This window comes from Lolium perenne, chromosome 5 (assembly GCF_019359855.2).
Source record: "Lolium perenne isolate Kyuss_39 chromosome 5, Kyuss_2.0, whole genome shotgun sequence".
NCBI lineage: Eukaryota > Viridiplantae > Streptophyta > Magnoliopsida > Poales > Poaceae > Lolium > Lolium perenne.
The window spans coordinates 75,180,877-75,252,965 of NC_067248.2; positions in this window are offsets into that span (position 1 = coordinate 75,180,877).

The following is a 72,089-nucleotide window of genomic DNA, read 5'->3' on the forward strand; positions in this document are numbered from 1 at the left end:
CGTTATTATTATTATTACTAGGCAGCACATGTGTTTGCCCGTCCAGTGAAACTCTTTCATTTCATTTTTCTTTTCCGCAAGGTCGGGAGTCGGAGGAAGAGGGATCACACGGGAGGAGACGAAGGGAGAGCAGTCACGGGGCCCCACTTATTTATGGTGTCTATCCTTTTTCTGGTGATGTTGACTGTTGTGCAGGGTTGTCAGTGCGCAGGGGGGTGCGAGCGAGCGAGAAAGGCCGAGAATGAGAGAGATGTTTTTTTTTAGAGGGACAACCGAACGATCCTGAAGGACCCAGATTTCCAATACGCATCAGAGCGCAGTTTACAGCAGGACACAAAATAAACAGGAAATTACGTCTAAATCCCTAAGATTTACATGGTAGACCCCATGCTGAAAGCAAGAAATGCGATCGGGTCCTTAATAGGCACCGTCCGGATTGATCCTTGTCGGAGCCGGGGACGAACCACTTGGCGCGACCAAATCGCCATGGCTACAGAGCCTGCACACCATGGCCTACGAGCTGAGCTAGAAACGACCTGCCAAAACCGGCAGCCAACGGAGGTGGATAATTGGAGAGAGAGAGAGAGAGAGAGAGAGAGAGAGAGAGAGAGAGAGAGTGTGTGTGTTGATGCCTCTCTCTTGACAAAGAAGATGGCTGGGAGTTTGCTTACCTAGCGTACGTGACTTGTGCTCACTGAAGTGTGGGACCTCACGCATGGGAACCACACGTAAGTGACAGACTTGTTGCTCTAATAACTCGGGTGATCATTATACTGTATTAGTACATAGTTTCCTATGGATCCTTCTTAGTCACTCCAAAATGAAGCTCTTTGGGAGGGTTTTTGAAATTTCCATGTTTGAAACCAAAAATAAGAAGACTATGTGCCTTGATTTTTCATTTTTTTAAAATTTTTTCCCATTTGAATCTTGGTCAAATCCTAGGTTTGACCATGATTTAAACAAGTTTAAAACATGAATATGAAAAATTAAGCATGTATCCTTCATAGTCACTCCAAAATGAAGCTCTTGAGAGGGTTTTTGAAATTTCCATGTTTGAAACCAAAAAAACCGCGTACTTCTCTTCATGCTTGACTTCATAAGAGAGAGTTTGGGGATAGGGGTAGCTTGATACATGAATTTTCTGGTTTGAATATGTCTAGACCTTGTTTATCAACTTAATTGAATGCTTACTAGATGACATAAGATGACTATGTGCATTGGTTTTTCATTTTATTGTTTTTTTTGAATTTTTATGCCCATTTGAATCTTGGTCAAATCCTAGGTTTGACCATGATTTAAATAAGTTTAAAACATGAATATGAAAAATTAAGCATCTATCCTTCTTAGTCACTCCAATATGTAGCTCTTGGGAGGGTTTTTGAAATTTCCATGCTTGAAACCAAAAACCACTTCTCTTCATGCATGCTTGACTTCTTCATATAAGACAGAGTTTAGGGTTAGGGGGTAGATACATGATTTTCCTGGTTTGAATATGTGTAGACCTTGTTTATCAAATTAATTGAATGCTTACTATATAACATATAAGAAGACCTTTTTTTTGAACTTTTATACCCATTTGAATCTTGGTCAAATCCTTGGTTCCACCAAGATTTGAATAAGTTAAAAACATGAATATGAAAAAGTAAGCATGTATGCTTCTTAGTCACTTCAAAAATGAAGCTCTTGGGAGGGTTTTTGAATTTCCATGTTCGAAACCAAAAACCACAAATCTTCATGCTTACTTCATGAAACATAGTTTATATTAGGGTTAGGGGTAGATACATGCTTGATTTTTCTTGTTTGAATATGTCTAGACCTTGTTTATCAACTTAATTGAATGCCTACTATATAACATATATAAGAAGACCTTTTTTGTTTTTTTTAATTTTTATACCCATTTGAATCTTGGTCAAATCCTAGGTTTCACCAAGATTTGAATAAGTTTAAAACATGAATATGAAAAAGTAAGCATGCATGTATGCTTCTTAATTAATCACTTCGAAATGAAGCTCTTGGGAGGGTTTTTGAAATTTCCATGTTTGAAACCAAAAACCACATATCTTCATGCATGTGCTTGACTTCATGAGACAGAGTTTAGTGTTAGGGGGTAGATACATGATTTCTCTCGTTTGAATATGTCTAGACCGTACCTTGTTTATCAACTTAATTGAAGGCTTACTATATGACATAAGAAGACTATGTGCCTTGATTTTTTTTAAAATTTTGTCCATTTGAATATTGGCCAAATCCTAGGTTTGACCATGATTTAAACAAGTTTAAAACATGAATATATATGAAAAATTAAGCATGTATCATTCGTAGTCACTCCAAAATGAAGCTCTTGAGAGGGTTTTTGAAATTTCCATGTTTGAAACCAAATAACCACGTACTTCTCTTCATGCTTGACTTCATAAGACAGAGTTTGGGGTTAGGGTTAGCTTGATACATGAATTTTCTGGTTTGAATATGTCTAGACATTGTTTATCAACTTAATTGAATGCTTACTAGATGACATAAGATGACTATGAGCATTGGTTTTTCATTTTTTTTTTGAATTTTTATGCCCATTTGAATCTTGGTCAAATTCTAGGTTTGACCATGATTTAATCAAGTTTAAAACATGAATATGAAAAATTAAGCATCTATCCTTCTTAGTCACTCCAATATGTAGCTCTTGGGAGGGTTTTTGAAATTTCCATGCTTGAAAACCAAAAACCACTTTTCTTCATGCATGCTTGACTTCATAAGACATAGTTTAGGGTTAGGGGGTAGATACATGATTTTCCTACTAGTTTGAATATGTCTAGACCTTGTTTATCAATTTAATTGAATGCTTACTATATGACATGAGCAGACCTTGGTTTTAATTTTTTTATACCCATTTGAATCTTCGTCAAATCGTAGGTTTGTTGACCAAGATTTGAACAAGTTTAAAACATGAATATGAAAAAGTAAGCATGTATGCGTCTTAACTAGTCACTCCAAAATGAAGCTCTTGGGAGGGTTTTTGAAATTTCCATGTTTGAAACCAAAAACCACTTCTTCTCTTCATGCTTGACTTCATAAGTCAGGGTTAATTTAGGGATATATAGGGGGTAGATACATGATTTTTCTGGTTTGATATGTCTAGACCTTGTTTATCAACTTAATTGAATGCTTACTATATGACATAAGAAGACTACGTGACTTGTGCTCACTGAAGTGTGGGACCTCACGCATGGGAACCACACGTACGTAAGTGACAGACTTGTTGCTCTAATAACTCGGGTGATCATTACACTGTATTAGTACATAGTTTCCTATGGATCCTTCTTAGTCACTCCAAAATGAAGCTCTTTGAGAGGGTTTTTGAAATTTCCATGTTTGAAACCCAAAACAACTTCTCTTCATACTTGACTTCATAAGACAGAGTTTAGGGTTAGGGGTAGATACATGATTTGTCTTGTTTGAATACGTCTAGACCTTGTTTATCAACTTTAATGCTTACTATATGACATAAGAAGACTATGTGCTTTGGTTTTTCATTTTTCTGATTTTTTCTATTTTTGATGCCCATTTGAATCTTGGTCAGATCCTAGGTTTTACCAAGATTTAAACAAGTTTAAAACATGAAAATGAAAAGGGAAGCATTTATCCTTCTTAGTCACTCTAAATGAAGTTTTTGGGAGGTTTTTGAAATTTCCATGTTTGAAACCCAAAACCACTTCTCTTCATGCTTGACTTCATAAGACATAGTTTAGGGTTAGGGGTACATACATGATTTGTATGTTTTGAATATGTCTAGACCTTGTTTATCAACTTGAATGCTTACTATATGACATAAGAAAACTACGTATGTGCTTTGGTTTTTCATTTTTCTGTTTTTTTTTCAATTTTCCGCCCATTTGAATCTCTGTCAAATCCTAGGTTTGACCAAGATTTAAACAAGTTTAACACGTGAAAACGAAAAGGTAAGCATGGATCCTTCTTAGTCACTCCAAAATGTACCAATTGATAGATGTGTTAACTTTGCTTCATGGAAAAAATAATGTCATGTAAATGAGTTAACTTGGATTTCCTACCCTTGAATCCATAGGAAACTTTGTTCTAATGCACTATAATAATCAACCGAGTTTTTACACCAACAGGTCTGTCACTTACGTGTGGTGCCCATGCGTGAGGTCCCACACTTCAGTGAGCACAAGTCACGTGCAATAGGTACGCAAACTCCCAGCCATTTTCTTTGTCAAGAGAAGACGCATCAGGATGCGTATTGGAAGTCTGTGGGTCCTTCTGGATCCTTCGGTCGTCCCTCTCAAAAAAAAACAAATCTCTCTCATTCTCGGCCTCGCTCGACTCGCTCGCTCGCTCGCTCGCTCGCACCTCCTGCTCACTGACAAACCCTGCACAAAAGTCAACATCATCACCCGAAAAAGGGGAGACACCATAATGCTCTCCCTCCTTTCTTCTCTCCTTCCGAGTGATCCCTCTTCCTCCGAGTTTCACTCGACGGGCAAACACATATGTGCTGCATAGTAATAATAAAAAGGTACTACGTAAAATTCGACCTACGAATCTATAATTAAATATACTAGGTTAAACTAGGGTTTTGCCCAAGACTACGAGATCAAGGTTCAAAAAATCCAACTACGGGGTTCGAACAACCCCATTTCTAATCAAAGATTTTTTCGACGTCATCCAAATGGCCTCAAACTATAGCATGGGCGGATCCAGACTATAGCCAAGGGGGCATTGCCCCCGCTCAATTTTCTGAAACCTTGTAATATGATATTTGCATCACTTATCATATGTTTGCCCATTTGAATCTTGTCAAATCCTAGATTTGACCAAGATAATTTAAACAAGTTTAAAACATGAAAATGAAAAGGGAAGCTTGTATCCTTCTTAGTCACTCTAAAATGAAGTTTGGGGAGGTTTTTGAAATTTCCATGCTTGAAACCAAAAACCACTTCTCTTCATGCTTGACTTCATAAGACAAAGTTTAGGGTTAGGGGTAGATACATGATTTTTCTGGATTGAATATATGTCTAGACCTTATTTATCAACTTAATTGAATGCTTACTATATAACATAAGAAGACCTTGTTTTTTTTATTTTGTTTTTTAATTTTTATACGGATTTGAATCTTGGTCAAATCCTTGGTTTCACCAAGATTTGAATAAGTTTAAAACATGAATATGAAAAAGTAAGCATGCATGTATGCTTCATAATTAATCACTTCAAAATGAAGCTCTTGGGAGGGTTTTTGAAATTTCCATGTTTGAAACCACAAAACAACATATCATCATGCTTGACTTCATGAGACAGAGTTTAGGTTAGGGGGTAGGTACATGATTTCTCTGGTTTGAATATGTCAAGAGACCTTGTTTATCAACTTAATTGAATGCTTACAATATAACATAAGAAGACTATGTGCCTTGGTTTTTCATTTTTTGTTTTTTTTTAATTATGCCCATTTGAATCTTTGTCAAATCCTAGGTTTGACCATGATTTAAACAAGTTTAAAACATGAATATGAAAAAGTAAGCATGTATCCTTCGTAGTCACTCCAAAATGAAGCTCGATCTTGAGAGGGTTTTTGAAATTTCCATGTTTGAAACCAAAAAACCACATACCTATCTTCATGCTTGACTTCATAAGACAGAGTTAATTAGGGGTTAGGGGTAGCTTGATACATGATATTTCTGGTTTGAATATGTCTAGACCTTATTTATCAACTTAATTGAATGCTTACTATATGACATAAGAAGACCTTGGTTTTCATTTTTTATACCCATTTGAATCTTGGTCAAATCATAGGTTTGACCAAGATTTGAACAAGTTTAAAACATGAATATGAAAAAGTAAGCACGTACGTATGCTTCTTAGTCACTCCAAAATGAAGCTCTTGGGAGGGTTTTTGAAATTTCCATGCTTGAAACCAAAAACCACTTCTCTTCATGCATGCTTGACTTCATAAGACAGAGTTTAGGGTTAGGGGTAGATACCTAATTTTCTGGTTTGAATATGTGTAGACCTTGTTTATCAAAATAATTGAATGCTTACTATATAACATAAGAAGACCTTGTTTTTTTTTTGAATTTTTATACCCATTTGAATCTTGGTCAAATCCTTGGTTCCACCAAGATTTGAATAAGTTAAAAACATGAATATGAGAAAGTAAGCATGTATGCTTCTTAGTCACTTCAAAATGAAGCTATTGGGAGGGTTTTTGAATTTCCATGTTCAAAACTAAAAACCACATATCTTCATGCATGCATGCTTGACTTCATGAAACAGAGTTTAGGGTTAAGGGTAGATACATGCATGATTTTTCTTGTTTGAATATGTCTAGACCTTGTTTATCAACTTAATTGAATGCCTACTATATAACATAAGAAGACCTTGATACGCGTAGATGCACACGTCCGTTGGGAACCCCAAGTGGAAGGTATGATGCGTATAGAAGCAAGTTTCCCTCAGTATGAAACCAAGGTTTAATCGAACCAGTAGGAGCCAAGAAGCACGTTGAAGGTTGATGGTCGCGAAATGTGATGCGGCGCAACACCAGGGATTCCGGCGCCAACGCGGAACCTGCACAACACAACCCAAGTACTTTGCCCCAACGAAACAGTGAGGTTGTCAATCTCACCGGCTTGCTGTAACAAAGGATTAAACGTATCGAGTGGAAGATGTTTGCAAAGAAAACAGTAAACACAATTGCAGTAGATTGTATGCTATGTAAAGAATAGGACCGGGGTCCACAGTTCACTAGAGGTGTCTCTCCCATAAGATAAAAGCATGTTGGGTGAACAAATTACAGTCGGGCAATTGACAAATAGAGAAAGGCATAACAATGCATATACATGATATGATAAATATAGTGAGATTTAATCCGGGCATTACGACAAAGTACATAGACCGCCATCCAACTGCATCTATGCCTAAAAAGTCCACCTTCAGGTTATCATCCGAACCCCATTCAGTATTAAGTTGCTAAGCAACAGACAATTGCATTAAGTATGGTGCGTAATGTAATCAACAACTACATCCTTAGACATAGCATCAATGTTTTATCCCTAGTGGCAACAGCACATCACAACCTTAGAACCTCATCACGATCCTGCATTCAATGAAGGCATGAACCCACTATCGAGCATAAATACCCCCTCTTGGAGTTAAGAGCAAAAACTTGGCCAGAGCCTCTACTAATAACGGAGAGCATGCAAGATCATAAACAACACATAAACAATAGATTGATAATCACCATAATCATAGTACTCTCTATCCATCGGATCCCGACAAACACAACATATAGTATTACATATAGATGATCTTGATCATGTTAGGCAGCTCACAAGATCCAACAATGAAGCACAACAAGGAGAAGACGACCATCTAGCTACTGCTATGGACCCATGGTCCAGGGGTGAACTACTCACTCGTCACTCCGGAGGCGACCATGGCGGTGTAGAGTCCTCCGGGAGATGAATCCCCTCTCCGGCAGGGTGCCGGAGGCGATCTCCTGAATCCCCCGAGATGGGATTCGCGGCGGCGGCGTCTCTGGAAGGTTTTCCGTATCGTGGCTCTCGGTACTGGGGGTTTCGCGACGGAGGCTTTAAGTAGGCGGAAGGTCAACGCGGGGGGCCACACGAGGGGCCCAGGGGGTAGGTCGGCGCGGCCAAGGCCTGGGCCGCGCCGGCCTCCCCTCTGGCCGCCTCGTGGCCCCACTTCGTTATCTCTTCGGTCTTCTGGAAGCTTCGTGCAAAAATAGGACCCTGGGCGAAGATTTCGTCCAATTCCGAGAATATTTCCTTACTAGGATTTCTGAAACCAAAAACAGCAGAAACAAAGAATCGGCTCTTCGGCATCTTGTTAATAGGTTAGTTCCAGAAAATGCATAAATATGACATATAATGTGCATAAAACATGTAGGTATCATCAATAAAGTAGCATGGAACATAAGAAATTATCGATACGTTGGAGACGTATCAGCATCCCCAAGCTTAGTTCTGCTCGTCCCGAGCAGGTAAAACGATAACAAAGATAATTTCTGAAGTGACATGCCATCATAATCTTGATCATACTATTTGTAAACATATGTGATGAATGCAGCAATCAAAGCAAAGGTAATGACATGAGTAAACAAGTGAATCATATAGCAAAGACTTTTCATGAATAGTACTTCAAGACAAGCATCAATAAGTCTTGCATAAGAGTTAACTCATAAAGCAATAAATCAAAGTAAAGGCGTTGAAGCAACACATAGGAAGATTAAGTTTCAGCGGTTGCTTTCAACTTATAACATGTATATCTCATGGATATTGTCAACATAAAGTAATATAACAAGTGCAATATGCAAGTATGTAGGAATCAATGCACAGTTCACACAAGTGTTTGCTTCTTAGGTGGAAGGAGATAGGTAAACTGACTCAACAATAAAAGTAAAAGAATGGTCCTTCAAAGAGGAATGCATCGATTGCTGTATTTGTGCTAGAGCTTTTATTTTGAAAACATGAAACAATTTTGTCAACGGTAGTAATAAAGCATATGAGTTATGAAAATTATATCTTACAAGTTGCAAGCCTCATGCATAGTATACTAATAGTGCCCGCACCTTGTCCTACTTAGCTTGGACTACCGGATCTTCGCATGCCATGTTTCAACCAAGTGTCACAAAGGGGTACCTCCATGCCGCCTGTACAAAGGTCTAAGGAGAATGCTCGCATTTTGGATTTCTCGCTTTTGATTATTCTCAACTTAGACATCCATACCGGGACAACATGGACAACAGATAATGGACTCCTCTTAAATGCATAAGCATGTAGCAATGATTATTATTCTCATATGAGATTGAGGATATATGTCCAAAACTGAAACTTCCACCATGATTCATGGCTTTAGTTAGCGGCCCAATGTTCTTCTCTAACAATTTTGCATGCTCCAACCACTAAAATGATAGATCCTTCAGACAAGACGGACATGCATAGCAACTCACATGATATTCAACAATAGTTGATGGCGTTCCCCAGAAGCCTTGTTATCGCACAACAAGCAACTTAATAAAATATAAAGTGCATAAGTACATATTCAATACTACGATAGTTTTTAAGGCTATTTTGTCCCATGATGGAATTTTAAAAAGGTATCACTCAAGCAATTTACTTTGGAATGGCGGAGAAATACCATGTAGTAGGTAGGTATGGTGGACACAAATGGCATAGTGGTTGGCTCAAGGATTTTGGATGCATGAGAAGTATTCCCTCTCGATACAAGGTTTAGGCTAGCAAGGTTATTTGAAGCAAACTCAAGGATGAAACGGTGCAGCAAAACTCACATAAAAGACATATTGTAAACATTATAAGACTCTACACCGTCTTCCTTGTTGTTCAAAACTCAATACTAGATATTATCTAGACCTTAGAGAGACCAAATATGCAAACCAAATTTTAGCAAGCTCTATGTATTTCTTCATTGATGGGTGCAAAGTATATGATGCAAGAGCTTAAACATGAGCACAACAATTTCCAAGTATCACATTATCCAAGACATTTTACCAATTACTACATGTAGCATTTTCCAATTCCAACAATATAACAATTTAACGAAGAAGAAACTTCGCCTTGAACATTATGAGTAAAGCCTAAGGACACATGTGTCCATATGCAACAGCGGAGCGTGTCTCTCTCCCACAAAGTGAATGCTAGGATCCATCTTATTCAAACAAAAACAAAAACAAAAACAAACCGACGCTCCAAGTAAAGAACACAAGATGTGATTGAATAAAAATATAGTTTCAGGGGAGGAACCTGATGATGTTGTCGATGAAGAAGGGGATGCCTTGGGCATCCCCAAGCTTAGACGCTTGAGTCTTCTTAAAATATGCAGGGGTGAACCACGGGGGCATCCCCAAGCTTAGACCTTTCACTCCTCTTGATCATAGTATATCATTCTCCTCTCTTGACCCTTGAAAACTTCCTTCACACCAAACTTCAAGCAAACTCATTAGAGGGTTAGTGCATCATTAATAATTCACACATTCAGAGGTGACACAATCATTATTTTCACTTCTGGACATTGCATAATGCTACTGGACATTAGTGGATCAAAGAAATAAATCCAACATAGCAAAAGAGGCAATGCGAAATAAAAGGCAGAATCTGTCAAAAACAGAACAGTCTGTAAAGACGAATTTAAAGCTGGCACCAGACTTGCTCAAATGGAAAAACTCAAAACTAATGAAAGTTGCGTACATATCTGAGGATCACGCTCGTAAATTGGCAGATTTTTTCGAATTTTCTACAGAGAACTGTGCCCAGATTCGTGACAGACAGCAATGCTGTTTCTGCGCAGCGATCCCAAATATAACATCAACTATAACATAGGAACTTTACTTGGCACAAAAACATGATAAGGAGAGGTTGCTACAGTAGTAAACAACTTCCAAGACTCAACAAAACAAAAAATTGCTGTAGGTAAAAACATGGGTTGTCTCCCATAAGCGCTTTTCTTTAACGCCTTTCAGCTAGGCGCAGAAAGTGCAAATCAAGTAACATCGAGAGTAGAAGCATCAACATCATAGCTTGTTCTAATAATAGAATCAAAAGGCAACTTCATTCTCTTTCTAGGGAAGTGTTCCATACCTTTCTTGAGAGGAAATTGGTATTTAATATTACCTTCCCTCATATCAATAACAGCACCAACGGTTCGAAGAAAAGGTCTTCCCAACACAATTGGACAAGATGCATTGCATTCGATATCCAAGACAACAAAATCAACGGGGACAAGGTTATTGTTAACCGTAATATGCACATTATCAATCCTCCCCAAAGGTTTCTTTTTAACATTATCGGCAAGATTAACATCCAAATAACAATTCTTCAATGGTGGCAAGTCAAGCATATCATAAATCTTTTTAGGCATAACAGAAATACTTGCACCAAGATCACATAAAGCATTACATTCAAAGTCATTGAATTTCATTTTAATGATGGGCTCCCAACCATCTTCTAACTTTCTAGGAATAGAAGTTTCAAGTTTTAGTTTGTCTTCTCTAGCTTTTATGAGAGCATTTGTAATATGTTTTGTAAAGGCTAAATTTATAGCACTAGCATTAGGACTTTTAGCAAGTTTTTGTAAGAACTTTATAACTTCAGAGATGTGGAAATCATCAAAATCTAAATCATTATGAGCTACAGCAATGGGATCATTGTTCCCAAGGTTGGAAAAAATTTCAGCAGTTTTATCACAAGCAGTTTCAGCAGTTTTAGCAATTTCAGGCAGTTTTGTTCGCTTTGCACTAGGAGTAGAAACATTGCCAACACCAATTATATTACCATTGATAGTAGGAGGTGCAGCAACATGTGGAGAATTAGCATTACTAGTGGTGGTAATAGTCCAAACTTTAGCTACGTTATTCTCTTTAGCTAGTTTTTCATTTTCTTCTCTATCCCACCTAGCACGCAGTTCAACCATTAATCTTATATTCTCATTAATTCTAACTTGGATGGAATTTGCTGTAGTAGTAATCTTATTATCAATATCATTATTAGGCATAACTTTCAATTTTAAAAGATTAACATCAGAGGCAAGTCTATCAACTCTAGAAGCAATAGTATCAATTTTATCAAGCTTTTCCTCAACAGATTTGTTAAAAGCAGTTTGTGTACTAATAAATTCTTTAATCATAGCTTCAAGACCAGAGGGTACACTCCTATTATTGTTGTAAGAATTCCCATAAGAATTACCATAACCATTACCATTCGCAGAAGGATATGGCCTATAGTTATTACCAGAGTTGTTCCTATAAGCATTGTTGTTGAAATTATTATTTTTAATGAAATTCACATCAACATTTTCTTCTTGAGCAAACAATGAAGATAAAGGAACATTATTTGGATCAACATTAGATCTACCATTCACAAGCATAGACATAATCACATCAATCTTATCACTCAAGGAAGAGGTTTCTTCAACAGAATTTACCTTCTTACCTTGTGGAGCTCTTTCCGTGTGCCACTCAGAGTAATTTATCATCATATCATCAAGAAGTTTTGTAGCCGCCCCCAATGTGATGGACATAAAGGTACCTCCAGCAGCTGAATCCAATAAATTCCGCGAAGAAAAATTTAGTCCTGCATAGAAGGTTTGGATGATCATCCAAGTAGTCAGTCCATGGGTTGGGCAATTCTTTACCAAAGTTTTCATTCTCTCCCATGCTTGAGCAACATGTTCAATATCTAATTGCTTAAAATTCATTATGCTACTTCTCAAAGATATAATTTTAGCGGGAGGATAATATCTACCAATAAAAGCATCCTTGCATTTAGTCCATGAATCAATACTATTCTTAGGCAAAGATAGCAACCAATCTTTAGCTCTTCCTCTTAATGAGAAAGGAAACACTTTCAATTTAATAATATCACCATCTACATCTTTATACTTTTGCATTTCACAAAGTTCAACAAAATTATTGAGATGGGCAGCAGCATCATCAGAACTAGCACCAGAAAATTGATCTCTCATGACAAGATTTAGTAAAGCAGGTTTAATTTCAAAGAATTCTGCTGTAGTAGCAGGTGGAGCAATAGGTGTGCATAGGAAATCATTATTATTTGCATTTGTGAAGTCACACAACTTAGTATTTTCAGGGGTATTCATTTTAGCAACGGTAAATAAAACAAACTAGATAAAGTAAATGCAAGTAACTAATTTTTTTGTGTTTTCGATATAGAGAGCAAGACAGTAAATAAAGTAAAACTAGCAACTAATTTTTTTGTGTTTTGTTTAGGTGCAGCAAACAAAGTAGTAAATAAAATAAAGCAAGACAAAAACAAAGTAAAGAGATTGAGAAGTGGAGACTCCCCTTGCAGCGTGTCTTGATCTCCCCGGCAACGGCGCCAGAAATTTAGCTTGATACGCGTAGATGCACACGTCCGTTGGGAACCCCAAGTGGAAGGTATGATGCGTATAGAAGCAAGTTTCCCTCAGTATGAAACCAAGGTTTAATCCAACCAGTAGGAGCCAAGAAGCACGTTGAAGGTTGATGGTCGCGAAATGTGATGCGGCGCAACACCAGGGATTCCGGCGCCAACGCGGAACCTGCACAACACAACCCAAGTACTTTGCCCCAACGAAACAGTGAGGTTGTCAATCTCACCGGCTTGCTGTAACAAAGGATTAAACGTATCGAGTGGAAGCTGTTTGCAAAGAAAACAGTAAACACAATTGCAGTAGATTGTATGCTATGTAAAGAATAGGACCGGGGTCCACAGTTCACTAGAGGTGTCTCTCCCATAAGATAAAAGCATGTTGGGTGAACAAATTACAGTCGGGCAATTGACAAATAGAGAAAGGCATAACAATGCATATACATGATATGATAAATATAGTGAGATTTAATCCGGGCATTACGACAAAGTACATAGACCGCCATCCAACTGCATCTATGCCTAAAAATTCCACCTTCAGGTTATCATCCGAACCCCATTCAGTATTAAGTTGCTAAGCAACACACAATTTCATTAAGTATGGTGCGTAATGTAATCAACAACTACATCCTTAGACATAGCATCAATGTTTTATCCCTAGTGGCAACAGCACATCACAACCTTAGAACCTACTGTCACGATCCCTGATACGTCTCCAACGTATCGATAATTTCTTATGTTCCATGCTACTTTATTGATGATATCTACATGTTTTATGCACATTATATGTCATATTTATGCATTTCCTGGAACTAACCTATTAACAAGATGCCGAAGAGCCAGTTGCTGTTTTCTGCTGTTTTTGGTTTCAGAAATCCTAGTAAAGAAATATTCTCGGAATTGGACGAAACTTTCGCCCAGGGTCCTATTTTTGCACGAAGCTTCCAGAAGACCGAAGACCTAACGAAGTGGGGCCACGAGGCGGCCAGGAGGGAGGCCGGCGCGGCCCAGGCCCTGGCCGCGCCGACCTACCCCCTGGGCCCCTCGTGTGGCCCCCCGCGTTGACCCTCCGCCTACTTAAAGCTTCCGTCGCGAAACCCCCAGTACCGAGAGCCACGATACGGAAAACCTTACAGAGACGCCGCCGCCGCGAATCCCATCTCGGGGGATTCTGGAGATCGCCTCCGGCACCCTGCCGGAGAGGGGATTCATCTCCCGGAGGACTCTACACCGCCATGGTCGCCTCCGGAGTGATGAGTGAGTAGTCCACCCCTGGACCATGGGTCCATAGCAGTAGCTAGATGGTCGTCTTCTCCTTGTTGTGCTTCATTGTTGGATCTTGTGAGCTGCCTAACATGATCAAGATCATCTATATGTAATTCTATATGTTGTGTTTGTCGGGATCCGATGGATAGAGAGTACTATGATTATGGTGATTATCAATCTATTGTTCATGTGTTGTTTATGATCTTGCATGCTCTCCGTTATTAGTAGAGGCTCTGGCCAAGTTTTTACTCTTAACTCCAAGAGGGAGTATTTATGCTCGATAGTTGGTTCATGCCTCCATTGAATCTGGGACGGATGAAAGTTCTAAGGTTGTGGATGTGCTGTTGCCACTAGGGATAAAACATTGATGCTATGTCTAAGGATGTAGTTGTTGATTACATTACGCACCATACTTAATGCAATTGTCTGTTGCTTAGCAACTTAATACTGGAGGGGGTTCGGATGATAACCTGAAGGTGGACTTTTTAGGCATAGATGCAGTTGGATGGCGGTCTATGTACTTTGTCGTAATGCCCAATTAAATCTCACTATATTTATCATATCATGTATATGCATTGTTATGCCTTTCTCTATTTGTCAATTGCCCGACTGTAATTTGTTCACCCAACATGCTTTTATCTTATGGGAGAGACACCTCTAGTGAACTGTGGACCCCGGTCCTATTCTTTACATAGCATACAATCTACTGCAATTGTGTTTTACTGTTTTCTTTGCAAACATCTTCCACTCGATACGTTTAATCCTTTGTTACAGCAAGCCGGTGAGATTGACAACCTCACTGTTTCGTTGGGACAAAGTACTTGGGTTGTGTTGTGCAGGTTCCGCGTTGGCGCTGGTGTTGCGCCGCATCACATTTCGCGACCATCAACCTTCAACGTGCTTCTTGGCTCCTACTGGTTCGATTAAACCTTGGTTTCTTTCTGAGGGAAAACTTGCTACTGTGCGCATCATACCTTCCTCTTGGGGTTCCCAACGAACGTGTGAGTTACACGCCATCAAGCTCTTTTTCTGGCGCCGTTGCCGGGGAGATCAAGACACGCTGCAAGGGGAGTCTCCACTTCTCAATCTCTTTACTTTGTTTTTTGTCTTGCTTTATTTTATTTACTACTTTGTTTGCTGCATTAAATCAAAACACAAAAAAATTAGTTGCTAGTTTTACTTTATTTACTGTCTTGCTCTCTATATCAAAAACACACAAAAAAATTAATTACTTGTTTTTACTTTGTTTGCCTAGTTTACATTTTTGCTTATTGCATCATGTTTCCTTTTAATTTCACCACAAAAGATATACCGGTAGGACGTGGGTCCATAGTTGGGAGAAATAATATAGAAGAATTTTTCAATCATGTTAGTATTACTGAAAATTTTGAAGATAGACACTTGGTAGAACTTGCACCCACCTATGAAATTGCTGCTGCTGCTTTAGTTCGCATGTTGGAAACTAAATTTGTTAATCTCAATCCTATAATCCAACACATGTTTATTACACTTGGTGATATGGAAGAAGGGGAAAAGAAAGATTTTGTTTTAGAAACCCTTCTTAGAGAATTTGGTGGTCTAGCAAGAGAGGCTAGAAAGGTTTTTGCTAAATTTAATATGCTAGGTTCTCATACCAATTTTATTGGTCTCCTTGAAAAAATGGACATGGATAGAATAAGGTACACTAATAACATTAATGATGGTGGGGAAATCAAAGCACCAATACCATGTAAACTCCTAGCTATGAATGATGCACTAGAAGATAACTATGCTTGGCTTGTTCCTGAAAATTTGTTCGATGAGAGTAGCATGCCTAAGACTAATGAAAAGGGAGACGCTAAAACTTATATATCAAATATACTATGCTTGGTTGAGAAAACTCCCAACACCCCTGGTAATGATGTTGATGCTTCTACTCTCGATGTTACTTGATTTGCACTTTCTGCGCCTAGCTGAAAGGCGTTAAAGAAAAGCGCTTATGGGAGACAACCCATGTTTTTACCTACAGCAATTTTTTTTTTGTTGAGTCTTGGAAGTTGTTTACTACTGTAGCAACCTCTCCTTATCATGTTTTTGTGCCAAGTAAAGTTTCTATGTCAAAGTTGATGTTATATTTGGGATTGCTGCGCAGAAACAGCATTGCTGTCTGTCACGAATCTGGGCACAATTCTCTGTAGAAAATTCGAAAAAATCTGCCAATTTACGAGCGTGATCCTCAGATATGTACGCAACTTTCATTAGTTTTGAGTTTTTCCATTTGAGCAAGTCTGGTGCCATTTCTAAATTCGTCTTTACGGACTGTTCTGTTTTTGACAGATTCTGCCTTTTATTTCGCATTGCCTCTTTTGCTATGTTGGATTTATTTCTTTGATCCATTAATGTCCAGTAGCATTATGCAATGTCCAGAAGTGAAAATAATGATTGTGTCACCTCTGAATGTGTGAATTATTAATGATGCACTAACCCTCTAATGAGTTTGCTTGAAGTTTGGTGTGAAGGAAGTTTTCAAGGGTCAAGAGAGGAGTATGATATACTATGATCAAGAGGAGTGAAAGCTCTAAGCTTGGGGATGCCCCCGTGGTTCACCCCTGCAAATTTTAAGAAGACTCAAGCGTCTAAGCTTGGGGATGCCCAAGGCATCCCCTTCTTCATCGACAACATCATCAGGTTCCTCCCCTGAAACTATATATTTATTCAATCACATCTTTTGTTCTTTACTTGGAGCGTCGGTTTGTTTTCGTTTTTGTTTTTTTTTTGAATAAGATGGATCCTAGCATTCACTTTGTGGGAGAGAGACACGCTCCGCTGTTGCATATGGACACATGTGTCCTTAGGCTTTACTCATAATGTTCAAGGCGAAGTTTCTTCTTCGTTAAATTGTTATATGGTTGGAATTGGAAAATGCTACATGTAGTAATTCTAAACTGTCTTGGATAATGTGATACTTGGCAATTGTTGTGCTCATGTTTAAGCTCTTGCATCATATGCTTTGCACCCATTAATGAAGAAATACATAGAGCTTGCTAAAATTTGATTTGCATATTTGGTTTCTCTAAGGTCTAGATAATATCTGGTATTGAGTTTTGAACGACAAGGAAGACAGTGTAGAGTCTTATAATGTTTACGATATGTCTTTTATGTGAGTTTTGCTGCACTTGTTCATCCTTGAGTTTGCTTCAAATAACCTTGCTAGCCTAAACCTTGTATCGAGAGGGAATACTTCTCATGCATCCAAAATCCTTGAGCCAACTACTATGCCATTTGTGTCCACCATACCTACCTACTACATGGTATTTCTCCGCCATTCCAAAGTAAATTGCTTGAGTGCTACCTTTAAAATTCCATCATCCACCTATGCAATATATAGCTCATGGGACAAAATAGCCTTAAAAACTATCGTAGTATTGAATATGTACTTATGCACTTTATATTTTATTAAGTTGCTTGTTGTGCGATAACCATGCTTCTGGGGAACGCCATCAACTATTGTTGAATATCATGTGAGTTGCTATGCATGTCCGTCTTGTCTGAAGGTCTATCATTTTAGTGGTTGGAGCATGCAAAATTGTTAGAGAAGAACATTGGGCCGCTAACTAAAGCCATGAATCATGGTTGAAGTTTCAGTTTTGGACATATATCCTCAATCTCATATGAGAATAATAACTTTGCTACATGCTTATGCATTTAAGAGGAGTCCATTATCTGTTGTCCATGTTGTCCCGGTATGGATGTCTAAGTTGAGAATAATCAAAAGCGAGAAATCCGAAATGCGAGCATTCTCCTTAGACCTTTGTACAGGCGGCATGGAGGTACCCCTTTGTGACACTTGGTTGAAACATGGCATGCGAAGATCCGGTAGTCCAAGCTAAGTAGGACGAGGTGCGGGCACTATTAGTATACTATGCATGAGGCTTGCAACTTGTAAGATATAATTTTCATAACTCATATGCTTTATTACTACCGTTGACAAAATTGTTTCATGTTTTCAAAATAAAAGCTCTAGCACAAATACAGCAATCGATGCTTTCCTCATTGAAGGACCATTCTTTTACTTTTATTGTTGAGTCAGTTTACCTATCTCCTTCCACCTTAAGAAGCAAACACTTGTGTGAACTGTGCATTGATTCCTACATACTTGCATATTGCACTTGTTATATTACTTTATGTTGACAATATCCATGAGATATACATGTTATAAGTTGAAAGCAACCGCTGAAACTTAATCTTCCTTTGTGTTGCTTCAATACCTTTACTTTGATTTATTGCTTTATGAGTTAACTCTTATGCAAGACTTATTGATGCTTGTCTTGAAAGTACTATTCATGAAAAGTCTTTGCTATATGATTCACTTGTTTACTCATGTCATTACCTTTGTTTTGATCGCTGCATTCATTACATATGTTTACAAATAGTATGATCAAGATTATGATGGCATGTCACTTCAGAAATTATCTTTGTTATCGTTTTACCTGCTCGGGACAAGCAGAACTAAGCTTGGGGATGCTGATACGTCTCCAACGTATCGATAATTTCTTATGTTCCATGCTACTTTATTGATGATATCTACATGTTTTATGCACATTATATGTCATATTTATGCATTTTCTGGAACTAACCTATTAACAAGATGCCGAAGAGCCAGTTGCTGTTTTCTGCTGTTTTTGGTTTCAGAAATCCTAGTAAAGAAATATTCTCGGAATTGGACGAAACTTTCGCCCAGGGTCCTATTTTTGCACGAAGCTTCCAGAAGACCGAAGACCTAACGAAGTGGGGCCACGAGGTGGCCAGGAGGGAGGCCGGCGCGGCCCAGGCCCTGGCCGCGCCGACCTACCCCTTGGGCCCCTCGTGTGGCCCCCTGCGTTGACCCTCCGCCTACATAAAGCCTCCGTCGCGAAACCCCCAGTACCGAGAGCCACAATACGGAAAACCTTACAGAGATGCCGCCGCCGCGAATCCCATCTCGGGGGATTCTGGAGATCGCCTTCGGCACCCTGCCGGAGAGGGGATTCATCTCCCGGAGGACTCTACACCGCCATGGTCGCCTCCGGAGTGATGAGTGAGTAGTCCACCCCTGGACCATGGGTCCATAGCAGTAGCTAGATGGTCGTCTTCTCCTTGTTGTGCTTCATTGTTGGATCTTGTGAGCTGCCTAACATGATCAAGATCATCTATATGTAATTCTATATGTTGTGTTTGTCGGGATCCGATGGATAGAGAGTACTATGATTATGGTGATTATCAATCTATTGTTCATGTGTTGTTTATGATCTTGCATGCTCTCCGTTATTAGTAGAGGCTCTGGCCAAGTTTTTACTCTTAACTCCAAGAGGGAGTATTTATGCTCGATAGTGGGTTCATGCCTCCATTGAATCGGGACAAGGATGTAAAGTTCTAAGGTTGTGGATGTGCTGTTGCCACTAGGGATAAAACATTGATGCTATGTCTAAGGATGTAGTTGTTGATTACATTACGCACCATACTTAATGCAATTGTCTGTTGCTTAGCAACTTAATACTGGAGGGGGTTCGGATGATAACCTGAAGGTGGACTTTTTAGGCATAGATGCAGTTGGATGGCGGTCTATGTACTTTGTCGTAATGCCCAATTAAATCTCACTATATTTATCATATCATGTATATGCATTGTTATGACTTTCTCTATTTGTCAATTGCCCGACTGTAATTTGTTCACCCAACATGCTTTTATCTTATGGGAGAGACACCTCTAGTGAACTGTGGACCCCGGTCCTATTCTTTACATAGCATACAATCTACTGCAATTGTGTTTTACTGTTTTCTTTGCAAACATCTTCCACTCGATACGTTTAATCCTTTGTTACAGCAAGCCGGTGAGATTGACAACCTCACTGTTTCGTTGGGACAAAGTACTTGGGTTGTGTTGTGCAGGTTCCGCGTTGGCGCCGGAATCCCTGGTGTTGCGCCGCATCACATTTCGCGACCATCAACCTTCAACGTGCTTCTTGGCTCCTACTGGTTCGATTAAACCTTGGTTTCTTTCTGAGGGAAAACTTGCTACTGTGCGCATCATACCTTCCTCTTGGGGTTCCCAACGAACGTGTGAGTTACACGCCATCAATCCCAGATTCAATGAAGGCATGAACCCACTATCGAGCATAAATACCCCCTCTTGGAGTTAAGAGCAAAAACTTGGCCAGAGCCTCTACTAATAACGGAGAGCATGCAAGATCATAAACAACACATAAACAATAGATTGATAATCACCATAATCATAGTACTCTCTATCCATCGGATCCCGACAAACACAACATATAGTATTACATATAGATGATCTTGATCATGTTAGGCAGCTCACAAGATCCAACAATGAAGCACAACAAGGAGAAGACGACCATCTAGCTACTGCTATGGACCCATGGTCCAGGGGTGAACTACTCACTCATCACTCCGGAGGCGACCATGGCGGTGTAGAGTCCTCCGGGAGATGAATCCCCTCTCCGGCAGGGTGCCGGAGGCGATCTCCTGAATCCCCCGAGATGGGATTCGCGGCGGCGGCGTCTCTGGAAGGTTTTCCGTATCGTGGCTCTCGGTACTGGGGGTTTCGCGACGGAGGCTTTGAGTAGGCGGAAGGTCAACGCGGGGGGCCACACGAGGGGCCCAGGGGGTAGGTCGGCGCGGCCAAGGCCTGGGCCGCGCCGGCCTCCCCTCTGGCCGCCTCGTGGCCCCACTTCGTTATCTCTTCGGTCTTCTGGAAGCTTCGTGCAAAAATAGGACCCTGGGCGAAGATTTCGTCCAATTCCGAGAATATTTCCTTACTAGGATTTCTGAAACCAAAAACAGTAAAACAAAGAATCGGCTCTTCGGCATCTTGTTAATAGGTTAGTTCCAGAAAATGCATAAATATGACATATAATGTGCATAAAACATGTAGGTATCATCAATAAAGTAGCATGGAACATAAGAAATTATCGATACGTTGGAGACGTATCAGACCTTTTTTTTAATTTTTATACCCATTTGAATCTTGGTCAAATCCTAGGTTTCACCAAGATTTGAATAAGTTTAAAACATGAATATGAAAAGGTAAGCATGCATGTATGCTTCTTAATTAATCGCTTCGAAATGAAGCTCTCGAGAGGGTTTTTGAAATTTCCATGTTTGAAACAAAAAAAAACCACGTACTTCTCTTCATGCTTAACTTCATAAGACAGAGTTTGGGGATAGGGGTAGCTTGATACATGATTTTTCTGGTTTGAATATGTCTAGACCTTGTTTATCAACTTAATTGAATGCTTACTAGATGACATATATAAGATGACTATGTGCATTGGTTTTTCATTTTATTGTTTTTTTTGAATTTTTATGCCCATTTGAATCTTGGTCAAATCCTAGGTTTGACCATGATTTAAACAATTTAAAACATGAATATGAAAAATTAAGCATGTATCCTTCGTAGTCACTCCAAAATGAAGCTCGATCTTGCGAGGGTTTTTGAAATTTCCATGATTGAAACCAAAAACCACTTCTCTTCATGCTTGAATTCATAAGTCAGGGTTTAGGGATATATAGGGGGTAGATACATGATTTTTCTGGTTTGAATATGTCTAGAGCTTGTTTTTCAACTTGAATGCTTACTATATGACATACGAAGACTGTTTGCTAACGGAGGGATTAAGCACTCTAGCTATGAAAAGTACCAAACGATGCATACCAAAATGATTTTTTAGAGGAATACTAGTTCGGATTATATAATTTTATATTAGCAGGCCAAAATCGAACCCCGTAGTTGGATTTTCAGAAATTGATCCGTAGTACTGGGCAAAACCCTAGTTTAGCTTATTTAATAATAGATTCGTAGGTCGATTTTTTTACGTTATTATTATTATTACTAGGCAGCACATGTGTTTGCCCGTCCAAAGGAAACTCTTTCATTTCATTTTTCTTTTCCGCAAGGTCGGGAGTCGGAGGAAGAGGGATCACACGGGAGGAGATGAAGGGAGAGCAGTCACGGGGCCCCACTTATTTATGGTGTCTATCCTTTTTTCGGGTGATGCTGACTGTTGTGCAGGGTTGTCAGTGCGCAGGGGGTGCGAGCGAGCGAGAAAGGCCGAGAATGAGAGAGATGTTTTTTTTAGAGGGACAACCGAACGATCCTGAAGGACCCAGATTTCCAATACGCATCAGAGCGCAGTTTACAGCAGGACACAAAATAAATAGGAAATTACGTCTAAATCCCTAAGATTTACATGGTAGACCCCATGCTGAAAGCAAGAAATGCGATCGGGTCCTTAATAGGCACCGTCCGGATTGATCCTCGTCGGAGCCGGGGACGAACCACTTGGCGCGACCAAATCGCCATGGCTACAGAGCCTGCACACCATGGCCTACGAGCTGAGCTAGAAACGACCTGCCAAAACCGGCAGCCAACGGAGGTGGATAATTGGAGAGAGAGAGAGAGAGAGAGAGAGAGAGAGAGAGAGAGAGAGAGAGAGAGTGTTGATGCCTCTCTCTTGACAAAGAAGATGGCTGGGAGTTTGCTTACCTAGCGTACGTGACTTGTGCTCACTGAAGTGTGGGACCTCACGCATGGGAACCACACGTAAGTGACAGACTTGTTGCTCTAATAACTCGGGTGATCATTATACTGTATTAGTACATAGTTTCCTATGGATCCTTCTTAGTCACTCCAAAATGAAGCTCTTTGGGAGGGTTTTTGAAATTTCCATGTTTGAAACCAAAAATAAGAAGACTATGTGCCTTGATTTTTCATTTTTTTTAAAATTTTGCCCATTTGAATCTTGGTCAAATCCTAGGTTTGACCATGATTTAAACAAGTTTAAAACATGAATATGAAAAATTAAGCATGTATCCTTCATAGTCACTCCAAAATGAAGCTCTTGAGAGGGTTTTTGAAATTTCCATGTTTGAAACCAAAAAAACCGCGTACTTCTCTTCATGCTTGACTTCATAAGAGAGAGTTTGGGGATAGGGGTAGCTTGATACATGAATTTTCTGGTTTGAATATGTCTAGACCTTGTTTATCAACTTAATTGAATGCTTACTAGATGACATAAGATGACTATGTGCATTGGTTTTTCATTTTATTGTTTTTTTTGAATTTTTATGCCCATTTGAATCTTGGTCAAATCCTAGGTTTGACCATGATTTAAACAAGTTTAAAACATGAATATGAAAAATTAAGCATCTATCCTTCTTAGTCACTCCAATATGTAGCTCTTGGGAGGGTTTTTGAAATTTCCATGCTTGAAACCAAAAACCACTTCTCTTCATGCATGCTTGACTTCTTCATAAGACAGAGTTTAGGGTTAGGGGGTAGATACATGATTTTCCTGGTTTGAATATGTGTAGACCTTGTTTATCAAATTAATTGAATGCTTACTATATAACATATAAGAAGACCTTTTTTTTGAACTTTTATACCCATTTGAATCTTGGTCAAATCCTTGGTTCCACCAAGATTTGAATAACTTAAAAACATGAATATGAAAAAGTAAGCATGTATGCTTCTTAGTCACTTCAAAAATGAAGCTCTTGGGAGGGTTTTTGAATTTCCATGTTCGAAACCAAAAACCACAAATCTTCATGCTTACTTCATGAAACATAGTTTATATTAGGGTTAGGGGTAGATACATGCTTGATTTTTCTTGTTTGAATATGTCTAGACCTTGTTTATCAACTTAATTGAATGCCTACTATATAACATATATAAGAAGACCTTTTTTGTTTTTTTTTTAATTTTTATACCCATTTGAATCTTGGTCAAATCCTAGGTTTCACCAAGATTTGAATAAGTTTAAAACATGAATATGAAAGTAAGCATGCATGTATGCTTCTTAATTAATCACTTCGAAATGAAGCTCTTGGGAGGGTTTGTGAAATTTCCATGTTTGAAATCAAAAACCACATATCTTCATGCATGCGCTTGACTTCATGAGACAGAGTTTAGTGTTAGGGGGTAGATACATGATTTCTCTCGTTTGAATATGTCTAGACCTTGTTTATCAACTTAATTGAATGCTTACTATATGACTTAAGAAGAATATGTGCCTTGATTTTTTTTAAAATTTTGTCCATTTGAATCTTGGCCAAATCCTAGGTTTGACCATGATTTAAACAAGTTTAAAACATGAATATATATGAAAAATTAAGCATGTATCATTCGTAGTCACTCCAAAATGAAGCTCTTGAGAGGGTTTTTGAAATTTCCATGTTTGAAACCAAATAACCACGTACTTCTCTTCATGCTTGACTTCATAAGACAGAGTTTGGGGTTAGGGTTAGCTTGATACATGAATTTTCTGGTTTGAATATGTCTAGACATTGTTTATCAACTTAATTGAATGCTTACTAGATGAGACATAAGATGACTATGTGCATTGGTTTTTCATTTTTTTTGAATTTTTATGCCCATTTGAATCTTGGTCAAATTCTAGGTTTGACCATGATTTAATCAAGTTTAAAACATGAATATGAAAAATTAAGCATCTATCCTTCTTAGTCACTCCAATATGTAGCTCTTGGGAGGGTTTTTGAAATTTCCATGCTTGAAAACCAAAAACCACTTTTCTTCATGCATGCTTGACTTCCTAAGACATAGTTTAGGGTTAGGGGTAGATACATGATTTTCCTACTAGTTTGAATATGTCTAGACCTTGTTTATCAATTTAATTGAATGCTTAATATATGACATGGGCAGACCTTGCTTTTAATTTTTTTATACCCATTTGAATCTTCGTCAAATCGTAGGTTTGTTGACCAAGATTTGAACAAGTTTAAAACATGAATATGAAAAAGTAAGCATGTATGCGTCTTAACTAGTCACTCCAAAATGAAGCTCTTGGGGAGGGTTTTTGAAATTTCCATGTTTGAAACCAAAAACCACTTCTTCTCTTCATGCTTGACTTCATAAGTCAGGGTTAATTTAGGGATATATAAGGGGTAGATACATGATTTTTCTGGTTTGATATGTCTAGACCTTGTTTATCAACTTAATTGAATGCTTACTATATGACATAAGAAGACTACGTGACTTGTGCTCACTGAAGTGTGGGACCTCACGCATGGGAACCACACGTAAGTGACAAACTTGTTGCTCTAATAACTCGGGTGATCATTATACTGTATTAGTACATAGTTTCCTATGGATCCTTCTTAGTCACTCCAAAATGAAGCTCTTTGAGAGGGTTTTTGAAATTTCCATGTTTGAAACCCAAAACAACTTCTCTTCATGCTTGACTTCATAAGACAGAGTTTAGGGTTAGGGGTAGATACATGATTTGTCTGGTTTGAATACGTCTAGACCTTGTTTATCAACTTTAATGCTTACTATATGACATAAGAAGACTATGTGCTTTGGTTTTTCATTTTTCTGATTTTTTCTATTTTTGATGCCCATTTGAATCTTGGTCAGATCCTAGGTTTTACCAAGATTTAAACAAGTTTAAAACATGAAAATGAAAAGGGAAGCATTTATCCTTCTTAGTCACTCTAAATGAAGTTTTTGGGAGGTTTTTGAAATTTCCATGTTTGAAACCCAAAACCACTTCTCTTCATGCTTGACTTCATAAGACATAGTTTAGGGTTAGGGGTACATACATGATTTGTATGTTTTGAATATGTCTAGACCTTGTTTATCAACTTGAATGCTTACTATATGACATAACAAAACTACGTATGTGCTTTGGTTTTTCATTTTTCTGATTTTTTTTAATTTTCCGCCCATTTGAATCTCTGTCAAATCCTAGGTTTGACCAAGATTTAAACAAGTTTAACACGTGAAAACGAAAAGGTAAGCATGGATCCTTCTTAGTCACTCCAAAATGTACCAATTGATAGATGTGTTAACTTTGCTTCATGGAAAAAATAATGTCATGTAAATGAGTTAACTTGGATTTCCTACCCTTGAATCCATAGGAAACTTTGTTCTAATGCACTATAATAATCAACCGAGTTTTTACACCAACAGGTCTGTCACTTACGTGTGGTGCCCATGCGTGAGGTCCCACACTTCAGTGAGCACAAGTCACGTGCAATAGGTACGCAAACTCCCAGCCATTTTCTTTGTCAAGAGAAGACGCATCAGGATGCGTATTGGAAGTCTGTGGGTCCTTCTGGATCCTTCGGTCGTCCCTCTCAAAAAAAAACAAATCTCTCTCATTCTCGGCCTCGCTCGACTCGCTCGCTCGCTCGCTCGCTCGCACCTCCTGCTCACTGACAAACCCTGCACAAAAGTCAACATCATCACCCGAAAAAGGGGAGACACCATAATGCTCTCCCTCCTTTCTTCTCTCCTTCCGAGTGATCCCTCTTCCTCCGAGTTTCACTCGACGGGCAAACACATATGTGCTGCATAGTAATAATAAAAAGGTACTACAGAAAATTCGACCTACGAATCTATAATTAAATATACTAGGTTAAACTAGGGTTTTGCCCAGTACTACAGATCAAGGTTCAAAAAAATCCAACTACGGGGTTCGAACAACCCCATTTCTAATCAAAGATTTTTTTCGACGTCATCCAAATGGCCTCAAACTATAGCATGGGCGGATCCAGACTATAGCCAAGGGGGGCAGCTGCCCCCGCTCAATTTTCTGAAACCTTGTAATATGATATTTGCATCACTTATCATATGTTTGCCCATTTGAATCTTGTCAAATCCTAGATTTGACCAAGATAATTTAAACAAGTTTAAAACATGAAAATGAAAAGGGAAGCTTGTATCCTTCTTAGTCACTCTAAAATGAAGTTTGGGGAGGTTTTTGAAATTTCCATGCTTGAAACCAAAAACCACTTCTCTTCATGCTTGACTTCATAAGACAAAGTTTAGGGTTAGGGGTAGATACATGATTTTTCTGGTTTGAATATATGTCTAGACCTTATTTATCAACTTAATTGAATGCTTACTATATAACATAAGAAGACCTTGTTTTTTTATTTTGTTTTTTAATTTTTATACGGATTTGAATCTTGGTCAAATCCTTGGTTTCACCAAGATTTGAATAAGTTTAAAACATGAATATGAAAAAGTAAGCATGCATGTATGCTTCATAATTAATCACTTCAAAATGAAGCTCTTGGGAGGGTTTTTGAAATTTCCATGTTTGAAACCAAAAAAACCACATATCATCATGCTTGACTTCATGAGACAGAGTTTAGGTTAGGCGGTAGGTACATGATTTCTCTGGTTTGAATATATGTCTAGAGACCTTGTTTATCAACTTAATTGAATGCTTACAATATAACATAAGAAGACTATGTGCCTTGGTTTTTCATTTTTTGTTTTTTTTTTATTATGCCCATTTGAATCTTTGTCAAATCCTAGGTTTGACCATGATTTAAACAAGTTTAAAACATGAATATGAAAAAGTAAGCATGTATCCTTCGTAGTCACTCCAAAATGAAGCTCGATCTTGAGAGGGTTTTTGAAATTTCCATGTTTGAAACCAAAAAACCACATACCTATCTTCATGCTTGACTTCATAAGACAGAGTTAATTAGGGGTTAGGGGTAGCTTGATACATGATATTTCTGGTTTGAATATGTCTAGACCTTATTTATCAACTTAATTGAATGCTTACTATATGACATAAGAAGACCTTGGTTTTCATTTTTTATACCCATTTGAATCTTGGTCAAATCATAGGTTTGACCAAGATTTGAACAAGTTTAAAACATGAATATGAAAAAGTAAGCACGTACGTATGCTTCTTAGTCACTCCAAAATGAAGCTCTTGGGAGGGTTTTTGCAATTTCCATGCTTGAAACCAAAAACCACTTCTCTTCATGCTTGACTTCATAAGACAAAGTTTAGGGTTAGGGGTAGATACATGATTTTTCTGGTTTGAATATATGTCTAGACCTTATTTATCAACTTAATTGAATGCTTACTATATAACATAAGAAAACCTTGTTTTTTTTATTTTGTTTTTTAATTTTTATACGGATTTGAATCTTGGTCAAATCCTTGGTTTCACCAAGATTTGAATAAGTTTAAAACATGAATATGAAAAAGTAAGCATGCATGTACGTATGCTTCATAATTAATCACTTCAAAATGAAGCTCTTGGGAAGGTTTTTGAAATTTCCATGTTTGAAACCAAAAAACCACATATCATCATGCTTGACTTCATGAGACAGAGTTTAGGTTAGGGGGTAGGTACATGATTTCTCTGGTTTGGATATGTCTAGAGACCTTGTTTATCAACTTAATTGAATGCTTACAATATAACATAAGAAGACTATGTGCCTTGGTTTTTCATTTTTTGTTTTTTTAAATTATGCCCATTTGAATCTTTGTCAAATCCTAGGTTTGACCATGATTTAAACAAGTTTAAAACATGAATATGAAAAAGTAAGCATGTATCCTTCGTAGTCACTCCAAAATGAAGCTCGATCTTGAGAGGGTTTTTGAAATTTCCATGTTTGAAACCAAAAAACCACATACCTATCTTCATGCTTGACTTCATAAGACAGAGTTAATTAGGGGTTAGGGGTAGCTTGATACATGATATTTCTGGTTTGAATATGTGTCTAGACCTTATTTATCAACTTAATTGAATGCTTACTATATGACATAAGAAGACCTTGGTTTTCATTTTTTTTACCCATTTGAATCTTGGTCAAATCATAGGTTTGACCAAGATTTGAACAAGTTTAAAACATCAATATGAAAAAGTAAGCACGTACGTATGCTTCTTAGTCACTCCAAAATGAAGCTCTTGGGAGGGTTTTTGAAATTTCCATTCTTGAAACCAAAAACCACTTCTCTTCATGCATGCTTGACTTCATAAGACAGAGTTTAGGGTTAGGGGTAGATACTTAATTTTCTGGTTTGAATATGTGTAGACCTTGTTTATCAAAATAATTGAATGCTTACTATATAACATAAGAAGACCTTGCTTTTTTTTGAATTTTTATACCCATTTGAATCTTGGTCAAATCCTTGGTTCCACCAAGATTTGAATTAATAAGTTAAAAACATGAATATGAGAAAGTAAGCATGTATGCTTCTTAGTCACTTCAAAATGAAGCTATTGGGAGGGTTTTTGAATTTCCATGTTCGAAACTAAAAACCACATATCTTCATGCATGCATGCTTGACTTCATGAAACAGAGTTTAGGGTTAAGGGTAGATACATGCATGATTTTTCTTATTTGAATATGTCTAGACCTTGTTTATCAACTTAATTGAATGCCTACTATATAACATAAGAAGACCTTTTTTGTTTTTTTTTTAATTTTATACCCATTTGAATCTTGGTCAAATCCTAGGTTTCACCAAGATTTGAATAAGTTTAAAACATGAATATGAAAAGGTAAGCATGCATGTATGCTTCTTAATTAATCGCTTCGAAATGAAGCTCCTGAGAGGGTTTTTGAAATTTCCATGTTTGAAACAAAAAAACCACGTACTTCTCTTCATTCTTGACTTCATAAGACAGAGTTTGGGGATAGGGGTAGCTTGATACATGATTTTTCTGGTTTGAATATGTCTAGACCTTGTTTATCAACTTAATTGAATGCTTACTAGATGACATAAGATGACTATGTGCATTGGTTTTTCATTTTATTGTTTTTTTTGAATTTTTATGCCCATTTGAATCTTGGTCAAATCCTAGGTTTGACCATGATTTAAACAATTTAAAACATGAATATGAAAAATTAAGCATGTATCCTTCGTAGTCACTCCAAAATGAAGCTCGATCTTGAGAGGGTTTTTGAAATTTCCATGTTTGAAACCAAAAAACCACGTACTTCTCTTCATGCTAGACTTCATAAACTTTCTGGTTTGAGTATGTCTAGACATTGTTTATCAACTTAATTGAATGCTTACTAGATGACATAAGAGTTTTTGAAATTTCCATGCTTGAAAACCAAAAACCACTTCTCTTCATGCATGCTTGACTTCATAAGATAGAGTTTGGGGTTAGGGGGTAGATACATGATTTTCCTGCTAGTTTGAATATGTCTAGACCTTGTTTATTAATTTAATTGAATGCTCACTATATGACATGAGCAGACCTTGGTTTTAATTTTTTTATACCCATTTGATTCTTCGTCAAATCCTAGGTTTGTTGACCAAGATTTGAACAAGTTTAAAACATTAATATGAAAAGGTAAGCATGTATGCTTCTTAATTAGTCACTCCAAAATGAAGCTCTTGGGAGGGTTTTTGAAATTTCCATGATTGAAACCAAAAACCACTTCTCTTCATGCTTGAATTCATAAGTCAGGGTTTAGGGATATATAGGGGGTAGATACATGATTTTTCTGGTTTGAATATGTCTAGAGCTTGTTTTTCAACTTGAATGCTTACTATATGACATACGAAGACTGTTTGCTAACGGAGGGATTAAGCACTCTAGCTATGAAAAGTACCAAACGATGCATACCAAAATGATTTTTTAGAGGAATACTAGTTCGGATTATATAATTTTATATTAGCAGGCCAAAATCGAACCCCGTAGTTGGATTTTCAGAAATTGATCCGTAGTACTGGGCAAAACCCTAGTTTAGCTTATTTAATAATAGATTCGTAGGTCGATTTTTTTACGTTATTATTATTATTACTAGGCAGCACATGTGTTTGCCCGTCCAGTGAAACTCTTTCATTTCATTTTTCTTTTCCGCAAGGTCGGGAGTCGGAGGAAGAGGGATCACACGGGAGGAGACGAAGGGAGAGCAGTCACGGGGCCCCACTTATTTATGGTGTCTATCCTTTTTCTGGTGATGTTGACTGTTGTGCAGGGTTGTCAGTGCGCAGGGGGGTGCGAGCGAGCGAGAAAGGCCGAGAATGAGAGAGATGTTTTTTTAGAGGGACAACCGAACGATCCTGAAGGACCCAGATTTCCAATACGCATCAGAGCGCAGTTTACAGCAGGACACAAAATAAACAGGAAATTACGTCTAAATCCCTAAGATTTACATGGTAGACCCCATGCTGAAAGCAAGAAATGCGATCGGGTCCTTAATAGGCACCGTCCGGATTGATCCTCGTCGGAGCCGGGACGAACCACTTGGCGCGACCAAATCGCCATGGCTACAGAGCCTGCACACCATGGCCTACGAGCTGAGCTAGAAACGACCTGCCAAAACCGGCAGCCAACGGAGGTGGATAATTGGAGAGAGAGAGAGAGAGAGAGAGAGAGAGAGAGAGAGTGTGTGTTGATGCCTCTCTCTTGACAAAGAAGATGGCTGGGAGTTTGCTTACCTAGCGTACGTGACTTGTGCTCACTGAAGTGTGGGACCTCACGCATGGGAACCACACGTAAGTGACAGACTTGTTGCTCTAATAACTCGGGTGATCATTATACTGTATTAGTACATAGTTTCCTATGGATCCTTCTTAGTCACTCCAAAATGAAGCTCTTTGGGAGGGTTTTTGAAATTTCCATGTTTGAAACCAAAAATAAGAAGACTATGTGCCTTGATTTTTCATTTTTTTTAAAATTTTGCCCATTTGAATCTTGGTCAAATCCTAGGTTTGACCATGATTTAAACAAGTTTAAAACATGAATATGAAAAATTAAGCATGTATCCTTCATAGTCACTCCAAAATGAAGCTCTTGAGAGGGTTTTTGAAATTTCCATGTTTGAAACCAAAAAAACCGCGTACTTCTCTTCATGCTTGACTTCATAAGAGAGAGTTTGGGGATAGGGGTAGCTTGATACATGAATTTTCTGGTTTGAATATGTCTAGACCTTGTTTATCAACTTAATTGAATGCTTACTAGATGACATAAGATGACTATGTGCATTGGTTTTTCATTTTATTGTTTTTTTTGAATTTTTATGCCCATTTGAATCTTGGTCAAATCCTAGGTTTGACTATGATTTAAACAAGTTTAAAACATGAATATGAAAAATTAAGCATCTATCCTTCTTAGTCACTCCAATATGTAGCTCTTGGGAGGGTTTTTGAAATTTCCATGCTTGAAACCAAAAACCACTTCTCTTCATGCATGCTTGACTTCTTCATAAGACAGAGTTTAGGGTTAGGGGGTAGATACATGATTTTCCTGGTTTGAATATGTGTAGACCTTGTTTATCAAATTAATTGAATGCTTACTATATAACATATAAGAAGACCTTTTTTTTTGAACTTTTATACCCATTTGAATCTTGGTCAAATCCTTGGTTTCACCAAGATTTGAATAAGTTTAAAACATGAATATGAAAAAGTAAGCATGCATGTATGCTTCTTAATTAATCACTTCGAAATGAAGCTCTTGGGAGGGTTTTTGAAATTTCCATGTTTGAAACCAAAAACCACATATCTTCATGCATGCGCTTGACTTCATGAGACAGAGTTTAGTGTTAGGGGGTAGATACATGATTTCTCTCGTTTGAATATGTCTAGACCTTGTTTATCAACTTAATTGAATGCTTACTATATGACTTAAGAAGACTATGTGCCTTGATTTTTTTTAAAATTTTGTCCATTTGAATCTTGGCCAAATCCTAGGTTTGACCATGATTTAAACAAGTTTAAAACATGAATATATATGAAAAATTAAGCATGTATCATTCGTAGTCACTCCAAAATGAAGCTCTTGAGAGGGTTTTTGAAATTTCCATGTTTGAAACCAAATAACCACGTACTTCTCTTCATGCTTGACTTCATAAGACAGAGTTTGGGGTTAGGGTTAGCTTGATACATGAATTTTCTGGTTTGAATATGTCTAGACATTGTTTATCAACTTAATTGAATGCTTACTAGATGAGACATAAGATGACTATGTGCATTGGTTTTTCATTTTTTTTGAATTTTTATGCCCATTTGAATCTTGGTCAAATTCTAGGTTTGACCATGATTTAATCAAGTTTAAAACATGAATATGAAAAATTAAGCATCTATCCTTCTTAGTCACTCCAATATGTAGCTCTTGGGAGGGTTTTTGAAATTTCCATGCTTGAAAACCAAAAACCACTTTTCTTCATGCATGCTTGACTTCCTAAGACATAGTTTAGGGTTAGGGGGTAGATACATGATTTTCCTACTAGTTTGAATATGTCTAGACCTTGTTTATAAATTTAATTGAATGCTTAATATATGACATGGGCAGACCTTGCTTTTAATTTTTTTATACCCATTTGAATCTTCACAAATCGTAGGTTTGTTGACCAAGATTTGAACAAGTTTAAAACATGAATATGAAAAAGTAAGCATGTATGCGTCTTAACTAGTCACTCCAAAATGAAGCTCTTGGGGAGGGTTTTTGAAATTTCCATGTTTGAAACCAAAAACCACTTCTTCTCTTCATGCTTGACTTCATAAGTCAGGGTTAATTTAGGGATATATAAGGGGTAGATACATGATTTTTCTGGTTTGATATGTCTAGACCTTGTTTATCAACTTAATTGAATGCTTACTATATGACATAAGAAGACTACGTGACTTGTGCTCACTGAAGTGTGGGACCTCACGCATGGGAACCACACGTAAGTAACAAACTTGTTGCTCTAATAACTCGGGTGATCATTATACTGTATTAGTACATAGTTTCCTATGGATCCTTCTTAGTCACTCCAAAATGAAGCTCTTTGAGAGGGTTTTTGAAATTTCCATGTTTGAAACCCAAAACAACTTCTCTTCATGCTTGACTTCATAAGACAGAGTTTAGGGTTAGGGGTAGATACATGATTTGTCTGGTTTGAATACGTCTAGACCTTGTTTATCAACTTTAATGCTTACTATATGACATAAGAAGACTATGTGCTTTGGTTTTTCATTTTTCTGATTTTTTCTATTTTTGATGCCCATTTGAATCTTGGTCAGATCCTAGGTTTTACCAAGATTTAAACAAGTTTAAAACATGAAAATGAAAAGGGAAGCATTTATCCTTCTTAGTCACTCTAAATGAAGTTTTTGGGAGGTTTTTGAAATTTCCATGTTTGAAACCCAAAACCACTTCTCTTCATGCTTGACTTCATAAGACATAGTTTAGGGTTAGGGGTACATACATGATTTGTATGTTTTGAATATGTCTAGACCTTGTTTATCAACTTGAATGCTTACTATATGACATAAGAAAACTACGTATGTGCTTTGGTTTTTCATTTTTCGGTTTTTTTTTAATTTTCCGCCCATTTGAATCTCTGTCAAATCCTAGGTTTGACCAAGATTTAAACAAGTTTAACACGTGAAAACGAAAAGGTAAGCATGGATCCTTCTTAGTCACTCCAAAATGTACCAATTGATAGATGTGTTAACTTTGCTTCATGGAAAAAATAATGTCATGTAAATGAGTTAAGTTGGATTTCCTACCCTTGAATCCATAGGAAACTTTGTTCTAATGCACTATAATAATCAACCGAGTTTTTACACCAACAGGTCTGTCACTTACGTGTGGTGCCCATGCGTGAGGTCCCACACTTCAGTGAGCACAAGTCACGTGCAATAGGTACGCAAACTCCCAGCCATTTTCTTTGTCAAGAGAAGACGCATCAGGATGCGTATTGGAAGTCTGTGGGTCCTTCTGGATCCTTCGGTCGTCCCTCTCAAAAAAAAACAAATCTCTCTCATTCTCGGCCTCGCTCGACTCGCTCGCTCGCTCGCTCGCACCTCCTGCTCACTGACAAACCCTGCACAAAAGTCAACATCATCACCCGAAAAAGGGGAGACACCATAATGCTCTCCCTCCTTTCTTCTCTCCTTCCGAGTGATCCCTCTTCCTCCGAGTTTCACTCGACGGGCAAACACATATGTGGCGCATAGTAATAATAAAAAGGTACTACAGAAAATTCGACCTACGAATCTATAATTAAATATACTAGGTTAAACTAGGGTTTTGCCCAGTACTACAGATCAAGGTTCAAAAAAATCCAACTACGGGGTTCGAACAACCCCATTTCTAATCAAAGATTTTTTTCGACGTCATCCAAATGGCCTCAAACTATAGCATGGGCGGATCCAGACTATAGCCAAGGGGGGCAGCTGCCCCCGCTCAATTTTCTGAAACCTTGTAATATGATATTTGCATCACTTATCATATGTTTGCCCATTTGAATCTTGTCAAATCCTAGATTTGACCAAGATAATTTAAACAAGTTTAAAACATGAAAATGAAAAGGGAAGCTTGTATCCTTCTTAGTCACTCTAAAATGAAGTTTGGGGAGGTTTTTGAAATTTCCATGCTTGAAACCAAAAACCACTTCTCTTCATGCTTGACTTCATAAGATAAAGTTTAGGGTTAGGGGGTAGATACATGATTTTTCTGGTTTGAATATGTCTAGACCTTGTTATCAACTTAATTGAATGCTTACTATATATATGCCATAAGAAGATCGACTATGTGCATTGGTTTTTCATTTTATTGTTTTTTTAATTTTATGCCCATTTGAATCTTGGTCAAATCCTAAGTTTGACCATGATTTAAACAAGTTGAAAACATGAATATGAAAAATTAAGCATATGTCCTTCTTAGTCACTCCAAAATGAAGCTCTTGGGAGGGTTTTTGAAATTTCCATGTTTGAAACCAAAAACCACATATCTTCATGCTTGACTTCATGAGATAGAGTTTAGGGTTAGGGGGTAGATACATGATTTCTCTGGTTTGAATATGTCTAGACCTTGTTTATCAAATTAATTGAATGCTTACTATGTGACATAAGAAGACTATGTGCCTTGATTTTCCATTTTTTTAAATTATGCCCATTTGAATCTTGGCCAAATCCTAGGTTTGACCATGATTTAAACAAGTTGAAAACATGAATATAAAAAGTTAAGCATATATCCTTCTTAGTCACTCCAAAATGAAGCTCTTGGGAGGGTTTTTGAAATTTCCATGTTTGAAACCAAAAACCACATATCTTCATGCTTGACTTCATGAGATAGAGTTTAGGGTTAGGGGTAGATACATGATTTCTCTGGTTTGAATATATCTCTAGACCTTGTTTATCAACTTAATTGAATGCTTACTATGTGACATAAGAAGACTATGTTTGGCTATCTCTAGATCTTTTAATTTGATCAAATACGGTCTATGCACATGCATGGTTGTTTGGCTGTTTCAGTGTCCCTAGAGGCATACATATATACTGTTATTTAGCAATCTTTATTACAGTACAAAGGTCTTAACCTCATGGTTCACAGAAAGTATAAACGTAGATCAACCATCTAAACATAGAAGACATTCTAGTGTATGATTCTTACATATACACATCAACATCCTATCACAAAATCTTAATGTGAATTGTACTGGCTGTACAAACCCGTGCATCATTCTCTAGCCGGTTGCACCCAAAAACCAAATCGTGGTACTTCATAGTTGACTGTATGTAGGACAGCATACAGATCCAATGCGAAGCCATGGGTATCACCTGCATGACAGAACCATATTTCACATGGTTGGAGGTACTCCATATGGCATTTAAAATCATTCCTTGTCCTTCATATGGCCCTAAAAATAGTACAGTTGGATTTGTGGGTTTTAATTTTTTATTAACACACTCAATTGATTGCCCAAACATTGATTAATAATATTATTAAGGGGTGTGATGTTGAAAGCCATAAGAACAATGTGCCAAACAATCTTTGCTAGCGGACGGTAAATGTATACCCATCAGAAATAATCAGCAGACGTGCATGTTTCTTTGGTCAGAATAACTGCTGCACCATCTTAAAAGTAAATGGCATGACAATTTATTTGATTTGATAGCGTGCAGCTAGATGGCGTACATTACTATCTCTACTTCCTTGGGTCGCCCAAATCTGGAGTACTAAAAGCAAATCCTGGTGATTCATTTGACAAGACAACACAGATGCGTCCAAATTTCTCCGTCCATATTATTATAATCTGGAGTGCGTTGCCTCGTTGCCTTCCAAGAGAAGCTGCATTCCTTGCCAAAAAAGAGAGAGAGGCTGTATTTATAACTATCTCACCGGCCGCCACTAGTACAAACCATCACTCCCTCTCCACCTCCACCTCCATCTCTTCCCTAGTAGCTCCACCTCCATATCGGCGACGGACCACAATCGCGCGGCTTCGACTTCCTCTTCGACGGCGGCGGCGACAGAGGCGTGAGGCACCTTCTCCGCGGCGCATCACTCATCCTCGTCCCGCGGCAACAATGGCTGTATGTGAAATCACCATACCCTTTTGTATGGTAGAGATGATGATGTGCGGATAAAATTTTATTGGCGGTTGCTCATCCTTGTTTGAATATTTGGTGTAGATTCACATCTAGGGCAGGGTGTCAAGCGGGGTGGGTAGCGGGCTAGCTAGTTTCAGTGCGAGTGCTTTAAATCTGCTCTAATCTCAACCACTATTTGCTCTAATTTTCTGCTTTGCGGGACGATTCGCGGACGCCGCTTGCAACCCTAATCTAGGGTATTGATCCTAGTTTAGTAGACTACTAGGATTTACATGCCAATTTGTTTTTAGACTAGATCCGGATATTTGTCAATACTACTACGTACTTCTTCCGTTCGTATTTAATTGACTCTAGTTGAAAGCATCGACAGTTCATTTTCTTCTCTCTCGCGTCGACTAATTAAAACCGAACAGAGGGAGTATTAGGAATGCATGTGCATCCGTACTACCAAGAAGGTATTGCGTTGTTGCAGAGGCTCGTTGTAATCAATATCTTTCGATATTAATATACTCACTTTATCAGAAAATAAATTAGTAATCCATGTTCAAACTTGCTAGTTTGATCGACGTTTGATGATGATTTGTGAGGCCATGTATGGGCCTAGTTTGTTTTGCCTGGTGGTCAGTAGGCTGATGATTTATTTTTTTGCTTGGTCGATCTGTGGTCGTTCCATGGCCACTGCTGATTAAGCATTACTAGAATCAACAATTTTTTGCTTGTCTGGTGATTGGAAGTGTATGCGCTAGCACCATCGCACGATGATTAGTCTTAATGGAGATGCAGATGTCGATCAAGAGGGAGAAACATATCTTGATCATGCATTTCTCACGAGATTATTTGGTGATTGGAAGTAGAATCCACAATTTGTTGTGCAAACTTCTCAACATATGCATATATTCAATGAATTGGCTTTATGTGATCAATAGTACTTCTTATTGCAGATGGATGGAGGGGAAAGAGCGAAAAAACCGATACTTAGTGAGATGTCTTCTCATTCTTTGACTTCTGATATCCCAGATAACAAGGTAAATATATAGAACGACGATTCGTAGGTGATAAAAGCAGAATCCACAATTTGCCGTGCAAACTTCTCAACATATGCATATATTTGATTAATTAGTTTTATGTGATCAATAGTATTACTTATTCCAGATGGACGTAGGGGAAGGAACGAAAAAGCGGATGCTATGTGAAATGACTTCTAAATCTGTGTGTTCTGATATCCCAGATGACAAGGTAAACATATGGACCGACGCTTGTTTTGCCGCTGCCCCTGTTAGATGGCTAGATGCTCTGGTCTAATTTCTGTTCATGTGCTTATTATTGCAGAAACATAGAGTTGAAGAAAACTCTATATTGTCTGATGACAAAGGTGAAATGGCATGCCGCCTTTTAAACCTCCGACGCCACCTTGTTTACCGTCTATGGAGACCGATGCAGCTGGACCTGGTGCGATGAGCCTATACCTGGCATCATCGTGTCACATGAAGAAGGTTGTGGATTGGGTTTACCCCCTGTAGAAATCGGTGGTGCAGCTGGAGCTGCTAGTGTAGAGCCTCTAGTGAACGGTGTCGTGCCACGGGAATTCTCTGAACTGGAGCAAAACGGTTTACCTATTGTCAAGACCGATATAACTGGTGCTGATGCTGGAGTTGCTACTGATGATCCTGCACCTGAAGTATGTTTTGTATTGGTAAAACCCGTCATGACTATGCCCACAGTACTGACTGGTGGTGGACCTGGAGCTGGTAGGGTAGAGCCTCTAGCGAAAGGTGTCGTGCCACGAGAATCCTCTGAAGTGGATATTGGTGGTTTACCCTCTGTAGAGACTAGTGGTCTACCTGGAGCTGGTATTGTAGAGATTTCAGCAAGCGGTCCTGTCCGAGAACATATCTGGTCCTACTATCCCTTTAGGTTCTACCGTGCTACCGACTCCTATGAACCGGAGCATGTACCTGATGTGCCTTCTGTTGAACCTGACGCACCTGTAAGTAGTGGTGATGATTCCGCTGAATCTGATCAAGAAGGATCTGCATCTCTAGGACAAGATGTCACCGTCATTCACCTGATTCTGAGCTGAAGTCAGCAACGGTAGCTTATATAGCACGGACTGTCCTTCAAGCTCTAAAGATCCAGTTGGGTGGTTCACAGGACCAGCTACTCCAAGCCATTGTCACTACAAAAGACCAGCCAGCATGCTTCGTCATCTCCTGCATACTGTTTGACAAGCTGAAGCACTGCAACTGGCGCATTGTTCAATCCCATCAGCATGGAGAGAGGAGCTATGTTTATGTCAAGATGATTCATGCTGATTTGGTAAGGTTCCATGATAAGATGTATGGGTGGGGTGAGGCAAGAGCCACATTTTGCAGCATTCACACAGTCTTCGCTCTTGAGCCAGACCCCATGGATGCTTACCCAGTGGTGCAGATGTCCTGACTTGATATATGTTTTATGATCAGTATGCTGCTGTCGTGGAACTGTGATGTGGAGCTACCTTTCTTATGGTTTCTAGGCTTTTGGTTTCAACATGTATTATGGAGCTTACCTTAGGACTTTCGCATGCGTTTGGCTGTTGACCTGTAATGTTTGTGGTTGGTTGTCTAATCTACTTGGCACAATCACATTGCAAAGGCAAATGTTCCTTTTCTCTTTAATTGTTATTATGACTTATGTGTTATAACCAGGCAAGAATATGCAATCTTGGTTCTCTGACCGATATATATGTACACACAACTTTTGTTCACATAATAACACTAGGCCCTGTTTGTTTGGGCTAGAGCTTGTGCTTCTGCTGCTTTTGGGTCCCTATAAGCACAAGCCCAAACAAACACCTAACTTTGGATCCAGGCTTGTACAAGCGCTTGTTCATTTTGTACTACAAGCCGGAAGCACCTTTGGAGGAACTTCCCGCAGCTTCCCGCAGCTGGTAATCCTCCCGCTAACTCATGCCACTCTGTATCTTCATATTTACGGCCAGAATGCCACCCGGTATATATACGGAAACCCCTCACAAAACTTCCACCAAATCTCACCCGTTTTCCCCATCCCCCCCGACCTGTCCCGAGATGCAAACCAGGGAGGCAGGGAGAGGCGGCTAAGGTTCTTCCAGGTCGCCGGCCTCTCCGGTCGCCACGCCGGCCGGCGCTCGCCGTGCGTCCGCCTCCACACGCTCGCCGCACGTCCATGTCCGCCTCCGCCCGCCTCAGCGCCTCCGCCCCCGCCGCACTTCTCCTCCCGACGGACGCTGCCCTTCCTCTCCCCGTCGCCGCCCCACCCGCCTCTCCCGCCTCTTCGGCCGCTCGCCGCGCATCCGCCGCCTCCACGTCTCTGCCCGCCCTCAACTCGCGGCGGCCCGCTGCTGCACTTCTCCTCCCGGTCGCCGCCCGCCCCAACTTGATTTAGGGGCTAAATCTTTGTTGTTATGTGTGTATATGTGTAGATGATTAATTATTGTGTTATATTACAGTGATTTAGGACTGAATCTTGATTCAATTGACAAAGTGTGCAGATGATACAATGTTGAAACTCGCTATAATATGGAACCAAATATTATTTGTACCTCTGTATGGTTTAATTGATTATAATCATTTATTAACAACTACAAAATTATTTTACCTAAAAAGTGATAAACCTATAATTTGAGCTAGCACACAAATCATAATCAGATTATCAGATCAAATTAGTACTTATACATCATCTTCAGCATACAGGGTATTTCAGACAATCACCACCAGCTATATGTCCACCAGCTGTCCTAAAAGCAGGTTGCCAAACAGCAATTTTACATTTCACCAGCTGTCCAGCTCCAGCCGCTTCTCAGATCCTACCAGCTCTAGCTGCTTCTTGTTCAGCTGCAGCCCAAACAAACAGGCACTTACACGGGAAAAGAGTAGCTTTCTCTGTTGGACAAACACCAAACCACAAAAGGGTAACAACACAATATCCAAACTAGGTACGGCACCTGTTGAGCATACATGACTTTTGGCGTAAAATCACGTTAACCAACACTAGCATCATCTTGTTCTTTGCAAGGTGCTATGCTTATCAGTCTAATCCCAATACACCACCTACTTCAGGTGGCACGATGATGTCAAGTGCAGGCTCACCAGTACCAACTCTCTTGCATGAGTCTCCATTGAATGTAAGCCATCACGCAGTAGACACCATTAGCAATGCAAGCTGAAGGTGTTCTTATCCTCATATCAGGATCACATAATACAGGTGTCAAGCTTCATGCACTAGCCAACACAATGAAAAGTCCGAACTAGGATAGCTAGGAAAAAACATGAAGATCTTTTTTTCGAATCCCACGCTGAACATCTTTTTTTTAACTAATTAGGTAAGCTCCTGCTGACAAACATATTACAGCAACTCCAGCAGTGGCTCTATATTTTGGCGCTGTGGGCTGAATGGCTGATGCTGCGCATGGAGCCGGCAATAGCTTCACCGGAAGCTGCAAACTGTGGCGGCCAAATGCAGGGTTGAAACAGCGTATTTTCAGAGGCGCTATAAATGCAGCGCCAAAAACAGAATATAATGAAAAATAGAGTGCAGTAAAACAGAAGATCAAACAAAGACTAGAAATAGACATAAAATAGGATAAAATTAGCTTGATAGATACTCCGTAGTTCATATTTGTACAAAGTAGTGCGATAAAACTAAACTAAAACTCGACATCTGACGAGTCCGGTGTCGTGCCCGACACCGGATCCGACGAGAAGAGGTCAATCCAATGGGGGTCGTCCTCGCCAATGGTGGTCGGCCCGGCGAGCTGCGCTTCGATGAAGGCCCGCTTCGTCGCCTTCTCCGCCCTCCGTCGTGCGCGGTCCTCCTTCTTCGCTGCCCGCCTCGTCGCCTTCTCCGCCCTCCGTCTGCGGAAGTGCTCGTTCTCGGCGGCAACGTCCTCGGGGAAGCGGGCCGCCCACTCGCGCGCCGCGCGCTCGTCCCGCTCGGCGATGCGCAAACGGCGCTCCGTCTTGCGGCGGCGGTGCTGTTCCTCCTGTCTAACGATGTACGGCGGCGGCGCGAGATCCTCGGCCTGCCGGGCGCGTCCACACGTCATGGAAATTCATCGACGATCGCGGGCGCCCGAGCCGCCACGCCACGGCGTCGTACGCGCGCGCGGCCTCGTGCGCGGTCTCGTAGGTGCCGAGGCCGATGCGCTCGCCGCCGTCACATATCTCCGCGTAATACGTACCTTTGGGGCGCGCGCGGACGCCGCGGTACCCGTGCCCGAGACGCGGCAGTACCGCGAGCTCGACGCGAGACGAGGCATGGCGGCGGCGGCGGAAGCGAGCCGCGCGGCGATATTAGGCGCAGATGGGCAAATTTCAGCAACCCGTGTCCATCTTTTTTTTGGCAGGATTACGCCATGTACCACCTTCCAATTAGAAAATAGTACTGTTCAGCCTTCCCCTGTTGGGCCCAATATTTCACTTTGGGTTGCCAACGGCCATCTACATGGTAATTGCTCTCGGCCTACTTGCTCCGGCCGTCGAAGCCCAATAACTACAAATGCGCCTTTCTGCTCATGCAATTTCGGCCCTTTTCTAATGAAACACAGATCCTATGAATGGCAAAAGAAAAAAACGCGGAGATTCTACATAAAAGTTGTTTTTAGTTATTTTGAATTATTGGGTTCCAATTTTTGAAACTGCTCATGCCCAATATGAAAATCCTTGTTCGCTCCATACCCACATGGATAACGGTATTTTTAATAATTCATAAAGTGGATTTGAAATTTAAAACATATCCTAATAATTCCATGATTTAATCTATCAACTTGCAAGATCTTGGAGAGAAAAAGCTTGTATTAGTCTGCAGAATCCGCACAGTTTCAAAGGCGGCAGTGGATCAAAAGAAAAAAGGAAGTAGCCAGAAATTAGGGGTCAAAAATAACTCCAAGAAATGAAACTTTTATTGTTCGTAGAGGATGACATGCGGGACCCATTTGCCAGCAGCTTACTCAACGTTTCAAAGGCGGCATGAGATCGGAAGAAAAATGCAAGTGACCAAATATCAGGTGCCAAAAATAATCCAAGCAATGAAACTTATTGTACATAGAGGATGACATGCGGGTCCCATTTTGCAGCAGCGGTTTCAGCGTTTCAAATGCGGTTTGAGATCAAAAGAAAAAGAAAGTAGCCAGAAATTAGGGGTAAAAAACTCCAAAAAAAGAAAGTTGATTGTACATAGAGGATGACATGCGGGTCCCATGAGTCAGCAGCTTACTCAACGTTTCCAAGGCGGCAGGGGATCAAAAGAAAAAGGAAATAGCCAAAAATCAGAGGTGAAAAAAAAACCAAGAAAAGAAATTTTATAATACATAGAGGATGACATGCGGGTCCCATGAGCCAGCAGGTTCCTCAACGTTTTCAAAGGCCGGTGGGGATCAAAAGAAAAAGGCAAATAGCCAGAAATTAGGGGTAAACAATAAATCCAACAAAGGAAAGGTTTATTGTTCATAGATGCTGACATGTGGGACCCATGAGCCAGCAGCGTCAAGGCAAGTGACCAAAAATCAGGGGTAAAAAAAATCCAAGAACAGAAACTTTATTGTACATAGAGGATGACATGTGGGTCCCATGAGCCAGCACCTTACTCAACGTTTCAGAGGCGGCTTGAGATCGAAAGAAAAAGGAAAGTGACCGAATATCAGGAGCTAAAAATAATCCAAGAAAGGAAACTTTTATTGTACATAGAGGTTGACATATGGGTCCCACTAATACAAGCTCTTTCGCTCGAAGATCTTGCAAGTTGATTGTACATAGAGGATGACATGCGGGCCCCATGTGTCAGCAGCTTACTCAATGTTTCCAAGGCGGCAGTGGATCAAAAGAAAAAGGAAATAGCCAAAATCAGAGGGTGAAGAATAAATCCAACAAAGGAGAGGTTTATTGTCCATGGAGGCTGACATCTGGGACCCACGAGCCAGCAGCGTCCTCTACGTTTAGAAGGCGACTGGGATCGAAAGAAAAAAGGCAAATAGCCAGAAATTAGGGGTACAAAATAACTCCAAGAAAGGAAGTGTTTATTGTTCATAGAGGCTGACATGTGGGACCCATGAGCCAGCAAAGTCTTCAACGTTTCAAAGGCGGCAGGGGATCAAAAGAAAAAGGAAGTAGCCAGAAATTAGGGGTAAAAATAACTCCAAGAAAGGAAACTTTTATTGTTCATAGAGGATGACATGCGGGACCCATGCTCCAAGCCTTCCTCAACGTTTCAAAGGCGGCATGAGATCGAAAGAAAAAGGCAAGTGACCAAATATCAGACCCAAAAATAATCGAAGAAAGAAATTTTATTGTACATAGATGATGACATGCGGGACCCATTTAGCAAAGAATGGTCTCAACGTTTCCAAGGCGGCACGGGATCAAAAGAAAAAGGAAGTAGCCAGAAATTAGGGTTCAAAAATAACTCCAAGAAAGGAAACTTTTATTGTTCGTAGAGGATGACATGCGGGACCCATGAGCCAGCAGCTTACTCAACGTTTCAAAGGCGGCATGAGATCGAAAGAAAAAGGCAAGTGACAAAATATCAGGAGACAAAGATAATCCAAGAAAAGAAAACTTTATTGTACATAGAGGATGACATGCGGGTCCCATTTAGCAGCAGCGGTCTCAACGTTTCAAATGCGGCTTGAGATCAAAAGAAAAAGAAAGTAGCCAGAAATCAGGGGGTAAAAAAAACTCGAATAAAGGAAAGTTTTATCGATGAGCCAGCAGAGTCCTCAACGTTTCAAAGGCGCCAGGGGATCAAAAGAAAAAGGAAATAGCCGAAAATCAGAGGGTGAAAAAAAACCAAGAAAATGAACTTTTATAGTACATAGAGGATGACATGCGGGTCCCATGAGCCAGCAGGTTTTTCAACGTTTCAAACGTGGCATGAGATCGAAAGAAAAAGGCAAGTGACCAAATATCAGGAGCCAAAAATAATTCAAGAAAAGAAACTTGATTGTACATAGAGGATGGCATGCGGGTCCCATTTAGCAAGACGGTATCACCGTTTGAGAGGCTGCACGGGATCGAAAGAAAAAGGCAAGTGACCAAATATCAGGAGCCAAAAATAATCTAAGAAAAGAAATTTTACTGTACATAGAGGATGACATGCGGGTCCCATTTTGCAGCAGCGGTCTCAACGTTTCCAAGGCGGCACAGGACCAAAAGAAAAATGAAGTAGCCAGAAATCAGGGGGTGAAAAAAATCCCAAAAAAGAACGATTTCAATTGGGCTGCATGTGGACATCTGGGCATTCGAACTATCCTGCTGGGCCTTTTGACTCGTACAATTTCAGCCCACTCCAATGCAGGATAGTTCGGATTTTTCTAAAAAAAACAGGAAAGTCCTATGCTTCGCAAAAACAAAAAACAAGGAGATTCAGCATATAAATTTGTTTATGTAAAAATAAAGATTTAATTTATCCGTTGAAATAGCTCAGAGCGCAATACACTGTTTATTGTCTGCAAAATAATCAAGATATCACATGTTTCTTGTACGGGGAGGCTGACATCGGGGACCCATGAGCCAGCAGCGTCGTTTTAAAGGCGGCAGGGGATGGAAAGAAAAAATAAACCAAAAATCTGTTGGTAAAAAATCCAAGAAAAGAAACATTTTCGTTCTGAGAGGATGACATGCGGGACCCATGAGGCAGCAGCGTCCTCAGCGTTTATTGTTCATAGAGGCTGACATGTGGGACCCGTGAGCCAGCAGCGTCCTCAACGTTTTAAAGGCGGCAGGATATCGAAAGAAAAAATAAGCCAAAAATCATTTGGTAAACAATATCCAAGAAAAGAAACATTTACCGTTCTGAGAGGATGACATGCGGGACCCATGAGGCAGCAGCATCCTCAACGATTCCAAGGCGGCAGGGGATCAAAGAAAAAAAAGGAAATATCCAGAAATTAATTAGGGGTTCAAAAAAAATCCATCAAAGGAAACTTTTATTGTTCATAGAGGATGACTTGTGGGACCGACCTGCCAACAGCGTCCTCATCGTTTCAAAGGGGTAGGAGATCCAAAGAAAAAGGCAAATAGCCAGAAATTAGGGGTCAAAAATAACTCCAAGAAAGGAAACTTTTATTGTTCGTAGAGGATGACATGCGGGACCCATGAGCCAGCAGCTTACTCAACGTTTCAAAGGCGGCATGAGATCGAAAGAAAAAGGCAAGTGACAAAATATCAGGAGCAAAAGATAATCCAAGAAAAGAAACTTTATTGTACATAGAGGATGACATGTGGGTCCCATTTTTGCAAAGGCGGTCTCAATGTTTGTAATGCGGCTTGAGATCAAAAGAAAAAGAAAGTAGCTAGTAATTAGGGGGTGAAAAAAATCCAAGAAAAGAAAGTTGATGGACATAGAGGATGACATGCGGGTCCCTTGAGCCAACAGCTTACTCAACGTTTCAAAGGGGGCAGGGGATCAAAAGAAAAAGGCAAGCCAAAAATCAGAGGGTGAAAAAAATCCAACAAAGGAAACTTTTATAGCACATAGAGGATGACATGCGGGTCCCATGAGCCAGCAGGTTCCTCAACGTTTCAAACGTGGCATGAGATCGAAAGAAAAAGGCAAGTGCCCAAATATGAGGTGCCAAAAAAAACTCCAAGAAAAGAAAGTTGATTGCTCATAGAGGATGACATGCGGGTCCCATGAGCCAAAGAGGTTCCTCAACGTTTCAAACGTGGCATGAGATCGAAAGAAAAAGGCAAGTGACCAAATATGAGGAGCCAAAAATAATTCAAGAAAAGAAAGTTTTATAGTACATAGAGGATGACATGCGGGTCCCATTTAGCAGCAGCGGTATCACCGTTTGAGAGGCGGCAGGGGATCAAAAGAAAAAAGAAATTGCCAAAAATCAGAGGGTGAAAAAAACCCAAGAAAATGAACTTTTATAGTACATAGAGGATGACATGCGGGTCCCATGAGCCTGCAGGTGTTCAACGTTTCAAACGTGGCATGAGATCGAAAGAAAAAGGCAAGTGAAAAAATATCAGGAGCCAAAAATAATTCAAGAAAAGAAAGTTTTATAGTACATAGAGGATGACATGCGGGTCCCATTTAGCAAAGAACGTATCACCGTTTGAGAGGCAAAGGGGATCAAAAGAAAAAAGAAATTGCCAAAAATCAGAGGGTGAAAAAAAACCAAGAAAATGAACTTTTATAGTACATAGAGGATGACATGCGGGTCCCATGAGCCTGCAGGTTCCTCAACGTTTCAAACGTGGCATGAGATCGAAAGAAAAAGGCAAGTGAAAAAATATCAGGAGCCAAAAATAATTCAAGAAAAGAAAGTTTTATAGTACATAGAGGATGACATGCGGGTCCCATTTAGCAGCAGCGGTATCACTGTTTGAGAGGCAGCAGGGGATCGAAAGAAAAAGTCAAGTGACCAAATATGAGGTGCCAAAAAATCCAAGAAAAGAAAGTTTTATAGTACATAGAGGATGACATGCGGGTCCCATTTAGCAGCAGCGGTATCACCGTTTGAGAGGCAGCAGGTGATCGAAAGAAAAAGTCAAGTGACCAAATATGAGGTGCCAAAAAAAATCCAAGAAAAGAAAGTTTTATAGTACATAGAGGATGACATGCGGGTCCCATTTAGCAGCAGCGGTATCACTGTTTGAGAGGCAGCAGGTGATCGAAAGAAAAAGTCAAGTGACCAAATATGAGGTGCCAAAAAAAATCCAAGAAAAGAAAGTTTTATAGTACATAGAGGATGACATGCGGGTCCCATTTAGCAGCAGCGGTATCACCGTTTGAGAGGCGGCAGGGGATCGAAAGAAAAAGGTAAGTGACCAAATATGAGGTGCCAAAAATAATTCAAGAAAAGAAAGTTTTATAGTACATAGAGGATGACATGCGGGTCCCAGTTAGCAGCAGCGGTATCACCGTTTGAGAGGCGGCAGGGGATCGAAAGAAAAAAGGCAAGTGACCAAATTTGAGGTGCCAAAAAAAACTCCAAGAAAAGAAAGTTGATTGCACATAGAGGATGACATGCGGGTCCCATTTAGCAGCAGCGGTCTCAACGTTTCCAAGGCGGCAAGGGATCAAAAGAAAAAGGAAGTAGCCAGAAATCAGGGGGTCAAAAAAATCCAAGAATAGAAAGAATTTTGGTTCATAGAGGATGACATGCGGGACCCATGATCCTGCATCGTAAACGGCTCGATCGGAGAACGTTGAACGAGATGGCGCGATCTAGAAAAAAAACAATGCCAGAGAGGCTGCCATCTGGGCCCTACATCCCTCGGCGGTGCGGATTTGCATTGACTCAGCCGGCGAACCCGAGATTTCGAGATGCACCACGTCCCGGGCCACCATACGCCACGTTTTGGCCGCTTTCGTCGGGCTAGGTGGCCTCAAAAACGAGAAAAAAAAAAGTTTTGACATGCACCACGGAGGGACCAAAATCGTCGGCCATGGTACACCAGCAACCACGGCGCGACTTCAACTTCGTCGGCCATGGCAACTTTTCTTGTAGTGTATATCTCATACCTTGCTTATTTCTGAAAACAAAATTTCCAACTCCTTACTTTTCAAACGGATTCGAACTTCAAGTTTCACGGAGACAAGATGATTTAAGGTACTAATTGAAACCATTGCTCTTTGAATCATCAATGTGAGGTTTACTAAAAGTTTGCATTAGGACTTAATCATATCTTGATTCTTTAACAATACGGTACCAGTCCGTAAAGTTACTTGTCAGACTTAATAGTATTTCTATCTCAATTTCAAGACTAGCGCATGGTAGATAACGGATGCCAATTCTACAAATTTAATTCAAAATACTATTCAGACTATGTTCATGATAATTAGTTCATGTTTTAATCTAATTACTAATGAACTCCCACTTAATACAACATCCCTCATAGTTCTAAAGTGGCACACGATCCATATTCACTACACCAAAACCGATCATCACGTGAGATGATGTAGCTTCAATGGTGAACATCAACATATTGATCATATCATCCATATGACTCGTGTTCAACCTTTCGGTTTCCGTTGTCCCGAGGCCATGTCTGTACATGCTAGGCTCGTCAAGCAAACCCAAGTATTTCCGCGTGTGCAACATGGCTTACACCCGTTGTATGTGAACATAGAATCTATCACATCCGATCATCACGAGATGCTTTGAGACGACGAACTGTAGCAACGGTGCATACGAGGGGAGAACACTTTATTATCTTGATATTAATGTGAGGGATCATCTTATAATGCTACCGTCGCGATCTAAGCAAGATAAGATGCATAAAGGATTAACATCACATGCAATTCATAATATGTGATATGATATGGCCTTTCTTCTTGTGCTTTTGATCTCCATCATCACCAGCATTGCACCAAGGTCCGTGGCGCTGCTTCATGGTTGTCCATCACTTATAGCCACTATAACAACTACTTGAAATAAAGCTATTACATGATGAATAGACACGCAGGTCTTAACAAATTTAAAGACAACCATTAGGCTCCTGCCGGTTGCCATAATACAATAATAAACATCTCATACATCAAATATAATCATCATCACATCATGGCCATATCACATCACCAAACCCTGCAAAAACAAGTTAGACGCCTCTAATTTGGTTTTCATATTTTAGGTGGTTTAGGGTTTTCGAGTAAGATCCAATCTACCTACGAACATGAACCACAACGGTGATACTAGTGTTGACAATAGAAAGTGCAAATTGGAATCTTCACTATGGTGGGAGAGACAGACACCCGCAAAGCCACTTATGCAATACAAGTTGCATGTCAAGCGTGGAGCAAGTCTCATGAGACGCGGTCATGTAAAGTTAGCCCGGGCCGCTTCATCCCACCATCCCGCAAGATGCAAAGTACACAAACAAAAGCAACAAAAGCATCAACGCCCACAAAACCATTGTGTTCTACTCGTGCAACAGATCTATGCATAGACATGGCTCTGATACCACTGATGGGGTTCGTTGCATAGAAAACAAAAAATTTCCTACCGCAAAGACGAATAAATCCAAGATCTAATCTATGGAACACCCAAGATCTAATATACAAGATCAGAGCAACGAGATAGATGTGAGACTAACCCTCGAAGATTTCCAAAGCCTACGAGATTAATCTCGTTGTTGGTGTAGACGATCTCCCCAGTGCTGCAATCCGGCAGCACTTCCGTACTCGGTCGCGCGTACGGTGTCGATGAAGCCCTTCCTCTCCCCGTTCCAGCGGGCAGCGGAGGTGTGGTAGATCCCCTCGTAATCCCAGCAGCACGACGGCGTGGTGGTGGTGGTGGAGGAGAAAAGCTGCAGGGCTTCGCCAAGCCGGAGCAGACTTCGGTGGAGGAGAGAGGGGGCGGCAGACTTTGGTGTGTCGCGGGGCAAATGGTCGGCTGCCACTCACCTCTATTTATAGAGGGAGGGGCGGCCAAGGCAGCCCCTTGGGCCCCACCAGTGCACAGAAGGAAAGGGGGGATCCGAAATCATCCCCTTCCAAGTTTGCTTCCCCTTCCAAAGTTGCTCCCTCGATTTTAGGGATTTGATCTTATCCTCCGGGATTTGATCTTATCCCTAGGGGCTGGCCGGTGATGACCCACAAGTATAGGGGGTGTATCGTAGTATCTTCGATAAGTAAGAATGTCGATCCCAACGAGGAGCAGAAGGTGTTGACAAGCAGTTTCGATGAAGGATTCACTGTAAATGCTCACAGACAAGTATTCAAGAGGTTTTGATGTAACAGATGAATAAAGTACGAGTAAATAAAGTGCGAGAGAAATAATTGCAGCGAGTGGCCCAATCCTTTTTAGCACAAAGGACAAGCCGGTTTGTTTACTTATAATGACCAAACGTTCTTGAGGACACACACGGGGATTTTAGTCCAGTGCTTTCGCTTCATACAGCTAATTAATCTTCATTGTTTTGATAAGTGTTGTGTGGGTGAACCTATGCTAATGCACCACCCTTCCTAGGACTAATACATACTTGTGATTATACCCCTTGCAAGCATCTGCAACTACAAGAAAGTAATTAAGATAAATCTAACCACAGCCTTAAACTCTGAGATCCTGCGATCCCTCTTGCATCGATATACCAACGGGGGCTCGGGTTTCTGTCACTCCGGCAACCCCGCAATTAGCAACCGAATACAAGATGCACTCCCCTAGGCCCATAAATGGTGAAGTATCGTGTAGTCGACGTTCACACGACACCACTAGAAGAATGACACCACAACTTAAATATCATAACATTGAATATTACTCAACCATAGTTCACTACTAACATTTAGACTTCATCCATGTCCTCAAGAACTAAACGAACTACTCACGAGACATCATATGGAATATGATCAGAGGTGATATGATGATGAATAACAATCTGAACATAAACCTTGGTTCAATGGTTTCACTCAATAGGATCAATAACAAGTAGAAATCAACACCGGGAGAGTTTCCCCTATCAAACAATCAAGATCCAACCCTAATCGTTACAGCGGTGACGAGGTGCAGCGGTGGTGATGGCGGTGTAGATGGTGGAGATGATGATGATGATGATGGAGATGATGTCCAGCTCGATGACGATGGCGATGGCGTCGATTTCCCCCTCCGGGAGGGAATTTCCCCGGCGGATTCCTGCCCGCCGGAGAGCTCTTTTCTCTCTGGTGTTCTCCGCCCCGCAGAGGCGGCTCTAACTCTTCGTGAGGTACCCTCTGTGGCTTAGGTTTTCGGGACGAAGGATTTCGCGAAGAAAAGGAGGCGAAAGGGGCTGTGGGGCCCCCACACCACAAGGTGGCGCGGCCAGGCCATGGGCCGCGCCGGCCTGTGGTCTGGCCCCACCTTGCGTCTTCTCTACTCCCCCTTCTGGCTTCCTTCGTCATCTGGAAAAATAGGATTTTTGGTATAATTTCCTTCCACAGTTGATCTTCCGAAATATTGTATTCTGACAGTGCTTTTTCCAGCAGAATCCTGGCTCCGGCGCTTGATCCTCCAATAATGATGAAACATGCAAAATAGATTAAATAACATAAGTATTATGTCCAAATATGAAATATATCAATGAATAACAGCAAATTATGATATAAAATAGTGATGCAAAATGGACGTATCAACTCCCCCCAAGCTTAGACCTCGCTTGTCCCCAAGCGAAACTGAGCTCAATAAACAAGACCACATGTTTATGGAGTGAGGAGTCGATAAATAAAATACGGACAAGAAGCATCATATTGATTCACACAAGACATTCTAGTAAACATTCTCTTCATATTACTCAACTTGAAATAAGTAAGGAGAATTCACAAGTAAAGGTGCATAGGAAATCATAAATGGTTATGGCAAACTTTGTTCTTGGCCAGAGAACTACTAACGGATTGTACTTATCTTCTAAACAAAGCTTTCATATTAGAATTTATATAGCAGGGCTTTCATTCTCAATCATAACAATCTCCTCATAATCATTGATAACTTTCAAAGTCATATTCATTCAGATAAAATTTGTACTAAACAAGAAAGTATAAAGGACATGATTAGCTCAATCATAGCATAAATGGTTGGTTCACAACAACTCAATTGCTTGCTTAAGACAGAGGGAAATAGGTTTACTGACTCAACATAAAAGTAAAAGATAGGCCCTTCGCAGAGGGAAGCAGGGATTAAATCATGTGCTAGAGCTTTTCAAGTTTTGAAATCATATAAAGAGCATAAAAGTAAGATTTTGAGCGGTGTTTGTTGTTGTCAACGAATGGTAGCGGGCACTCTAACCCCCTTGCCAAACGAACCTTCCAAGAGCGGCCCCATGAGGGACGGCATCTCTACCAGCAAGGTAGATCATCCCCCTTCTCTTTTGTTTACACATGTATTTTAGTTTTATTATGGATGACACTCCCCCCAACCTTGGCTTTCTCAATCCATGGCTAACCGAATCCTCGGGTGCCTTCCAACATTCACATACCATGGAGGAGTGTCTATTGCAAAATTAAGTTGCTTACTGATAAATCAGGGCAAAACATGTGAAGAGAATTATTAATGAAAGTTATTAATTGGGGCTGGGAACCCCGTTGCCAGCTCTTATTGCAAAATTATTGGATAAGCGGATGTGCCACTAGTCCATTGGTGAAAGTCCGCCCAACAAGATTGAAAGATAAAACACCACATACTTCCTCATGAGCTATAAAACATTGACACAAATAAGGAGTAGTGTAGTTTGAATTATTTAAAGGTAGCACATGAAGTATTTTCTTGGAGTGGCGCAAAATACCACATAGTAGGTAGATATGGTGGACACAAATGGCATGGGTTTGGTCTAAGGTTATGGATGTATGAGAAGCATTCCCTCTCAATACAGGTTTTTGGCTAGCAAGGTTTGATAGCAAGCATAAAGGTTGAGGGAAACAAACAAATATACATATGATAGAAACAATCATGCACCTTTCTCATAAGCACAAGCAATTTTAACTTCAGAATACTAAAGTCATTAACATAGAGATAATAGAGTAATATATCTAAATGTATTTCTCTCTTCTATTTAAACATCAAGATGTTGTTGCTATTGACCAATGCAAAGTTTGCCAAAACCAAATAGATTTACTTAATGCTCCCAAAGTGATATCAATACCAATGTCAAGAGTGATCATATAATAGAGATTGCAAACTAAAATAAGGTGTGCAAAAAGTAAATGATAAGACTTCTCATTAATATTCCATAACGATAACTCACACCAACGGATACATAGATAACCAACTAAGAGAGATACTTCCACATTGCAAACTATTCCATATGATAACTTCCCTACTCATGATATGACACTACTTGATAGTAAAAGATAAAGGTAGTGATGATGTGATACCGCGGCACTCCCCCAAGCTTGGAACAAACCAAGGGGATGCCAATACCGATGATGAATTACTCCTTCGGTGGTGATGGTGATATATTCTTCTCGCGCTTCTTAAGGATCTCCTTCAGCTTCAGCTTCTCAGTTTTGCAATTCTGCACCAAAACTTGAAGAGACTCATTGTTATCTGAATGTGGCGGTGGCGGCCTTGTGCTGGGAATTGAGTAATATTCCAGCATTCTGCGAAGTCGCTGGTTCTCCTCCTGAAGTATCTCCACTTCCCTTCTTAGAGCACGATATTGATCACAAAACTCATCGGCAACCCGTATTGCTTCCTCCACACAAGGGAAAGAGTCGAGGTCCAGAGCAGGCGGAAGAAGTCCCTGCAAGTTATGAGAAAAAGAACGCCCAGTGTTAACCGATCCCACCAAGATTGGCTTACTCTCCATAGTTTCCCACTCTCCTTTTGCTGATGCTATCTTCTTCTTCTCCTTATTGATCCTTTCATCCATCTCTTCCTTCCAAGGCTCCTTGTCTTTGTTGTTGGAGACCATAGGGCTTCTAGATCAAAACAGATTCTGGCAGAAAACAGCTCGAAACAAAACACGACGAGAAAACGATATACGGACCTCTGGAGACCCGGGGGATTATATAGCAAATATTTTTACGACAAAAGGAAGGTTCCAGTCCGAAAACGAGTGGAAACGGGATGCCGAGGGTCTGTCCCCATAGGGCGGCGCGGCCAGGGTGGGGCCCGCGCCGGCCTATGGTGACGGGCCCTCGCGCGTTTCTTCCACTCCGTTTCGATCCCGTAATTTTTCATATTTTCCAGAAACAGCAGAAATATTGTTCGGAAAGCTAAACGCGGACTTTTTATTACTAAAACTGTTACCTATTCAAAGTCGGACTCTGCAGAACTGTCAATTTGATCTTTGATGAAAGCTTCCGGAGTTATCACTTGGATAATATCAATATCTTCATTATAAGAGTCTCCAGAAATATAATGCTTGAGTCTTTGTCCATTCACTACTTGTGTGGCGTTACCTTCCAAGGAGCTAATTTTTATTGCTCCTGAACAATATACCTCCTCAATAACATATGGTCCTTCCCATTTTGAGAGTAATTTCCCTGCAAAAAATCTGAGACGAGACCGATACAATAGGACTTTATCTCCAACATTGAATTCTCTTTTAATAATTCTTCTATCATGCCACTTCTTAACTTTCTCCTTAAAAAGTTTAGCATTTTCATAAGCTTCATTTCTCCATTCATCTAAAGAACTCAATTGTAGCAACCTCTTCTTACCGGCAAGTTTAAAATCTTTATTAAGTTCCCTTACAGCCCAATAAGCTTTGTGCTCTAGTTCTAAGGGTAAATGACAAGCTTTTCCATAAACCATTTTATAAGGAGACATTCCCATAGGATTTTTATAAGCAGTTCTATAAGCCCATAGTGCTTCCTTCAATTTGCTAGCCCAATTCTTTCTAGATTTATTAACAGTCTTTCCCAAAATAGATTTAATCTCTCTATTTGATAATTCTACTTGACCACTAGTTTGAGGGTGATAAGCGGAAGCAATTCTATGATTAATACCATATTTGGCAAGAGTTTTTCTAAAACCACCATGAATAAAATGAGAACCTCCATCAGTCATAATATATCTAGGTACTCCAAATCTAGGAAAAATAATATCTAAAAGCATTTTTAAAGAGGTCTCACCATCAACACTTTTTGTGGGTATAGCTTCTAACCATTTAGTAACATAATCAACAGCGACAAGTATATGAGTGTTACCTTCTGAAGAAGGGAAAGGACCCATGAAGTCGAATCCCCAACAATCAAATGGTTCAATAACAAGAGTATAATTCATAGGCATTTCATTGCGTTTGGATATGTTAGCAACCCTTTGACATTCATCACAAGATAAAATAAACTTCCTTGCATCTTTGAAGAGAGTTGGCCAATAAAACCCTGATTGTAGAACCTTTTGCGCGGTTCTATCTCCAGCGTGATGTCCTCCATAAGCACTACCATGACATTTACTCAATATCTCCTGTTGTCATATTCAGGAACACATCTTCGCATAATACCATCTACTCCTTCTTTATATAAGTGTGGGTGATACGTCTCCAACGTATCGATAATTTCTTATGTTCCATGCTACTTTATTGATGATACCTACATGTTTTATGCACATTATATGTCGTATTTACGCATTTTCTGGAACTAACCTATTAACAAGATGCCGAAGAGCCAGTTGCTATTTTCTGCTGTTTTTGGTTTCAGAAATCCTAGTAACGAAATATTCTCGGAATTGGACGAAATCAACGCCCAGGGTCCTATTTTTGCACGAAGCTTCCAAAAGACCGAAGGGGAGTCGAAGTGGGGCCACGAGGTGGCGACACCACAGGGCGGCGCGGCCCAGGCCCTGGCCGCGCCGACCTATGGTGTGGGCCCCTCGTGCCGCCTCTTGACCTGCGCTTCCGCCTACAAATAGCCTCCGTCGCGAAACCCCCAGTACCGAGAGCCACGATACGGAAAACCTTCCAGAGAAGCCGCCGCCGCGAATCCCATCTCGGGGGATTCAGGAGATCGCCTCCGGCACCCTGCCGGAGAGGGGATTCATCTCCCGGAGGACTCTACACCGCCATGGTCGCCTCCGGAGTGATGAGTGAGTAGTTCACCCCTGGACTATGGGTCCACAGCAGTAGCTAGATGGTCGTCTTCTCCTTGTTGTGCTTCATTGTTGGATCTTGTGAGCTGCCTAACATGATCAAGATCATCTATCTGTAATACTATATGTTGTGTTTGTCGGGATCCGATGGATAGAGAATACTATGTTATGGTGATTATCAATCTATTGTTTATGTGTTGTTTATGATCTTGCATGCTCTCCGTTATTAGTAGAGGCTCTGGCCAAGTTTTTGCTCTTAACTCCAAGAGGGAGTATTTATGCTCGATAGTGGGTTCATGCCTTCATTGACACCTGGGATCGTGACAGTAGGTTCTAAGGTTGTGATGTGCTGTTGCCACTAGGGATAAAACATTGATGCTATGTCTAAGGATGTAGTTGTCGATTACATTACGCACCATACTTAATGCAATTGTCTGTTGCTTTGCAACTTAATACTGAATGGGGTTCGGATGATAACCTGAAGGTGGACTTTTTAGGCATAGATGCAGTTGGATGGCGGTCTATGTACTTTGTCGTAATGCCCGGATTAAATCTCACTATATTTATCATATCATGTATATGCATTGTTATGCCCTTCTCTATTTGTCAATTGCCCGACTGTAATTTGTTCACCCAACATGCTTTTATCTTATGGGATAGACATCTCTAGTGAACTGTGGACCCCGGTCCTATTCTTTACATCGCATACAATCTACTGCAATACTTGTTTTACTGTTTTTTTGCAAACAATCATCTTCCACACAATACGGTTAATCCTTTGTTACAGCAAGCCGGTGAGATTGACAACCTCACTGTTTCGTTGGGGCAAAGTACTTTGGTTGTGTTGTGCAGGTTCCACGTTGGCGCCGGAATCCCTGTTGTTGCGCCGCATCACATTTCGCCACCATCAACCTTCAACGTGCTTCTTGACTCCTACTGGTCCGATTAAACCTTGGTTTCTTTCTGAGGGAAAACTTGCCACTGTGCGCATCATACCTTCCTCTTGGGGTTCCCAACGGACGTGTACATCTACGTGCATCAGTGGGTCATCCCAAAAATAATGCCTCAAGTCATAAAAGAATTTCCTCCTTTGCTGAGCTGAAAAGGTTGGAGGCAAGTACTTGGATACAATAAAGTTAGCATAATCGGCATACCAAGGGCTATCTCGCGAGTTCACCTTTATTACAGCCAATTTTTCATTTGGAAAACTATCATTAACAGGAACAGGATCATAAGTAATATTTTCCAATCTAGACAAATTATCAGCAACAGGATTATTAGCACCTTTCCTATCTATAATATGTAAATCAAATTCTTGCAAAAGAAGTACCCATCTAATAAGCCTTGGCTTAGCATCTTTCTTTGTCATATGGTATCTAATTGCAGCATGATCAGTATGAATCGTGACTTTTGAATCAACAATATAGGATCTAAACTTGTCACAAGCAAAGACTACACCTAACAATTCCTTTTCAGTTGTAGCATAATTTCTTTGAGCAGCATCAAGAGTCTTACTAGCATAATGAATAACATTTAATTTTTTATCTACTCGCTGTCCAAGAACAGCGCCTACAGCAAAATCACTAGCATCACACATAATTTCAAAAGGCAAATTCCAATCAGGAGGTTCAACTACAGGAGCAGTTGTTAAGGCTTTCTTTAGAGTTTCAAAAGCTTCCTTACAATCATCATCAAAAACAAAAGGTACATCTTTTTGAAGAAGATTAGTAAGAGGCTTTGAAATCTTGGAGAAATCTTTAATAAATCTCCTATAAAACCCAGCATGACCAAGAACACTACGAATACCTTTAACATCCCTCGGATAGGGCATCTTCTCAATTGCTTCAACTTTAGCTCTATCAACTTCAATACCTCTCTCGGAAATTTTATGTCCCAATACAATTCCTTCATTAACCATAAAGTGGCATTTCTCCCAATTAAGAACAAGGTTAGTTTCTTCACATCTCTGCAAAACTTTATCGAGGTTTCGCAAGCAATTATCAAAAGAATTCCCATAGACAGAAAAATCATCCATGAACACCTCTACAATACTCTCGCAAAAGCCATGAAAAATAGCAGACATGCATCTTTGAAAAGTAGCAGGAGCATTACATAAACCAAAAGGCATACGCCTATAAGCATAAGTTCCATAAGGACAAGTGAAAGTGGTTTTCTCTTGGTCTTTAGTTTTAACAGCAATTTGTGAAAACCCAGAATAACCATCAAGAAAGCAAAAGTGAGTATTTTTAGACAACCTTTCTAGCATTTGATCAATAAAGGGTAAAGGGTAATGATCTTTCTTAGTAACTTTATTAACTTTTCGAAAATCAATGCACATTCTATACCCGACAACTACTCTTTGAGGGATGAGCTCATCATTATCATTAGGCACAACAGTCATTCCTCCTTTCTTAGGAACACAATGCACAGGACTAACCCATCTACTATCAGCAATAGGATATATAATACCTGCTTCAAGAAGTTTTAATACCTCATTCCTTACCACCTCCTTCATTTTCGGAATTAGACGACGTTGATGTTCAACAACAGGCTTTGCATCATCTTCCATATTGATAGCATGTTGGCAAATAGAGGGAGAAATCCCCTTCAAATCATCAAGAGTGTAGCCAATAGCTCCTCGGTGTTTCTTCAATATTTCCAATAACCTTTTTTCCTCAATCTCCGAAAGCTTAGAACTAATAATAACAGGATATATTTTCTTATCATCAATATGAGCATATTTAAGATTATTAGGCAATGGTTTTAAATCGAAAACAGGATCTTCCTTTGGTGGTGGTGTTGTACCTAAATCTTCAACTGGCATGTCATGTTTAAGGATAGGTTGACGAAGGAAAATTTCATCAAGTTCATTTCTTTCTTCCCTAAAGACTTCACTCTCACTATTCTCCAAATGTTGCTGCAAAGGATTAGTAGGAGCAAGAGCAATAGACGCACACTGTTCAACTCTAAAATCATTATTAGGCAAATCAGCTTTATAAGGAGTTTTGGCAAATTTAGAGAAATTAAACTCATAAGATTCACCAGCAAATTTAGTAACAATATTTTCCTTCTTGCAATCTATAACAGCTCCACAAGTATTTAGAAATGGTCTACCAAAAATAATAGGACAATACTTACTAGCAGCAGAACCAAGTACCAGAAAGTCAGCAGGATATTTAATCTTACCACATAAAACTTCCACATCTCGAACAATACCAATTGGAGAGATAGTTTCTCTATTAGCAAGCCGAATAACCACATCAATATCTTCAAGTTCACAAGAACCAATTTCATGCATGATCTCCATATAAAGCTCATAAGGAATAGCGCTAATACTTGCACCAATATCACATAAACCATAATAACAATGATCCCCAATTCTGACAGATAGCATAGGAACACTAGTTTTTCTAGACTTATTAGGATGCGAAACAATATTAGAAGCATCTTCACAGAAAATAATATGACCATCTTCCACATTTTCAGTCACAAGATCTTTAACTATTGCAACAGCAGGTTCAACCTTAATTTGTTCTTCAGGTTCTATAGGTTTCTTTTCACTTTTATTAACCGCACTAGATATAACAGAGTACTCTTTCATTTTAGTAGGAAAAGGAGTTTTTTCAATATAAGCTTCAGGAATAACATGATCAACAGTTTCAATCACTACACATTTGTTTACAGATGAATCAATTTTATCTTTATACGGTTCATGATACTTATCAAAATTCTTCTTAGGCAATTCATAATGAGAGGCAAAAGCTTTGTAAAGATTTGCAACAACTTGGGAATCAAGACCATAAGTAGCACTCATATTACGAAATTTATCAGTATCCATAAAAGCTTCAATGCATTTATAATCAAAGATTATACCTGACTCTCTATCTTTAACGTTCTCCCATCCTTCAGTATTCTCCTGGATCCGATCAAGAAGGTCCCTTTTAAACTCTTCTTTGTTGCGTGTAAATGATCCAGAACAAGAAGTATCCAGCAAGGTCTTGTCTTGAAAAGAAAGTCTTGCATAGAAATTATCAATAATAACATTACCAGGAAGCTCATGAATGGGGCATTTGAGCATTAAAGACTTCAATCTCCCCCAAGCTTGGGCAATACACTCTCCATCATGAGGCCAGAAATTATATATGCGGTTCCGATCCTTGTGAATTTCACTTGGAGGATAGAATTTGGAATAAAATAAAGGCACAATGTCCTCCCAATCAAGAGAATCCCTATTCTTCAGCAATTTATACCAGTGCGCCGCTTTACCAGACAGCGATATAGAGAATAGTTCCTTTCTAACTTCATCCATAGCAATACCTGCACATTTGAATAACCCGCATAATTCATGTAAAAACATTAAATGATCACCAGGATGAACAGTTCCATCCCCTTCATAGCGGTTATCCATAACACGTTCAATAATTTTCATAGGTATTTTATACGGTATTACTTCCTCACCTGGCGCTTCATCCACTACCGTTGCAGTAGTAGTAGATTTCCCAAATAGAAATTGAAGAGAAGATCTCTCCATAATGACTTATAGCAGCAGGCAGAAATAAAATTAGCACAAACAGTAAAGGTTTTCCTTACCAATTCCACTTACCAATAGCGCTTCACTCCCCGGCAACGGCGCCAGAAAATAGTCTTGATGACCCACAAGTATAGGGGGTGTATCGTAGTATCTTCAATAAGTAAGAATGTCGATCCCAACGAGGAGCAGAAGGTATTGACAAGCAGTTTCGATGAAGGATTAACTGTAAATGCTCACAGACAAGTATTCAAGAGGTTTTGATGTAACAGATGAATAAAGTACGAGTAAATAAAGTGCGAGAGAAATAATTGCAGCGAGTGGCCCAATCCTTTTTAGCACAAAGGACAAGCCGGTTTGTTTACTTATAATGACCAAACGTTCTTGAGGACACACGGGGATTTTAGTCTAGTGCTTTCGCTTCATACAGCTAATTAATCTTCATTGTTTTGATAAGTGTTGTGTGGGTGAACCTATGCTAATGCACCGCCCTTCCTAGGACTAATACATACTTGTGATTATACCCCTTGCAAGCATCCGCAACTACAAGAAAGTAATTAAGATAAATCTAACCACAACCTTAAACTCTGAGATCCTGCGATCCCTCTTGCATCGATATACCAACGGGGGCTCAGGTTTCTGTCACTCCGGCAACCCCGCAATTAGCAACCGAATACAAGATGCACTCCCCTAGGCCCATAAATGGTGAAGTATCGTGTAGTCGACGTTCACACGACACCACTAGAAGAATGACACCACAACTTAAATATCATAACATTGAATATTACTCAACCATAGTTCACTATTAACATTTAGACTTCATCCATGTCCTCAAGAACTAAACGAACTACTCACGAGACATCATATGGAATATGATCAGAGGTGATATGATGATGAATAACAATATGAACATAAACCTTGGTTCAATGGTTTCACTCAATAGCATCAATAACAAGTAGAAATCAACACCGGGAGAGTTTCCCCTATCAAACAATCAAGATCCAACCCAAATCGTTACAGCGGTGACGAGGTGCAGCGGTGGTGATGGCGGTGTAGATGGTGGAGATGATGATGATGATGATGGAGATGATGTCCAGCTCGATGACGATGGCGATGGCGTCGATTTCCCCCTCCGGGAGGGAATTTCCCCGACGGATTCCTGCCCGCCGGAGAGCTCTTTTCTCTCTGGTGTTCTCCGCCCCGCAGAGGCGGCTGTAAGTCTTCGTGAGGTACCCTCTGTGGCTTAGGTTTTCGGGACGAAGGATTTCGCGAAGAAAAGGAGGCGAAAGGGGTTGTGGGGCCCCCACACCACAAGGTGGCGCGGCCAGGCCATGGGCCGCGCCGGCCTGTGGTCTGGCCCCACCTTGCGTCTTCTCTGCTCCCCCTTCTGGCTTCCTTCGTCATCTGGAAAAATAGGATTTTTGGTATAATTTGCTTCCACAGTTGATCTTCCGAAATATTGTATTCTGACGGTGCTTTTTCCAGCAGAATCCTGGCTCCGGCGCTTGATCCTCCAATAATGATGAAACATGCAAAATAGATGAAATAACATAAGTATTGTGTCCAAATATGAAATATATCAATGAATAACAGCAAATTATGATATAAAATAGTGATGCAAAATGGACGTATCAGCCGGCTGGGCCTTGAGGGCTTGGTGCCCCTGGCCCATTAGTCTAGGCTGCACTCCCTTGGCCCATGTGGTCCCTCCCGGGGTGGTGGGCCCACCGGTGGCCCTCCAGAACCTTCTAGAAGCTCCGGTCAAACACCGAAACTTTTTCCGAACCCCGGAAAACAACTTCCCTTATATGAATCTTATTCTCCGGACCATTCTGGACCTCCTCGTGATGTCCTGGATCCCATCCAAGACTCCGAACAAACTTCGGTCTCCATCTCATATTCCGAATCTACTTATGCGACATCGAACCTTAAGCGCGTCACCCTACGGTTCGTGAACTATGCAGACATGGTCGAGACTCCTCTCCGACCAATAACCAATAGCGGGATCTGGAGATCCATAATGGCTCCCACATATTCAACGATGACTTAGTGATCGATTGAACCATTTACATACGATGCCAATTCCCTTTGTCACGCGATATTTTACTTGTCCGAGGTTCGATCATCGGTATCTCCATACCTTGTTCAACCTCGTTACCGACAAGTACTCTTTACTCGTACCGTGGTATGTCATCTCTTATGAACCAATCATATGCTTGCAAGCTAATCAGACGACATTCCACCGAGAGGGCCCAGAGTATATCTATCCGTCATCAGGATGGACAAATCCCACTATTGATCCATATGCTTCAACTCACACTTTCCGAATACTTAATCCCATCTTTATAACCACCCATTTACGCAATGGCGTTTGATGTAATCAAAGTACCCTTCCGGTGTAAGTGATTTACATGATCTCATGGTCGAAGGACTTAGGCAACTATGTATCGAAAGCTTATAGCAAATTGAACTTTAATGACTTGATCTTATGCTATGCTCATTTGGGTGTGTGTCCATTATATCATTCACCTAATGACATAACCTTGTTATTAATAACATCCAATGTTCATGATCACGAAACCATGATCATCCATTAATCAACAAGCTAGTTATACAAGAGGCTTACTAGGGACTCCTTGTTGTTTACATAACACACATGTATCAATGTTTCGGTTAATACAATTATAGCATGGGATGTAAACATTTATCATGAACACTAAGATATAACAATAACTAATTTATTATTGCCTCTTGGGCATATCTCCAACACCTCTCCCCATGAGCTTGTCCTCTCAGTGAAGACAAACCGTCAGCCTAGGAGCTGCATAGGGCTTGGGACGGACAATTCACCTCATTCACGTTATTTCACATCATTTCACATTTAACGGAGGCAGCCTCGGCATAACCCCTATGACGCTTGTTTAGAGGGAACCCATACTAAGATATATAAACTTCTAGTTAGACCCTACCCATAATCAGGTATTGTGGGGGTACATGTAAATTGGAATGGTATCGCATCCGAACCCAACCATCAGTTTTTAGCAAATTCACCAAGTCATTCATTTCATTCAAGTCATATTCATCTTCAAATCCTTCAAAGTCATTTCATTTCACAATGTTCCCTGCTAGAGTAGTCAATTTTATTTATTTAGCACTAGCCACTAGTCATGAGGGGTGCTAACTAGCTTTGATTGCCATAGGCTAACTTTGATGATATTGTTCTACTCTAAACCAAGTGAATCATGAATCAAAAAGTACTTTGATAAAACAAAAGTAGTAAAACTTGTAAGTAAAAGCTTGTAGTAAAACTTGGAATGGCTCATTAAGCATAAGGTAAAAATGTGGGGGTGCTTTACTCTTGTAAAGCTTCGCACTTTGCAAGAATATTAGCTTGCCTTGAGTGGTGTAGTGATCAAAGTGGTCTTCCTCTCCTTGGAAGTAGACCTCCTCCTCTTGGTATTCCTCGGTACTAGCGTCTAAAAACGAATACGATACACACAATCACCAAACAAAGTCCAAGTACTAGGCTAAACACACACATGAGTCACACAAGCTAAGCTAGCATCACAACATGCTTATTATGTTGGTTGGCTTTGTTGTATTCTTAAAATAATTTCCTCTCATTACAAATATTACTTAGTGTTTCTATTTAATTCTTGAGAGAAATTATTTCCTCTCATTGAATCTTGTTAAGATTTAATTTCCTCAAATAATAATATATGACCTAGGGTCAACCTCTTCATAATTATCATTTGGGAAAATGATTTAAATGAGGTGATGCACCCCATGCATTTTAATAACACATGGTAATGATTTAATATCACCAACTAATTCAATATGAGATTTAATTGACCATGGTCTCTACCTCATGTTGAATTAGTTGAGACAAGATTTAAATGAGAGAGAAGCTCTCATACATTTTAATAAATAATCTTGCACATTTTAAATGAACTAGAAATAGCCATAGGGCCATTTTTAAACTAGGCCATGATCATACAAACAACTATGCAATATTTTTACACATTTGGATAGACAATGTGGGATATGATTTTTGAGAGTTGGAATCAACTCAAAAGCATTTTTATTCAATTTTTAATAATTGTTTGAAGTTGCAAAAGGCCTTGCCTTGTTATTTTTGTCACATTTATTCTACAAATAATCTAGGGTTGAGACCAGTGTAGTTTTGTTGATAATTTGACAAGCTTTGCAAATATATAAAATTTGTCAAATTTGGTTTGGTGGATTTTGTTTGATTTAAAGTTGAAAACCGCATCTGTGAGTAATTCAGGAAATTCAAAATTTTGGATTTGAATTAAAAGGGCCGGCGGGAAAGCTAACTGGGCCCAATCTGTTTAAACGGGCAAAGGCCAGCCCACCACGCGTCCAGCACGCGTGGGCTGCCTGGCAGGTGGGGCCCAGCGGTCAGTGGCTTTTAATACCGAATCGGTATGGATGAACGTGGGACGTAGGATCAGGAGGGGATCGTGCGGCTTACAGGCGCTGTCTACGTCGACGAGAGGAGCTCACTGGCGCGGCGGAGGTAGGGGGTCGGTGGCGATCCTGGGCTCCGGCGATCAACGGCGTCGACGCTGCTGGTCGTTGTCGACGACGGCGAGCTCAACGGTGGTCGTGGGAGCTCCGGGGATGGACTAATTCGTTGGCGAGCGTGTGGGGTACTGGCGGGCTACTCCGGCGAAATTACGGCGAAGGAGAGCTAAATCGAGGAGGGGAAGGGCTCTTGGCGAGCTAGGAGAAGGAGGGGAGGCGACTGGTGTGCTGAGATCGTCCAGGGGCTGCCTCTATTTATAGGGGAGCGAGGTGGCCGTGGCGGAGCGGCAGTTGAGCGGTGACAACGGCGAGGGAGGCCACGCGAGGTCAGCGGAGTTGTTGCGCCCTGTGGGCGATGTCGAGGCGGTGCTAGTGCGCGTCATGGCGCAGCCAATGGAGGAGGGAGCAGCTCGATCGACGTCATGTCCTGGCGCGGTACCGGCGGAGGTCGTCGACGATGACGGTGCCTACAGGGTTCCCGCGGTCCAATGGCGGTGTCTGGGAGGTAGGTGGTGACCTGGTGAGTGCGTGTGCGTGCGGAGGGGTCAAGGGGAATACGAGAGTGACGACGGGAGCTGGTGCTCTGGCGCGTTGTGGGCATCTCTGGGCACGCTCGAGCTGGCGCGTGTGCTGGTCCTCTCAGTCGCTGGTGAGCACGGGCTGGTCCAGAAGAGTAAGGAGGAAAGCGTTGACATGGTGGTGCACTTTGGGTTTGGCCAGAGAGAGAAATGGCATGGTTGTGTGCATGACATGCTCGGCATGGCATAGTTGTGCTAAATTTCGTCCAAAATATGATGTCTCTGGTACTGCAATGATGCTAGAAGTGTAAGAGAGTACCAATGCTGAGCAAAGATGGATGGTTAGGGCCAAAATCTGCTGGGTTTTTTAGTATGTGGAGTTGGTAGAAGTGGTGCACATAAGGTGTTTGTGTTAATGGCCGCAAGAACAAAAGTTCGGAATTTTTGATTGAACTTTGGTGGGTTGCAATCCTATAGTATTTGAATTAGAATGGTGGTGGTGGTGGTCAAATTTGAAGTGGTTTGCAAAATCTCAAAATGCACATCATCTTGATTCTATTTCAAAGTCTCCACTTTGCTTGATCACCATTTGAATATGAAAGATAATTTGCAGGGGTGGATTTGAGGAAAGTTGTTCACCTTGATGTTGTCTTGGATGAGGTGCAAAGAATTGGCAATGTTTAGTTTAGAAATCTTCCAAAACAGGGGCTCAAAGAGGGCATCAGGCTAAGATTGTTAATTTTGACCATTAGTGCATGTGAGCTCATTTTGAATTCAAATTTGATTTTATTTGAGTTTCTTTGATTCCAAAAGTGTTTATAAGTGTTTAGTAACCATCTCCAACCAATGGTGCAAGCCAAAATGGTCTAGGTTAAAGATTTGTAAAAATGGCCATATGCACATATGTGCATTTCATATTTTTATTTCCTTTTCTTTGTATATGATCAAAGGTCATGGTTTAGAGTTTATTTAGGGTTATATTGGGTTTGGTAAAGTTTTCAACCCATTTGGGCAAGGTAGAGGTGCTTAGGTCAAGTTTTGGTAATATGGCTATGTGCCACATATGCCTCCATGCATATGTTTATTTTATTTTTGTTTCTCACTTGATTTGGTTGGTAAGTACTAGGTTAGGTTTGTGGATGTTTTCAAAACCTCTAATCAAGGTAGAAAAGCCTAGGTAAAAGTTTTACCAAAAGTAGCCATGGGCACATAGGCCCTTTTCTTATTTCATTTCTTTTGATTTTTGTTTATAAAGGATGGTGAGAAGAGGGGTGAGGTTTAGGGCTTTGGAATATTTCAAGGTAGTTCACATAAGCATCATGGTAATAACACAATCATCAAGCACAAGTATTATGCATAGCACCTTATTTAGAAAAGTTTTTATTGGTTCTCATTTTTGGAAAAAGGGAAATTCAATTTCTTTTTGTTTGAAAATTTGGGATGTTACACCTTCCTCGGGGGCTCATCAAGGCTGCCACCGGCATGACGGACGCGCCAGTTGCCGTTTGCTTGAATTCACCAGTCACCGACAAAATCTTCCAACTAATTTTTCTTCAAAATAATGTCTTTGACATTCTTAGGGTAGTTGTAGATACAATGGTAATATTATTTTTATTACTTGAGTTGATCATAGGAATGATATGTAGTGTTGAAGTTCTATAGGAAAGCGTATATGCTTGTACCGAGGTCACGGAATGATAATGATTTGGTCTTTAATTTTATTTGCACTTGCTGATGATTCGAATGTTTGGTCACTACACTTAGAGGTGGGGCGAGTGAACCTAGTGTGATGGCACAAATATCAATCTCTTGTGCATCCTACTTGGTTTCACTCACACCGTCTCTAAATGTTAATATTTGTTTCGACCAACAATGTATGAGGCATTCCATTTAGTTCATACTACTTATCTCTTATTTGAGTTGGCACTTCTTAATTGCATTGGCCTATGATTAGAATGTTTGGTCACCCGTACACTCTGCGGTGGGGCCAGTGAACCTGGTGTGATGTTACAAATATCAATCTCTTGTGCATCCTGCTTGGCTTCGCTGACCCCATCCCTGAATGTTAATATTTGTTTCGACCAACAAAGTATGAGGCATGCTATTTAGTTGATAGTACTTGGCTCGTATTTGAGTTGGCATTCTTTGTTTATTTTGGTCTTTCTTCCATTTTAGTGTCAATGATTAGAATGTTTGGTCACCTGTACACTCGGGGGTGGTGCAAACGAGCCTGGTGTATTGACACAAATATCGATCTCTTGTGCATTCTACCTGGCCTCACTGACTCCATCCCTGAATGTTAATATTTGTTTCGACCAACAATGCATGAGGCATTTATTTATTCGATCCTAGTTGGCCTTCTTCGTTTATTTTAATCTTTCTTCGAGATAGTGCCGATGATTAGAATGTTAGGTCACCGTACACTCTTGGGTGTCGTAAGTGAGCCTGGTAATATGGCACAAATATCAAACTCTTGTGCATCAGACTTGACCTTACTTACGACATCCCTGAATGTTAATATTTGTTTTGACCAACATTGTATGAGGCATTTTATTATTCGATCCTAGTTGGCTCTTATTTGTGTTGACCTTCTTCGTTTATTTTGGTCTCTCTTCCATTTTAGTCACTACACACTCGGGGGGCGGTGCAAGCGAGCCTGTTGGGAGAGAGGAGGGGCAGAGGAGGAACCGGATGAAGACCACTTTCATCGCGATGATGCTCGTAGTGACTGTCATCTATTTGTATCTCGAGATGATGAACTTTGTATGAAGTAAGACTTGTATGTAAAAAATTGTATGAATCGAAACTATATGTGTATCTCGATCGGGCTCTAAGTAATATGATGATGATGTTTATATTATATATGTGCAATGTACATGCTATTTATATTATATACGTATACTGTTGTATGTAACTTGTGTAATATCTTTGTATTGTTGTATATAACCTGTATGAGTATAACAAGCAGTACAAAATCGTGTATACAGGTAACTAATTCTGTGGTGCACCTAAAACTAATTCTGTGCCACACCTATTTTTGTGGCACACCGAGGAAACAGTGCGCCAAAGAAAGTTAATATTCTATGGCGCATGGGCTGGTGTGCCACAGAAATACAATTTGTATGGCGAGGATTCTGTGGCGCACCACCCGTGCGCCACAGAATAGGCATTTAGGTGCACCATAGATGAGCATTTCCCTACTAGTGTATTGTTCCTCTTCCTACTCTCCTCTTCCTCTTCACCTCTTTTCGCCATGATGCTGCGCCTCGAGCTTCACTGGCCAAGAGCCACCGCCGCCTCCTCCTCCTCCCCCTCAGCCTCAAGCTCCTCCTCAGCCTCAAGCTCCGACGACCAAGCCGCCTCGAGCTTCGACGACCACGCTGCCTCAAGCTCCTCATCAGCCTCGAACTCCTCCTCGGCCTTGAGCTCCGACGACCACGTTGCCGACACGCCGCCTCGAGATTCTCCTCCCAAAAAACAACTATGACTTGATTGCTTTCCTATTTTGAACGTAGGGGGTTGCTTGTAAAAGCGCCCCCACAAGCCTTTTTTGTTTTGTTTTCTGGAGTAACTTACTGCCGGCGCACTAGACAGGTGCATCGGGATAACTCGTGCTACTAGCTGGTGCGCCGGTGGTAAGCCATTACCACCGGCCTGTTCTCACCGGCGGGCGCTGATGCACCGGCAGTAGCCATTTTTTGTACGCTGGCAATAAGGTTTTTCCTAGTAGCGTAAGTTCTAAAGTAATGCTACACCTACAAAAATATTTTACGGAAAAGGCTTCCGGAGTCAGCCCGTTTTTTCAGGAGGGGATCGAAGTCAAACCAACCAAAACAGCCCATGTTGGTCCGTAATCCTTCCGTAACCCAGTTTGTCCGTACGTCTAGGATTACCGGTAAGTCCTATAGCAGTTCCAAATCCAACACTACCTCTGCTAACACTGAAGGTAAAATCAAAATTGCACCTATAGCGTTACTGCAATATAGACAAGTACTTCGCAAGGCTGGTTTATATGATATTCATGTAGCTCAATACTCTCTGTGTTTATAAATATAAGATATTTTAGACACTTTGAAACGAACTAGATAAACATCATAATGAGTGAATCTACACATTAAAATAGACAAGATAAATATCAAAATAGATGAGTCGACTAAAAGCTAAAACATCTTATATTAGTGAGCGAAGGGATGGGAGAATGCAACTGAAGAACACAGCATCCAGGCAACCTTTTCATCCTTTCAGCACTGAAGTCTGAAGCTCAGGACGGAGTATAGTCAACTGAAGAACACTGCATCAGGAGAACACTTTTCCTCATCAGACAACAGATGGCCAAGATCGTCATCACTTGCTGATTCAGTTGATCGAACGGGTACTATTAAATTCAGTTTAAGTAGCATTTACGGTACTGAGTACCAATTGTCATGTAAATTCCAAAACTGGAACATCGAGGCTTGTCAGTCTTTACTATTATATTGTAGTTGGGGATGGTGTGCACTTTGACATCAAACATTGGAGCAATCACAGCTGTGCAATTTTCCATCAATGGATCAGATCTTCCGCATGTTTAATAGCCAAAAGTGGTGTCACATCGTCCATATTCCGCCCGCAAACACCAACCAAACGTCAGAAGAATCCAGACCATTGGCTGTCCTATGCTATCTGTGCGAGTCAACCATTATGGAAATATATTATGTAGTACTACCAATAATCAGGGATCACCAGAATCACGAAAACCTGAGAAAACATGGAAGGGAAATAACTCCCCTTGATACGTCCCTCTTTTCCTTCGTCCATAATCGGGAATTCAAAGAAACATGGAAAGTAACTAAATTGGAAATATCGTTGTCTTGTTTCCTGAAGGCAAAGCTATCAAATCATATATGTTCTTCCCTTGTTATCAGAGGAGGGTCATACCATACTAATCGCCACTGCCCTCGCCAACCCACGCCACAGATGTCCACCCACTCAGATGGCCTGACGATTCCCCCGCTTCAGTTCTAAAAAAAGTGACCTATGTAGTGTTTTCTATCTCCACTACCACTTCGAGAGGTAGGCCATGCAAGGTGAGGTATACTCGTGGGTGCATGTGGCGTCGGCGACGGCGCCAAAGCGCATGGCGCCGTCTGCAACTCTGCTCAGCAACTCAGTTGTATCGTTTCTGATTTGATGGTTCGTGATCGTTGTCAAGCTAGCAGACCAGCCCAAGCCTCGAGACCGAATTCAAGGTCTTCCATGGAGTAGGTCATCCAGGTTGGCAAGGTTTCCATTGCGTCACCTCCGCACCTGATGTGAGTAGATAGATCATGGCCGATCAACTTGTGTTGTACTGGAGGCTGAGAGGAGGCTCCTCCCATAGAATATACGAGCTAAGCCTGTGCCTGATGAAATTAGGAATGTGATGCTACTTGTTAGTTACGTCCATCTTTTCCTACATATAATAAATAAAGCTCTTATTATGTGAATGAAACTATTGCCGAAGTCGAGGAACAGTAGTATTTCTGGAGAATTATAGGCTGCATATTTTTTAGGGCTTTTGGCATCGATTGATTTGAATCATGAATACTAATTTGGTATAGCACATTTCTTCCTTAGTGCATCTTTCTCAGCTGTACATGATGTGTTCTTCTAATTATTCAGTCCAATCTTGTCCATAAATTCAGGTAGGGCGTCGATCGGAGTTTCTGGTAGCCGACATGCACCAGCCGCTATGAGAGACGAAGATATTAGAGGCAACCTTTATGGAGCGAAATTTCAGGGAG